The sequence below is a fragment of the Myodes glareolus genome, chromosome 3 (genome assembly GCF_982192425.1).
Source record: "Myodes glareolus chromosome 3, mMyoGla1.1, whole genome shotgun sequence".
In the NCBI taxonomy this organism is placed as follows: domain Eukaryota; kingdom Metazoa; phylum Chordata; class Mammalia; order Rodentia; family Cricetidae; genus Myodes; species Myodes glareolus.
In genome coordinates this window covers 20,301,760-20,373,848 of record NC_142028.1, presented here as the reverse complement: position 1 = coordinate 20,373,848, position 72,089 = coordinate 20,301,760, and the positions used below count along the sequence as shown (strand labels likewise).

Here is a 72,089-nt window from a genome sequence, read left to right as displayed (position 1 = left end):
CATTCCCTCAAGTTCTCCTCATCCCTCTCTTTTACTCACCATCTTTCCCTTTCACTGTCTCTTTTCCCTCCACTCCATGCTCCCAATTTTGTCAGGCAATCTTGTCTCTTTAAAATTTCAAATTGGATTTATATGTTTGTCTTAGGGTTTACCTTATTACTTAGCCCCATTAGGATCATGAACTATAAGCTCAATATCCTTTGTTTCTATCTAGTATCCACTTATGAGTGAGTACATACCATATTTATGTCTTTGGATCTGGGTTACATCAGTCAGGATAGTATTGTCTCATATTATGAATTTCTATGCAAAATTTTAGATGTCACTAATTTTACCACTGAGTAGTACTCTATTGTATAAATGTGCCACATTTTCTTTATCCATTCTGCAGTTGAGGGGCATTGAGGTAGTTTACACATAATGGCTACAAAAATACAGCTGCTATGAACATAGTTGAACAAATGGTTTTGTAATATGATTGAGCTCATGCTGAGTATAAGCCCAAGAGTGGTACTGCTGAATCTTAAGGTATATAGATTTTCAATTTTCTGAGAAACTACGATACTGATTTCTAAATTTGAATCCCCTTGATCTCATATTGTTGAAAACTTCAAAAGCTATGTTAAAGAACTATGGAGAGTGTTAACAGTCTTGTCTTATTCCTGACTTTAGTGGAATCACTTTAAGTTTCTTTTCATTTAATTTAATGTTGGCTGTCAGCTTGCTGACATTTAGTATAATTAGATATGTTTCTTCAATCCCTGATCTCTCCAAGACTATTATCATGAAGGGGTGTTGGATTTTGTCAAATCCTTTTTGATCATTTAATAAAATGATCACATGATTTTTTTCCTTTCAGTTTATTTATATGATAATTTACATTCATAATTTTTTGTATGTGGAACCATCTCTGCATCTCTAGGATGAAGTTGACCAGTTCATGGTGGATGACTTTTTTGATGTGTTTTTTTGACTCATTTTGCCAGTGTTTTATTGAGTATTTTTGTATCTATGTTCATGAGTGACATTGGTCTGTAATTCTCTTTCATGGTTGAGTCTTTGTATGGTTTTGCTATCAGGGTACCTGTAGCCTCATAAAAATAGTTTGACAATGTCCTTCTGTTACTATTATGTGGGACATGTTGAGAAGTATATGTATTAACTCTTCTTGAAATTCTGGTAGAATACTGCACTAAAATCATCCAGCCTTTGACTTTTTTGTTTGTGAGGTATTTGATGACAGCTTCTGTTTCCTTGCAGCTTGTAGGTCTATTTAAATTGCTCACTGAGTCTTGATTTAATTTTGGTATATTGCATCTATCTAAAATATTGTCCATTTCTTTTACATTTTCTAATTTTGTGAAGTATAGGATTTTTGTAGTATGACCTAATGATTCTCTGTATTTCCTCAGTGTCTGTTTTTATGGCCCACTTTTCATTTCTGATTTTGTTAATTGGGATGTTCTCTCTCTACATTTTGATTAGTTTGGATAACAGTTTGTATATCGTTTTGATTTTCATAGTTTCCCATAGGTTTAAATATGTTGTGCCTTTATTTTCATTGAATTCAAGGAAGATTTTAATTTCTTTCTTTATTTGTTCCTTGACTTGAACCTGGGGTGGTTCAGTAGTTGATGTTTAAGTTCCATGTGTTTGTAGGCTTTCTGAGTCTAGTATTGTTATTATATTCTAACTTTAATCCCTAGTGATCTAATAAGACATAAAGAGTTACTCCAATTTTTTTCTATCTGTAGAAATTTGCTTTGTTACTGAATATCTGATAAATTTTAATAAAGGTTCCATGAGGTGCTGAGAATAGGGTATATTCTTTTGTGTTAGACTGGAATGTTTTACTGATGTCTGTTAAGTCCATTTGATTCATTGCATCTATTAGTTATCTTATTTCTCTTTTTAGTTTCTATCTGGTTGACCTGTCCATTGATGAGAGCGGAGTGTTGAAGACTCCTAACTTTATTGTGTGGGGCTTGAGGTGTGATTTAAGTTTTAAAAATGTTTCTTTTATATATGTGGATGCTCTTGAATTATTGGCATATATGTTCAGGATGAAGACAGCATCTTGATTAATTTTTTCTGTTATGAGTATAAAGTGACCATCTCCTTTTCTTCTAATTGATTTTAGTTTGAAATCAATTTCGTTACACATTAGGACAGCTATGCCTGTTAGGTTTTTAGGTCTATTTGATTGGAAAAACTTTTCCCAACCCTAAGCTCTGAGATAGTGTCTGTCATTAAGGTTGAGGTATGTTTCTTGTATGCAGCAGAAGACTGGATCCTGTTTTTGTATCCATTCTCTTAGCCTGTGTCTTTTTATACATCTATTGAATTTTTGGATATTAAGCAATGTTAATAGCCAGTGGTTGTTAATTTTAGATTTTTTTTTTGGTAGTAGCATTTGTGTGTTTCCCTTCTTTGGATTATGCTGCTGGGAGTTACCAGATGCCTGTGTTTTTGCAGGTGCAGGTTAGCTTCCTTGATTTGAGGATTTTCCCATTGTAATAGGCAAAGACCTGTTTCATTACTAGAGACATAAACTGGAACATTGTCACTCTTAATTCATACTGGAATTGTAATGATAATTATAGCTTCTAAGAGATGTGTAATTACAACATCAGCCTTTGCAGAAAGTCAAAGCAGTTTCCTTTTGAAATATTGAAAATGTAACTATGGTACGGTATACATAGGTTAAGTTTCCAAATTTTGTAAAATAAAACATATGTGATTTATAAATTTCATTTCTTTGAGTTCCCTTTGGTATAATTTCTTCAGTTGGTGAAGCATGGTTACATAAAGAACACATGAGACATTTCTCAATACTTCCTAGGCTTGTTAGCAAGTAAAAGAAAATTACTTTTCTTTTTTTTGTTTTTTTTGAGAGTAAATTTTATTAAATTATAAAAGTTTCCATTTCCGCCCCTCTTCCCAACACCCTCCCACTCCCCCCACTCCCTCTCCTCCTCCCTCTTCGTCCCTTAGGGCAGTCAGGGTTTCCTGCCCTGTGGGAAGTTCAAGTTCCTCCCCCCTCCCTCCAGGTCCAGGCAGGTGAGTATCCAAACAGACTGGATCCCCAAAATCCAGTATATGCAGAGGAAACAAGTCCCAGTATCATAGTCAATGGCTTTTCAGAAAGACTTCGGGCGAGCCACATTCAGAGAATCCGGCCAAATTCCGAGAATCTGGTTAGATCATGTCCTCATTCAGTCCCAGTCCAACTGGCCTTGGTAAACTCTCATTAGATCCGTTCCCTTGTATCAGTGGGTGATAGCATCCCTCGCAGTCCTGATTTCCTTTTTCATGTTCTTCCTCCTTCTGCTCCTCATTTGGACCTTGGGGGGCTCAGTCCGGTGCTCCAATGTGGGTCTCCGTCTGTATCGCCGTCCTTCGCCAGATGAAGGATCTATGGTGATAAGCAAAATATACATCAGTATGGTTATGGGCCACGGCTGGTTCAGGCACCCTCTCCTCTGTCCAGAGAACAATCTGGGGGATCTCTCCTTGGACCTGGGATCCCATATATAAACAAGTCTCCTGTAAACCATAAAATGACTGACTTAGTTGAAATATATTCTTCCCTGCTCCCATATTCATCCTTCCTCCCTCCCCCCCATCCCAGGCCACCGAGCTTTCCCCATTCCTCCCCTACTCCCTTCTCTCTAACCCTCTCCCCTTCCGTCAACCCTCCCCCCCCCCCATGCACCCGAGGTTACCTGGGGCTCTTGTGTATTTCCTACCTCCTGGCGGATAGCTAAATAATCTTCATCAGGTTCATCTTCTTATTTAGCTTCTCTAGGATCACGAATAATAGGCTCAAAGACCTTTAATTATGGTTAGAATCCACTTATGAGTGAATACATACCGTGTTCCTCTTTTTGGGTCTGGCTTACCTCACTCAGTAAAGCGTTTTCTATTTCCATCCATTTGCACTTTGAACCTGTTAGAAGAGAAAGTGGGAAGTAGTCTACAAGATATAGGCACAGAAGGCCTCTTCCTAAGTAGGACCCCAGTAGCACAGACAATAAGAGAAACAATGAAAAAATGGGATCTACTGAAACTGAGAAGCTTCTGTAAAGCAAAGGACACTGTCAGTAGGACAAAAAGGCTGCCTTCTGACTGGGAGAAGATCTTCACCAACCCCTCATCAGACAAAGGTCTGATCTCCAAAATATACAAACAACTCAAGAAACTAGACACTAAAACTCTAATTAACCCAATTAAAAAATGGGGTACTGAACTGAACAGAGAATTCACAACAGATGAACTTCGAATGGCCAGAAGACACTTAAGGTCATGCTCAACCTCCTTAGCGATCAGGGAAATGCAAATCAAAACCACTTTGAGATACCATCTTACACCTGTCAGAATAGCTAAAGTCAAAAACACCAATGATAGCCTATGCTGGAGAGGATGTGGGGTGAGGGGAACACTCATCCATTGTTGGTGGGAATGCAAACTCGTGCAGCCACTGTGGAAATCAGTGTGGCAGTTTCTCAGGAAACTGGGAGTCAACCTCCCTCAGGACCCAGCAATTCCACTCTTGGGAATATACCCTAGAGATTCCCTAACATACTACAAAAGCATTTGTTCTACTATGTTCATAGCAGCACTATTTGTAATAGCCAGAACCTGGAAACAGCCTAGGTGCCCCTCAATAGAAGAATGGTTAAAAAAGGTGTGGAACATATACACATTAGAGTTTTACTCAGCGGTAAAAAACAATGACATCTTGAATTTTGCATGCAAATGGATGGAAAATTACTTTTCAAACCATTGTTATTAAAATATTATTTCTTATGATATTCTGGGACTTCTGGCACATTTCCTACTAATAGCTGATCAATTTTCATTCTGTTGTGCTAGTGTACTTACAAACACTCATACAGGATGCCAGATGGGTGATATATATGGAATGATTTCTATTTCTGATTATTCCCCGTCATTGTGTAAATACTGGCATTAATTCTCAATCATAAGGATTAACTTCAGCAATTTCAATATGTAAAACAGCTCTCTTCATGGTGAGAGTAAGTACTACATGAAGATATTCTGACAAATAAAATAATACCATAAGATTAGCATATTATTCAGAATTTAGAGCAATCATTAGGGATTTGACCCACATTGCTTAAATTTCCTGACTTTTAAACAGGCACTCCTTATTTTTTTTTTTTGCATCAGTATGGAATAGAGGGGATCAGGCCATTGGTGTTCCCAATACGCAATGTTCTTTGAATATATTAAATTTTCTTGCTTAAGTAAGAGTTGTTGTTAATCTCTAAAACAGTAACTGCAAACTCCTTGCCAATGTTTATTTTCTCTCCATAAAGAGGGTGTTTCATCTATAGGAAAAGATACTACAATTGCTGTTCTTTCCATTACTGTTAATTGACAAAGTCTCGTGTTTCCTTGTAAAATCATATCAGAAAACTTTTCCTCAAGTATATTTAATTTTTTACTCTATTTGTGTGGCAAAAATACCCATTCCAGAATATTATCTTCTCTCTGCATGAGAATTCCTGTTGGAGAATGGGATAAGGAAAAATACCTTGGATATACACAAACTCTAGATCCAAGCAATCCATATGTGCATCCTTCAATTTGTTCCTACCGGAGCCAATTCTCATTCAAATTCATCTGATAAATTCCATGGACTCTTTAAGTCATTGGCACCTTGTAAAGTTTGAGAAAAATTACATAGTTCTTGAGTTGTTGATTCAAATGCTGCATGTATTCAATTATTATCTCCCAGTAATTTTTGAAATTTATTAATGTTCCGGAAATTATGTCCCCTGATTTGTTCTTTTTCTGGTTATATATTTTGTAAGCCTATTTTATATTCTAGATAGTTCATCGAATCAATTTCATCTATTTTCCAGAAGGAACTTTTAAATCCTAGTAAGGCAACATTATCTTTATTTTCTTAAACATTTTTAAGGTATCTATATTTGAATCAGTTGTAATATATCATCAATAAAATGACAAGCTATGGATTGAAGAATCTGTTTACCATTATTTCCATTGTAAGTATTGCAAAACCCCGTGGGAAAATCATCGATTGATTCATATTAAAAGCATGAGAATTATTATAAGTAGGCATGCTAAGGACAAATTTTTCTCGATTCAGTTCTTGTGAAGATGTTATCCTATACAAAGTGCAGTCTTTTACATAATTAGTTTAATTGATCAAACTTTAGGTAATAGAGGAGGCTGGAAAATTCCAGGTTCTATGGTGCCCATTAGAAATATTAATTAAGCTTTCCCCATTCCTCCCCTACTCCCTTCTCTCTAACCCTCTCCCCTTCCATCATCCCTCCCACCCCCTCATGCACCCGAGGTTACCTGGGACTCTTGTCAATTTCCTACCTCCTGGCGCTCCGTGGCCTGGGATGCGGGGGGGAGGGAGGAAGGATGAATAAGGGATCAGGGAAGAATATATTTCAACTAAGGGAGTCATTTTAGGGTTTACAGGAGACTTGATTATATATGGGATCCCAGGTCCAAGGAGAGATCCCCCAGATTGTTCTCTGGACAGAGGAGAGGGTGCCTGAATCGGCCGTGGCCCATAACCATACTGACGTATATTTTGCTTATCACCATAGATCCTTCATCTGGCGAAGGACGGCGATACAGACGGAGACCCACATTGGAGCACCGGACTGAGCCCCCCAAGGTCCAAATGAGGAGCAGAAGGAGGAAGAACATGAAAAAGGAAATCAGGACTGCGAGGGATGCTATCACCCACTGATACAAGGGAACGGATCTAATGAGAGTTTACCAAGGCCAGTTGGACTGGGACTGAATGAGGACGTGTCCTAACCAGATTCTCGGAATTTGGCCGGATTCTCTGAATGTGGCTGGCCCGAAGTCTTTCTGAAAAGCCATTGACTATGATACTGGGACCTGTTTCCTCTGCATATACTGGATTTTGGGGATCCAGTCTGTTTGGATACTCACCTTCCTGGACCTGGAGGGAGGGGGGAGGAACTTGAACTTCCCACAGGGCAGGAAACCCTGACTGCCCTAAGGGACGAAGAGGGAGGAGGAGAGGGAGTGGGGGGAGTGGGAGGGTGTTGGGAAGAGGGGCGGAAATGGAAACTTTTATAATTTAATAAAATTTACTTTCAAAAAAAAGAAATATTAATTAACTTAGGGCTCTCAATTCTGTTAAAATTCTCCATTTTCCAGATTTCTTTTTAACAAAAAATTAAAGAAAATTCCTAGGTCTGGTCAATTCTTTAATATGTTGAGCGGCTCCTGTACCACCTATTTTAAGAAATGTAATTCTTTGATGTCAAAGGCCGTTGTTCCACTAGACAGATTCATGAGTTAGCTATTTTAAAGTTAAGGCAGTTTGCAACTTTGTGAGTTTACTTGTTCAGTTCTATTAATGGACAAATTCTACAATCCATGAGCAACCTAGGGAATACATTTTAGTATTAATTCCTGAAGCACTCTCCATTTTATGTTTTGTTTCTAACATTGGAGAAATGTTAATCTGTGTTTTCCACATCAAACATAAACCATATTCCTATAACTTCATTGCTTTGTTGACCACTATGCTTTCAGTTTTCCTCTCTGCCCAACTGCGACCATGTATGAGATTCAATATTGCTTGCTTACTGAATATATTCTTCTATGACTGATGATCTTATCTTTAAAAAAGTAAATAGGCTTTTGCATTTTGGAAGAGCATTTTCATTTATTTTCACTATTATTTTTCATATTTATTATTTATAAATAATTATATTTATTTATAACATTCTTTATTTATTTTATTTATTTATTTTCAGAAAGAAAAAACCTATCTTTTTATTATACATACCTATCTAAGATCTCTCTTCCTCTCCTCTTCTTATTCCTTCCACATACCCTCCAAAGCCACATCCATCCAATCCTCTTATTGGGTAAGGCACATTGTTGGGGCAGGGCCAATGCCCTCTTTACTATACATAGACTGAGCAAAGTATCCATCCAAAGAGAAGAGGTTCCCAAAATTCCAGTACTTTCAGTAGTAATAAATCATGGTACCACTGCCAGTGGCCCATCTGTCTGACCCAGTCATTCAACTGTCAACCATATTTAAAGGGACTAGTTTGGTCTAATGCTTGTTCTTTCCCAGTCCTGCTGGAGGTGGTGAGCTTAAATTAGCTTTGGTAGATTGTCAGTGGGTGTCCCATCATGGTCTTGACGTCTTAGCTCATATTCTCATTCCTCACACTTTTCAACTGAACTTTGGGAGCTCAATCCAGTGCTCCAATGTGGGTCTTTGTCACTGTTACCATCAATTGTTGGATGAAGGTTCTATGGTGATATTCAATATATTCATCAGTCTGACCACAAGGCAAGCCAAATTATGCCCCCCTCTCTGATGCTTAGGGTCTTAGCTGGGGTTATCCTTGTGGATTCCTGTGAATTCTTTAGATCTATGTTTCTCTAACCCTAAAATGGTTCCCTCAATCAGGATATTTTTTCCTTGCTCTCAAATCTGTTCTTCCTCCAGCTCAACTATCCCATTCCCTAAAATTCTACACATACCCCCCTTCTCTCATCACATTCCCCTTCCATCATCTCTTTCCCCTCATGCCCATGCTCCCAATTCTGTCAGGCAATCATGCCTATTTCAACTTTACAGGTGGGTCTATAAATATTTTTCTTAGGCTTCACATCTTTAATTAGCTTCTGAAGCTGCAGGGCGATTGGTAAAAAAAAGTCCCCAGACTATCTTGATACAAAATATACAGCTTTAATAAACAGAAGTAAGACTTACAACAGCTTACACCAGAATGCAACCGATCCGTCCGGATGCAGGAGCCAGGTGAAAAGAGAGCTAGGAGCGTGCTTGTTAGGTTTATAGGCAGGCTTTTGCCTGAGGGCGGCACGCCCCAAAAACAGAATATGATTGGCTGAACTTCCCTATCATCTCCCCCTTTTTTCTAAAATAAGACAGAACCAAACCAAATACAACTATATGCAATAGAAGCAAATAATAAATATAAAGTTACAAACAACAAACAATGTTAAGCAAGAAACCTATAACAAAAGTTCTATTAAACATTTTATCTCAGGGAGTCTAAATAATATAGATGGTAACTACAACTATCTAATCTTTAACTCCACCAAAGATCTGAGAAGGAAAATAATTTTACTCAAGCAGCCCGGAAGTACAAGCAGGAAATTTTCGAAATGTGCAACGAATGGAAGAGACAACTGAATACCTGGGCAATCACCCAAAGTTTCATATGCAATGTTGAGTCAACCAATTTTGGCTAAGGCCTGATGTAACTGACATGCCATTTTTTAAAGGCAAGAAACCTTTTAGGACTCTCTCATCCTGTCTTGGCAAGATAAGACAATCCTGTTTTAAGCCATTTATGGATATTTTGTAATCTTATCAGTGGTTGAGGTATTGGCTTTTTTTTTGTCCAAAGGTCAGTTTTGCCAGGAAGAAGACAAGCTCCATGTGGAGTGTCTTTGGTGCTCAACGTTCTCTCTGGAGTAGAGCGGTGATGCCAGGAGCGATTGTGTCTCACTACTATAGAACTATGAGTTAGATTAAAGGCCATTTTTTACAGCTCTTTGAAAAGGTTGAAGATTATACTATCTATACTAAGTATGATCTCTATGCATCTAAATAACCTGATTAGCCTAAATATAAATATAATAAACATATATGACATTGATTTCTATCTATCTAACTTGAAGACTAAGAGAATGAACAACTGTGCAATGAGTGAGGAGAATGACCTCCAAATGTAAACAATGTGTATAAATATCTTAATCAGAGGTAGGAATGTAAATATATGTATATATATTAATACAAATAGAGGTAGAAGCAGATTCACATACAACATTTAATGTATCAATTTACAAAAATCAACACCGATACAATTTTAAAAACCAATAACTCATAAATACCAATATATTATTATTATTTTAATCAAATTACATAAATATCTTTTAATATATCAATGTATAAAAATTAACACCAATACAATTTTCTAAAAACAATAACTCACAAATACCAATATATTATTATCCCATCGCCAATCAATCCCCCTTTTTTTGATAAACACCCCTGAGTTTATAAAATACCTCCCCCATTCCCTCATCCCTATATCAATTATAACCAACCCCTAAATGATGTCCCTAAACCTGAGGGCAAATTCTACTGGGAGAGGGGACATCGTCCTCTAAAATTGCTTCCAACTGTCACGGGGGCAACGTTTCTCTTAGGGGGGTCCTGTGAAAATAATTGATGGTAAAATTTCCATATAAACATTTGGTGTGAGAGAGTTGTAAATATTCTCTGAATAACCAGAGTGTTGTCAAATATTGTGCATCATCCGGAACTGTATTGAGTAGCTGGTACCAAAAAATTGGTCTAAAAAATAGCACTATTAACATTATGACATCATAGTAACCAGGTGGAGTTGGTGTTGTGGGGCCCCATCTTCATCCTAGAAGTTTTAAAGATTACTGCAGGAAAATTTATTGTTTGTTATGGGAAAGTTAAACATTATCTACATATACAGACGAAGACATATACAGACATATATATATATATATATATATATATATATATATATATATATATTAATAAAGATAGAAACAGATGTGGGGAAAGGCAAAGAAAATTTATCAATTATAGTTATTCTGTCCCATATCTTGGCTCTTGACATGAGACAAAAACTCTGGGATATCTCTTATCAACAGGCTTGGAAATGAAGAGGGACTGAGCCATTGTCCAACTCCAAAACCAGCTCTACATATTTATAAATAAATGCACATTAGTACATATAGTAATACTTACCTAAACTATTTGGATTTATTGTTGATCCTCTTTTGGTTGTAGGCGGTTTTTATATTCAATTATCCAGGGTCCCTTGGATTCTTTGAAAATGAGTCTTCTCCTGTGGAGACAAGAAGAGAACCATGCCCCCAACCTTTATATTTTTCTTACCTTTGGTGTGATTATTATCATGTAAGTGAGTTATCATTTATCTATCATATCATCTGCAAATAATGAAAGTTTGACTTCTTCCTTTCCAATTTGAATCACATTGGTGTCCTTTTATTGTCTTATTGCTATAGCCGAAACTTCAAGAAATCTGTTGAGAATGTATGGAGAGGAGACAGCCTTGTCTTGTCCCTGATTTTAGAGGAATCTCTTTGAGTTTCTCTGCATTTAATTTGGTGTTGGCTGTCAATTGTTGTTTATTGCATTTATTATATTTAGAGATCTTTCTTGTATCCCTAATCTCTCCAAGACCTTTATCATGAAGGGGTATTATTTTTTGTCAAATGTTTTTTCAGCATCTAATGAGATTATTGTATTATTTTTCCTTTCATATTATTTAAATGATGAATTACATTGATCGATTTTTCTGTTTAACCAGTCCTTCAACTCTGAGATGACTGTGACTTTTTTACAGTGGATGACTTTTTGATGTGTTCATAGATTTGTTTTCCCAGTGTTTTACTGAGTATTTCTGAATCCATGTTCATGATTGAGACTAGTTTGTAATTCTCTTTCATGGTTGAGTCTTTGTGTAGTTTCGGTATGCTCATAAAAAGAGTTTGGGGATGGTTATTCCGTTTCTATTATGTTAATCACTTTGAAAAATGTAGGTATTAGATCTTCTTGGAAATTCTGGCAGAATCTTGCACTAAAGACATCTTTCCCTGTGCATTTTTTTTTTTTTTGGTGAGTTTTTGAGGACAGCTTATATTTCCTTGCTGTTTATAGTTCTATTAAATTACTCACCTGGTCTGGATTTTGTATTGGTATATGGTATCTATTGAAGAAACTGTTCATTTTTTTAATGATTTCCAATTTTGTGGAGTTCAGATTTTTGTAGTATGACATAATTTTCTCTTATTTTCTCAGTATTTATTGTTACATGTCCACTTTTATTTCCAGTTTTGGTTTGGGGCAATTATGTGTATTCTGTCCATTTTATTTTCAATAAATGTTGATTGGTTAGTAGCCAGGCAGGAAGTATAGGTGGGACAGCCAAACAGGTAGTAGAGACAGGTCAATGAGAACAGTAGAATTCTGGGAAGAGGACTCAGTCCCGGCACAGACACAGAAGAAGCAAGATGTGACTGCCCCATTGAAAAAGTTACTGAGCCATGTGGCTTACATATACTAAAATATGGGTGGGCTAATATATGTTATAAGAGTTAATAAGAAGCCTGAGCTAATGGGCCAATCAGTTAATAGTTAATGTAGACCTATGTTTTACTTCTTTGATACTAAATAACTGTGGGAACAAGGCAGGACAGAAAACTCAGTCAACATAATTTTGTTAATTTGGATGTCCTCTCTCTGCCTTTTGATTAGTTTGGATAAGGGTTTATCTATCTTGTTAATTTTCTTATTGAACCAGATCTTTGTTTCATTGATATTTTGTCTTCTTTTCTTCATTTCTATTTTATTGATTTTATCCCTCAATTTGATTATTTCCTGTCTTTTACTCCATCTGGGTATGTTTGTTTCTTTTTATTCTAGAGCTTCCATGTGTTCTGTTAAGTCACTGATGTGAACTTTCTCCACTTTCTTTATGTGGCCGCTTAGTGGTATTAACTTTCCTTTTAGCATTGTTTTTATATTGTCCCTTACATTTGGGTGCAATGTACCTTCATTTTCATTGAATTCTAGGAAGTCTTTAATTTCTTTCTTTATTTCTTCCTTGTCCCAGGAGTTGTTCAATAGTTCACTTTTCAATTTCCATGATTTTGTAGGCTTTCTGAGAGAAGTATTCTTTTAAAATCCTAAATTTAATCCATTGTGATCTGATAAGACACATTGGATTTCCTTCAGATTTTGTTCTGCCTGTGGAGGTTTGCTTTGTTACCAAGGATGTGATCAATTTTAAAGAATGTTCCATGAGTTTCTGAGTAGAAAGTATATTTTTTTGTGTTTGGGTGAAATGTTCTATAGATGTCTGTTAAGTTCATTTGATTTATGACATCTATTAGTTCTCTTATTTCTTTGTTAAGTTTCTGTTTGGTTGGTGAGAGTTGATTGTTTACATCTCCTACTATTAGTTGTTAGTTTCATGTGTGATTTATGTTTTAGTAATGTTTCTTTTACATATGTGGGAGGTCTTTTGTTAAGGACATAGATGTTCAGGATTGAGACTTCATCTTGTTATGATTGTAAGTGTTCTTCTCCATCTCTTTTGAATGATTTTAGTTTGATATCTATTTTGTTAGATTTTAGGAAAGCAACACCTACTTCTTTCTTTTTTTTTGTCTTTTTTTTTATTATTATTAAATTATAAAAGTTTCCATTTCAGCCCCTCCTCCCACCAGCCTCCCACTCCCCCTACTCCCTCTCCCCCTCCCTCTCCATCCCCCAGAGCAGTCAGGGTTTCCTGCCCTGTGGGAAGCCCGAGTTCCTCCCCCCTCCCTCCAGGTCCAGGGAAGATGAGAGTCCAAACAGACTGGAGCGCCAAAATCCAGTACATGCAGAGGAAGCAAGTCCCAGTGTCATTGTCAATGGCTTTTCAAAAAGGCTCCGGGCCAGCCACATTCAGAGAATCTGGCTGGATCATGTCCTCGTTCAGTCCCAGTCCAACAGGCCTTGGTGAACTCCCATTATATCAGTCCCCTTGTATCAGTGGGTGCTCGCATCCCTCGCAGTCCTGATTACTTTTTTTATTTTCTTCATCATTCTGTTCTTCATTTGGACTGTGGAGTGCTCAGTTCGGTGTTCCAATATGGGTCTCCATCTGTATCGCCATCCAACGTCGGATGAAGGTTTCCTGTGCCTTTGCCTTCATTGCTCACGATCTCTTTCCTTCTGCCTCTCATTTGGACCTAGGGAGCTAGGTCCAGTGTTCCAACGTGGTTCTCCGCCTCCATCTCCATCCATCTCCAGATGAGGGTTCTATGGTGACATGCAAAATATTCATCAGTGTGGTTGTGGGCCAAGGCCGGTTCAGGCACCCTCTCCTCTGTCCAGAGAAAAATTTGGGGAGAAACAATGAATAAATGGGACCTGCTGAAACTGAGAAGCTTCTGTAAAGCAAAGGACACTGTCAGTAAGACAAAAAGGCTGCCTTCTGACTGGGAGAAGATCTTCACCAACCCCTCATCAGACAAAGGTCTGATCTCCAGAATATACAAAGAACTCAAGAAACTAGACACTAAATCTCTAAATAACCCAATTAAAAAATGGGGTACTGATCTGAACAGAGAATTCACAACAGATGAACTTCGAATGGCCAGAAGACACTTAAGGTCATGCTCAACCTCCTTAGCGATCAGGGAAATGCAAATCAACACCTACTTCTTTCTTAGGTGCATTTGACTGATAAACCTTTGCCCAATCCTTTACTCTGGGGTAGTGGCTGCCATTAAGGTTGAGGTGTGTTTCTTGTATACAGCAGTAGTCTGTATCCTGTTTTTGTATCTATTCTCTTTGCCTGTGACTTTTTATAGGTTAATTGAGTTTATTGATATTAATGACCAGTGGTTGTTAATTTCTGTGACATTTTGGTAGCAGTGTTTGAGAATTTCCATTCTTTGGTTTTTGCTGGTGGGAGTTATCTGTTTCCTTTGGTTGTGAGGGTACAGTTAGCTTTCTTGGGTTGGGGTTTCCTTCTAGTTTTTCTGTGGAGCTCGGTTTGTTTAAATGTGGTTTATTTCATGGAATGTCTTCTTTTCTACACTGATGTTGATTGAAAACTTTGCTAGGTATAGCAGTTTGAGTTTCAATCTGGGGTCTCTTAATGTCTGAAGTACATCTACCCAGGACCTTCTGGCTTGCATGGTTTCCACTGAGAATTCAATTTTAATTCTAAAAGTTCTACATTTATATGTCACTTTAAATTTTTCCTTAGCAACTATTCACAGGCTTTATTCTCTATGTTTTGTATTTTGATTACTATATGGCAAGGGGATGTTTTCTTTTGATATGTATATTCAGTCTTCTGTAAGCTTCTTTAGCCTTCATAGGGAAATCCTTCTTTAGGTTGGCAATGGTTTCTTCAGTGGCCTTCATAAATATATTTCCTCTGCCTTTGAACTGGAGTTCTTCTCCTTCTTCTTTTCCTACTATTATTAGCTTTGGACTTTTCATTATGTCCTGCATGTTCAGTGTCAAGAATTTGTAGGATTTAACGTTTCCTTTGACTAATGAGTTTACATCCTCTATTGTATCTCCAACACCTGAAATTCTTTCTTCTATCTTTTGAATTCTGTTTGTTATACTTGTATCTGTAGTTCTGGTTCATTTAATCAGATTTTTCATATCCAGAATTCCCTCAGTTTGTGTTTTCTTTATTACCTTTATTTCAGTCTTCAAGTCTGAAAATGTTTACTTAATTTGTCTCATTTTTTCTTTTGGTTTTCTTGATTTTCTTTGAGGGATTCATTAATTTTGTTCCAATTTCTTGTTTTTTACACAATTCATTAGGGGTTTTTAATTTTCTCTTTAAGTGTTTCCATCATTTTCATAAATTTAAATTTAAAGGAGTTTTCTTCTGCTTCTTCTGGGTTAGGATGATCAAATTTTTCTGTTCTGTGACCTATGGATTCTGGTGTTACCATTTGCTTTTCAAATGTTGGATTTGAATTCTTGCATTGGTGCCTAGCCACCCTTTTCTTTCTTTTTTTTGCTGTTTTATATATCTAGCTATTTTTATTTTTTATAAATTTATTTGTTTATTTGTTTATAAAAATTTCCACTCCCTCCCCTCCTTCCCGTACCCTCCCATTCCCCCCATTTCCTCTCCTCCTCCCCCCCACACACCCTCTCCTTCTACCTCTCCAGTCCTAAGAGCAGTCAGGGGTTCCTGCCCTGTAGGAAGTTCAAGTTCCTCCCCTCTCCCTCCATGTCTAGGAAGGTGAGCATCCAACCAGACTAGGATCAAAAAGCCAGTACATGCAGACAAAACAAGACCCAGTGCCATTGTCAATGGCTTCTCAGTCATCCACATTCAGAGACTCCGGTTTGATCACATGCTCGTTCAGTTCCAGTCCAGCTGGCCTTAGTGAGCTCTCATTCGATCAGTTCCCTTGTATCAGAGGGTGAACACACCCCTCGCGGTCCTGATTTCCTTTTTCAAGTTCTCCCTACTTCTTCTGCTCCTCATTTTGATCTTGGGGGCTCATTCCAGTACTCCAATGTGGGTATCTGTCTCTATAGCCATCCATCGTCGGATGAAGGTTCCCTCTGGTCCTGCCTTTCTTGCTCACGTTCTCCCTCCTTCTGCTCCTCATTTGGACCTAGGGAGTTAAGTCCAGTGTTCCAATATGTGTCTCTGTCTCTATCTCCATCCATCGCCAGATGAAGGTTCTATGGTGATATGCAAAATATTCATCAGTATGGTTATGGGCCAAGGCCAGTTCAGGCACCCTCTTCTCTGCTGCCCAGGGAACAATCTGGGGACCTCTCCTTGGACCTGGGAACCCCTCCAGAATCAAGTCTCTTGCAAACCCTAAAATGGCTCCCTTAGTTGAGATAAATATTTCCCTGCTCCCATATCCATCCCTCCTCCCTCCCCCCATCCCATTCCCCCAAGCCAACCCCAATCCTCCCCTTCGCCCTTCTCTCTAACCATCTCCCCTTTCTTCCACCCCCCCTATGCACCCAAGTTTGCCTGGCAATCTTGTCTACTTCCAATATCCAGGAGGATAACTACATGATTTTCTTCAGGTTCACCTTCTTATTTAGCTTCTCTAGGACCACGAATTATAGGCTCAAAGACCTTTAATGATGACTAGAATCCACTTATGAGTGAGTACATACCATATTCCTCTTTTTGGGTCTGGGTTACCTCACTCAGTACAGCGTTTTCTATTTCCATCCATTTGCATGCAAAATTCAAGATGTCATTGTTTTTTACCACTGACTAAAACTCTAATGTGTATATGTTCCACACCTTCTTTAACCATTCTTCTATTGAGGGGCACCTAGGCTGTTTCCAGGTTCTGGCTATTACAAATAGTACTGCTATGAACATAGTTGAACAAATGCTTTTGTAGTATGATAGGGTATCTCTTGGCTTTATTCCCAAGAGTGGAATTGCTGGGTCCTGAGGGAGGTTGACTCCCAGTTTCCTGAGAAACCACCACACTGATTTCCACAGTGGCTGTACAAGTTTGCATTCCCACCAACAATGGATGAGTGTTCCCCTCACTCTACATCCTCTCCAGCATAGGCTATCATTGGTGTTTTTGAGATTGGCTATTCTGACAGGTGTCAGATGGTATCTCAAAGTTGGTTTGATTTGCATTTCCTGGATCACTAGGGAGGTTGAGCATAACCTTAAGTGCCTTTTGGCCATTCGAAGTTCATCTGTTGTGAATTCTCTGTTCAGTTCAGTACCCCATTTTTTAATTGGGTTAATAAGAGTTTTAGTGTCTAATATCTTGAGTTGTTTGTATATTTTGGAGATCAGACCTTTGTCTGATGAGGGGTTGGTGAAGATCTTCTCCCAGTCGAAAGGTAGCCTTTTTTGTCTTACTGACAGTGTCCTTTGCTTTACAGAAGCTTCTCAGGTTCAGTAGGTCCCCTTTATTCATTGATTCTCTTATTGTCTGTGCTATTGGGGTTCTACTTAGGAAGTGGTCTCCTGTATCTATATCTTGTAGACTACTTCCCACTTTGTCTTCTATCAGGTTCAAAGTGGTTGGATTAATGTTGATGTCTTTAATCCATTTGGACTTGAGTTTTGTCCATGGTGATAGATATGGATCTACTATCATTCTTCTACAGGTTGACATCCAGTTATGCCAGCACCATTTCATAAAGATGCTTTCCTTCATCCAATGTATACCTTTAGCTCCCTTGTCGAAAATCAGGTGTTCATAGGTTTTTGGGTTAATATCCGGGTCTTCTCTTCGATTCCATTGGTCAACTTCTCTGTTGTTATACCAATACCAAGCTGTTATCAATACTGTCGCTCTGTAATAGAGTTTGAAGTCAGGGATGGTAATGCTTCCAGAAGTTCCTTTATTGTATAGGATTGTTTTGGCTATCCTGGGTTTTTTGTTTTGTCATATAAACTTGATTATTGTTCTCTCAAGATCTGTGAAGAAGTTTGATGGGATTTTGATGGGGATTGCATTGAATCTATAGATTGCTTTTGGTAGAATTGCCATTTTTACTATGTTGATTCTCCCAATCAAGAGCAGGGGAGGTCTTTCCATTTTCTGGTAACCTCCTCAATTTCTTTCTTCAAAGACTTAAAGTTCTTGTCAAATATGTCTTTCACTTCCTTGGTTAGAGTTACGCAAATATTTTATGCTATTTGTGGCTATCGTGAAAGGTGATGTTTCTCTGATTTTCCTCTGCTTTTTATCCTTTGTGTATAGGAAGGCAACCGATTTTTTGGAATTGATCTTGTATCCTGCCACATTACTAATGGTGATAATCAGCTGTTGGAGTTCTTTGTAGAGTTTTTGGGGTCGCTTATGTACACTATCATATTGTCTGCAAATCACGAAAGTTTAACTTCATCCTTTCCAATTTGAATCCCCTTGATCCCCTTATGTTGTCTTATTGCTATTGCTAGAACTTCAAGCACTATATTGAAGAGGCATGGTGAGAGTGGACAGCCTTGTCGTGTTCCTGATTTTAGTGGAATGGCTTTGAGTTTCTCTCCCTTCAATTTGATGTTAGCTGTCGGCTTGCTATATATTGCTTTTATTATATTTAGGTATGATCCTCCTATCCCCAATCTCTCCAACACCTTTATCATAAAGGGGTGTTGAATTTTGTCAAATGGTTTTTCAGCATCCAATATGAAGATCATATGCTTTTTTTCTTTCAGTTTATTTATATGATGGATTACATTGATAGATTTGTGTATGTTGAACCAGCCCTGCATCTCTGGGATGAAGCTCACTTGATCATAATGGATAATTTTTCTAATGTGTTCTTGGATTCGGTTTGCCAGTATTTTATTGAGAATTTTTGCATCAATGTTCATGAGTTAGATTGCCCTGCAATTCTCTTTCCTGGTTGTGTCTTTGTGTGGTTTTGGTATCAGGGTAACTGTAGCTTCATAAAAAGAATTTGGCAATGACTCTTCTGTTTCTATATTGTGAAATACCTTAAGGAGTATAGGTATTAGCTCTTTCTGGAAGATCTGGTAGAATTCTGCTTTGAAACCATCTGGTCCTGGGCTTTTTATGGTAGGGAGATTTTTGATAACAGCTTCTAATTCTTCACGACTAACAGGTCTATTTAGATTGTTCACCTGGTCTTGATTCAACTTTGGTATATGATACTTATCTAAAAAAATGTCCATTTCTTTTACATTTTCCAATTTTGTGGCATAAAAGCTTTTGTTGAAAGATCTAATGATTCTCTGAGTTTCCTCTGTGTCTGTGGCTTTGTCCCCCTTTTCATTTCTGATCTTATTAATTTGCATGTTCTCTCTGCCATTTGATTAGTTTTTACAAGGGTTTGTCAATCTTGTTGATTTTCTCCAAGAAACCGGTTTTTGTTTCATTGATTCTTTGGATTGTTTCTGTGTTTCTATTTTGTTGATTTCAGCACTCAGTTTGATTATTTCCAATCTTCTACTCCTCCTGGGTGAGTCTGCTTCTTTTTTTTTCTAGAGCTTTCAGGTGTACTGTTAAGTCTCCAATATGTGCTTTCTCCGTTTTCATTAATTGGGCACTTAGTGCTATGAACTTTCCTCTTAGCACTGCTTTTATTGTGTCCCATAGGTTTAAGTATGTTGTGTCTTTATTTTCGTTAAATTCAAGGAAGACTTTAATTTCTTTCTTTATTTCTTCCTTGACCCAGGGGTGATTCATTAATTGACTGTTCAGCTTCCATGAGTTTGTAGGTTTTCTGGTGTTAGAATTGTTATTGAATTCTAACTTTATTCCATGGTGATCCGACAAGACACAGGTGGTTAATAATATTTTTTTGTATCTGTGGAAGTTTGCTTTGTTACCGCGTATATGGTCAATTTTCAAGAAGGTTCCATGAGCTGCAGAGAAGAAGGTATATTCTTTCCTATTTGGGTAGAATGTTCTATAGATATCTGTTAAGTCCATTTGATTCATTACCTCTTTTAATTCTCTTATTTCTCTGTTGGGTTTCTGTCTGACTAACTTGTCCATTGGTGACAGAGGTGTGTTGAAGTCTCTTACTATTAGTGTGTGTGGTTTGATGACTGCCTTGAGTTCTAAAAGTTTTTCTTTTACATAAGTGGGTGCTTTTATATTAGGGGCATAGATATTCATGATTGAGACTTCCTCCTGATGAACTGTTCCTGTTATGAGTATGAAATGTCCGTCTCCATCTCTTCTGATTGATTTTAGTTTGATGTTGATTTTGTTAGATATTAGAATGGCCACACCTGCTTGTTTCTTAGGTCCATTTGCTTGGAAAACCTTTTCCCAACCCTTTACTCTGAGTAGGTGTCTGTCTTTGTGGTTGAGGTGTGTTTCTTGTAAACAGCAGAATGTTGGATCCTGTTTTTGTATCCTATCTCTTAGTCTGTGCCTTTTTTCTTTTTTTATTTTTTTTTTGTAATTTTATTAAATTAGAAACGTTTCCATTTCCGCCCATCCTCCCACCACCCTCCCACTCCCCCCACTCCCTGTCCTCCTCCCTCTCCATCCCTAAGAGCAGTCAGGGTTTCCTGCCCAGTGAGTAGTTCAAGTTCCTCCCGTCTCCCTCCAGGTCCAGGAAGGTGAGTGTCCAGACGGACTGGATCCTCAAAATCCAGTATATGCAGAGGAAACAAGTCCCAGTGCCATTGTCAATGGCTTTTCAGAAAGACTCCAGGCCAGCCACATTCAGAGAATCTGGTTGGATTGCGTCCTCGTTCAGTCCCAGTCCAGCTGGCCTTGGTAAACTCTCATTAGATCCATACCCTTGTATCAGTGGGTGATCGCAGTCCTTATTTCCTTTTTCATTTTCTTCCTCCTTCTGCTCCTCATTTGAACCTTGGGGGGCTCAGTCCGGTGCTCCAATGTGGGTCTCCGTCTGTATTGCCATCCATCGTGGGATGAAGTTTCTCTCTGATCTTGCCTTCTTTGCTCACGTTCTCTTTCCTTCTGCTTCTCGTTTGGACCTAGGGAGTTAAGTCCAGTGTTCCGATGTGGGTCTCTGTCTCTATCTCCATCCATCATCAGATGAAGGTTCTATGGTGATAAGCAAAATATTCATCAGTATGGTTATGGGCCTAGGCCATTTCAGGCACCCTCTCTTCTGTCCAGAGAACAATCTGGGGATCTCCTTGGACCTGGGATCCCATTTATAATCAAGTCTCCTGTAAACCCTAAAATGACTCCCTTAGTTGAAATATATTCTTCCCTGATCTCATATTCATCCTTCCTCCCTCTCCCATCTCAGTCCACCTAGCTTTCCCCATTCCACCCCTACTCCCTTCTCTCTAACCCTCTCCCCTTCCAACAACCCTCCCACCCCCCCATGCACCCGATAGTCTGTGCCTTTTTATATGTGAGATGAGTCCATTAATATTAAGTGATATTAATGACCAGTGATTGTTGACTCCGGTTATTATTTTATTTATTTATTTTTTTGTTTAATAGAGTTTGTATATTTGCCTTCTTTGAGTTGTGCTTGTGAAGGGTCGCTAGATGTCTGAGTTATTGTAGGCAGTGTTGGCAATGTTAGATTCCTTGGGTTGTGATTTTCCTTCTATTACTTTCTGTAAGGCTGGATTTGTGGCTACGAATTGTTTAAATTTGTTTTTATCTTGGAATATTTTGTTTTCTCCATTGATAGTGAACAATAGCTTGGCTGGGTATGGTAGTCTTGGTTTACATCCATTGTCTCTTAGTTTCTGCAGTACCTCTATCCAGGACCTTCTGGCTTTCATGGTTTCCATAGATAATTCCGGTGTAAGTCTGATAGGTTTACCTTTATAAGTTATTTGACATTTTTCCTTTGCAGCTCTTAATATTCTTTCTTTTATCTGTATGTTTTGTGTTTTGATTATTATATGGCAAGGGGATTTTTTTTTTATCAAGTCTACTCGGTGATCTGTATGCTTCTTCAACCTTCATAGGAATATCCTTCTTTAGGTTGGGAAAGTTTTCTTCTATAATTTTGTTGAATATATTTTCTGGGCCTTTGATTTGCAGTTCTTCTCCTTCTTCAATCCCTATTATTCTTAGATTTGGGTTTTTTTATTGTATCCCAGATTTCTTCAATGTTTTGTGATAAGAATTTGTTGGATTTGCTGTTTTCTTTGGTCAGAGCATCTATTTTCTCTATGGTATCTTTAGAATCTGAGATTCATTCTTCCATCTCTTGTATTCTATTGGTTATGCTTGAGTCTGTAGTCTCTGTTAGCTTACCTAGAATTTCCATATTCAGCTGGCCCACGGTTTGTGTTTTCTTCATTGCCTCCATTTCAGTTTTAAATTCTTTAACTGTTTCCATTACCTATTTGATTGTTTTTTTTCTTGGTTTCCCAGTGTATCATTCATGGATTTACTCATTTCTTCCAACTTTTTGTTATACTTCTCATCCATTTCTTTACTCATTTCTTCAAACTTTTTGTTGTACTTCTCATCCAGTTCTTTAAGGGAGTTATTCATATCCTGTTTAAGGGACTCTATTTCTTTCATAATGGCATTTTTTTCCACTTCTTCTGGATTAAGGTGTTCAAGTCCTTCTATTGTAGGGTCCTTGGGATCTGGTGTTTTCATGTGGTTTTTCAGATTGTTGGAGGCATTCTTGCCTTGGTGTCTGCCCATCTCCTCCTTCAAATGCTGTCTATTGGATCTTCTGATACCGGATCAGGTTCCCTTGTTGGGCAGGAACTTCACTGACAGAAGGCCTACCTTTCCTTGGGCAGGCTATTGAAACACAGGCACTCCGTCCTGCTGGGTTGTGCTCACAGCCCAGGCCCAGCATGCAAGGCAGCTGAGCTGGGGAAATCCCCTCCTCGGATTGATGTCTGCTAGAAGATCAGTGCCCCTTGCTGGCCAGGAATGTTGCTGAGCTGACACAGGTCCCACCTGTCCTCTGGCAGGATATCAAAACACAACCACCCTTTTCTTTAAATGAGGCTGGTAGTATCTCTGCATCTTGGTCCAATCTTTGTAGTGGCTGATTGCTTGGGAACTTTTCTTGGTCTGCTCTTTTCTGTCAATTCCTTTGTCTCAGGAAGCATTTAAAGTCTTTTTATACCTGTTCATTTGGTCTTCTCTACTTGTTTCCTCTCTTGGTCCTATCTATTTGACCGCTCAGTGTTGTAGTAAACTTTTGGTCCCCTCAGTAATAAAGCAAGCCTTTGGTCCCCTCAGCATTGCAGCAAGCTGTGCTTTAGAGATCTACCAGGGTTGCAGGAGGTGGGATAGGGATAATAGCTATCTGCATCTGGTGGATAGGGTTGGGTATTAGGAGAGCCTACATGCAGAACACTCTCCTGTTCGCAAGATAGAAGAGGCAAGGGATCTTGGGGGAGGGCCCAGGGTTTTGTCCCACTGTTGAGGTTCTAGAGAGTGTGGTGTCCTGTTACATGGTAATATACTCACGTTTTATTGTCCTCAGTCTGGATTAGCATTTTCAAAAGGCAGAGACTCAATTAATATTCATCTAACTTCTTCTGGTATTTTTCTGTTTATAGTTGGTATCAATCTTGGCAAAAAATAATTAAAGACATATTTCAGCCTAGTATAATTTTATTAAAATGTTTTGTCCTCTTAGTTAATAAGTAAAACAATGCCATCTTAAATTTTGCATGCAAATAGAAAACGCTTTACTGAGTGAGGTAACCCAGACCCAAAAAGAGGAATATGCTTTGTACTCACTCATAAGTGGATTCTAGCCATAATTAAAGGACTTCGAGCCTATAATTCATGATCCTAGAGAAGCTAAATAAGAAGGTGAACCCAAGAAAAATCATGTAGTTATTCTCCTGGATATTGGAAGTAGACAAGATTGCCAGGCAAAACGTGAGTGCATGGGGCTGTGGAGGGGTAGATGTAAGGGGAGATGGATAGAGAGAAGGGAGAAGTGGAGAATTCGGGAGAGCTTGATGGAATGGGATGGGTGGGGTGGAGAAAGGGTGGATATGGGAGCAGGGAAGTAAATATCTTAATTAAGGGAGCCATTTTAGGGTTTGTAAAGGATTGATTCTAAAGGGGTTCCCAGGTCCAAGGACAGGCTCCCAGATTATTCCTTGAGCAGCAGAGGAGAGGGTGACTGAACTGACCTTTTCCCATAGCCACACTGATGAATATTTTGCATATCACCATAGAACCTTCATCTGGCAATAGATGGAGATAGAGGCAGAGATTCACAGTGGAGCATTGGACTTGGCTCCCAAGGTCCAAATGAGGAGCAGAAGGAGGCAGAACATAAGCAGGGAAGTCAGGACCACAAGGGGTACGTTTATCCACTAAGACGGTGGGATTGATCTAATGGGAGCTCACCAAGGCCAACTGGACTGGGAGTGATGGAGCATGTGATCAAAATGGATACTATGAAAGTGGCTGGCAATGAAGGCTGACTGAGAAGCAAAGGACAATGGCACTGGGCTTTGATTCTACTGCATGGACTCACTTTCTGGGAGCCTGGTTTGTTTGGATGCTCACCTTTATAGACCTGAGTGGAGAGGGGAGGACCTTGGACTTCCCAAGGGACAGGGAACTCTGACTAATCTTAGGACTAGAGAGAAAGGGGGAGGTGGGGAGGCAGAGGGAAAAGGGAGGTGGGGAGGAGGTGGAAATTTTTAAAACTTGTTTAAAGCATCATTCATACCTGGTGGATACATACTAGCAATGTTTGATCATCAAATGTAACAGGTCTTTCCAGAACAGCATAACAACTCTCACCAAGTACTTGGTCTTGGAAAATCGAATAAACTCTAACACTGTCTTGCTTTTTGATCCCACTAGCCTTGTTTCTCCACAAATTGTTCCAGTTTAAATGAGGACTGGATTTCAGAACTGATTTAACTAAATCATTCCAGACTAGTGGAGAAATTATCTTCCGTGTGAACCATGAAGATAACATCTTCTTCATAAGGGTGATTATATATGATATTACATTATTGTCTCCTTAAATCATTTCATGTCTAACATTTCTTTTCATCTTTAAAATTTTTAATCTCATTTTCCTAACATCCACAGTTCTCTGCCACACCTTTCCTACCTCCTATTCCCAGGACAACCACCATTCACTTCCTCCAATGGTAAGGTCTTCCACGAGAAGTAAACAAACTCTGTCACATTAAGTTGGGTCAGAACCAATCCCTTGCCTCCTGTATTATGGCTGAGTGTAGCAACACACCATAGGTGAAAGGCCCTATAAGCTAGCTCATACACTAGGAATAGATCCCGGTCCTTCTGCTAGGTGCCTCACAGATAGTCCAACTTTCAAAACCATCTCCCACACATGCAGGAACTAGTTTGACCCAATTGAGTCTCCACAACTCTTGGTTTAGTGTTTCCCAGTTTTCATAAGCTTGAGTCATTTCTCCACCATGAACTTAACCTACCTCAGTCACATATTCCCACCTCCCTCTTGTTGATTGAATTACAGGAACTAATCCTGGTCACTAGTTGTAGATCTCTGTACCTGATTCTGTCAGTTGCTTGATAAAGGCTCCATGATGATAAGTGGGTTATTCACCAATTTGATTACGGAGAAAAGCAAGTTTGGTCTCCCTCTTCACTTTTGCTAGGAGTCATAGATGCTGTCTTTCTTGTTGATTCTTAGGAATTTCCCTAGCACCAAGTTTCTGTCTAACTCCATTGTGCCTCTCTCTATCAATATCTGTCTTTCATCCTTGCCCAATCTATCCTTCTCTCCCCTCACACATTCTGTTACCTCATGTTCTCTCACAATCCTTTGGATTAAGTACCCCTTTGGTCCCAGTTTACCCAGGTGCTCTCATTTATTTCCCCTTCCCTGGCTGATCCATGTGTCCATCTTAGGGTCTTCCTTGTTACGTAGATTTTCCAGAGCTATGAACTGTAATGTGATTATACTTTTCTTTACATCTAATATCCATTTATGAGTTCATACATATACTGTTTGTCTTCCTGTCTCTGGGTTACCTCACTCAGATTGGTTTTTTCCTATGTCCATCACTTTGCCTGCAAATTGCATGATGTCATTTTTTTCTTACTGCTGAGTAATATTCTATTGTGTAAATGTACCACACCTTCTTCATTTATAATTCAGTTGAGGGTAATCTATGTTGTTTCTGTGTTATGACTGTTATGAATAATGCTGCTATTAATATTGTTGAACAAGTTTCCTTGTGATATGATTACTTTTTAAATATGTACCAAAAAGTTGTATTGCTGGGTATTGAAGAGGACTGATTGTCAATTTTCTGAGAAACAACCAGTCTGATTTCTAAAGTGCTTGTACAACTTTGCCTCCCACCAGCAGTGAAGAATGGTCACCTGATCCAATATCCTCTCCAACATATGCTGTTTTCAGAACCTTTGGTCTTAGCCATTCTGATAGGTACAAGATGGTATCTCAAGTCATTTTAATTAGCATTTCTGTGATGAGTAAGGATGTTCAGCAATAACTTAAAATCTTTCAGCCATTTGAAATCCCTCTGCTGAGAATTCCCATTTTTGCTCTGCACCCCTATTTTAAAATGAATTATTTTGTATTTCTACATCTAGTTTTTTGAGCTCTTTATGTATTTTGGATCTCAAACTCTGTCATATTCAGGGTAGGTGAAGATCTTTTCACATGCTGTAGGCTATTGTTTTGTCTTATTTACTGTCTCCTTTGCCTTAAAGAAGCATTTCAGTTTCAGAAGATCCCATTTATTGATCATTGCTCCAAGTGTCTTTTTGACTGCTGCAATAGTTAGAAAGTTGTCTCCTGTGCCAAACAATTCAAGCATATTTCCCCATTTCTTTTCTATGTGATTCAGTGTGACTGGACTTTTGTGGAGGTTCTTGATCCATTTGGACTTGAGTTTTGTGCATGGTGATTGATATGTATCTATTTGCAATATTCTACATGTTGACATCCAATTATTCCAACACAGTTTGTTAAAGATGCTTTCTATTTCTCTTGTACCATCTTGATTTCTTTGTCAAAATCCAGGTGTTCATAGTTATGCTGAATAACGTCAGGGTCTTAGACTCACATCCGTTGGTATACATGTTTATATTTATGCGATTAATACCCTATTTTTTAGTTTATCTGTTTTAGAGTTTGGAATCACTGATTGTGAGGCATCCAGAAGTTCCCTATTTGTACAGAATTGTCTTAACTACTCTGTGTTGACATAGATTTCTTTCCCTCTGAATTCTGTAGCCTTTCACTCCCAAAGAAAAACACAGACATTTACATTAATTTTAAACTTATTGGTCTATTAACTCAGGCTTCTTATTGACTCATTTAACTTATATGAGCCTATAATTCTTGTCTGTGTTAGTCTGGAGGCTTGGTACATATAACAACAAGGCATTTTCATCTTGCTTCCTTAGCATCTGGGTAACGGCTATAGAGGAACAGTTTCCTCTTCCCAGATTCTCATGTTCTTGTAACTCCACCTCTACTACCTACCTAATTGCCTACACTTTCTTCCTGGCTATTCACCAGTCAGCATTTTATTAAAATAACACAAGTGACAGTATACAAGACTATTGTTCCATATCACTTCCCCCCCTTTTTTCAACACAAGAACTTTGAATCTAATCTCCTTTATTTTTATTTTTTCCCAAACATTATCTGTAACTACTTGTAACCAACACTCTCTACAAAGACAAATATCCATAATAATTTTTTCTGACTGTGGACATAATTTTTTGGTTTCTTTCCTACTGATTCGAAGCACTGATAATCTTATGAGAACCTAAAAAAAAATTGAAGATTGTTATAAAGTCCTGACTGGAATATTCTGTGAGGCTTGATTATCTCAGCAGAAAGTGTTTAGGTTGTTCTAGATGAAGAACTCACACATCTTGGCCATTGGCTCCTATTGAAGATTTCGCAGGGAGTCTTCTTTGATCAAACTTGATTTTTCTTAAACCAGAATAAATCTGCAGCCTCTAACTTCATTTAGAAACAAAAGGAAATCCTCTTCCTCATAGTAACCATTCTTTTAACTCATATTTTAAAGTCAAAGCATTTTCAAAATATATATTTTCTATCAAGCCAGAAGCATTTATGAGCAAATGCGTTTCAGCACCTGTTGCTCCTTTCTCAGCTGTTAAACAATTCAAAAGTAACATAATAATATACAGTATCAAGGCTCTCTGTGTTTTTCATCTTTACATGGCTTTATTTTGAAGTCTTTTTATTCTTTTTCTTTTTAATTTTTGCTTTTTTGAGACAGGGGTTCTCTGTGTATTGTTGCCTGTCCTGAAACTCACTTTGTAGACCAGTCTGTGCATGAACTTCCAGAGATCCACCTGCCTCTGCCTTGCATTGCTAAAATTAAAGGTGTGTGCCACTACACCCAACTTCTCTCACTCTCTTTCTCTCCCAGACTACTTATAGTTTTAGACTTACTATAAACTGTTTAGAGGTTATTGATTATTGTTTTAATCTGAATCTATCTTTACTCCATATCTCTTTTTGACAACATGAGTCTTTAATTTGATAAGTGATTTTGTTATGATTAAGACCTTGGCTTTTGTTGCAAGGAAGGGCTGTTTGTTCATCCTGGCCACCTGGCTAGCTTAGCCCTGAAATAACCACATAGAAGCTGTACTAATTAAATCATTGCTTGGACCATTAACTCTAGTTTCTTATTGGATAATTCTTACATCTTAATTTAACCCATTTCTATTAGTCTGTGTATTGCCAAGTGGCAGTGGCTTACTGGGTAAAATTCTCAATGTCTGTCTCTGGTGGATCCATGGTGTCTCTCTCTGAATCTTCTTATTTCCTCCAGGAATTTAGTTCTGTCTTCTCCACCTACCTTAGCTCTGCCCTATGAGGCTGAGGCAGTTTCTTTTTTTATCTTTTTTTTCTTTTTTTTTTGTTATGAGAAAGTAATTTTATTAAATTATAAAAGTTTCCATTTCTGCCCCTCCTCCCAACACCCTCCCACTCCCCACACTCCCTCTCCTCCTCCCTCTCCATCCCTAAGAGCAGTCAGGGTTTCCTGCTCTGTGGGAAGTTCAAGTTCCTCCCCCCTCCCTCCAGGTCCAGGAAGGTGAGTATCCAAACAGACTGGATCCCCAAAATCCAGTATATGCAGAGGAAACAAGTCCCAATGTCATTGTCAATGGCTTTTCAGAAAGATTCTGGGCCAGCCACATTCAGAGAATCCGGCCACATTCAAAGAATCTGGTTAGATCACGTCCTCGTTCAGTCCTAGTCCAACTGGCCTTGGTGAACTTTCATTAGATCAGTCCCCTTGTATCAGTGGGTGATAGCATCCCTCACAGTCCTGATTTACTTTTTCATTTTCTTCCTCCTTCTGCTCCTCATTTGGACCTTGGGGGGCTTGAGGCAGTTTCTTTATTCATTAACCAATATAGGCAACACACAAAGGGGACTCCCACATGACCTCCCCTTTCCTGTTTAAATAAAAAAGAAGGTTTCAACTTTAACATAATAAATTTACATATAACTGGTATCAAGCAAGAGTTACAGTTACAATATCTCTATTTACTTTATCTTTTATCATAACTAAGAAAAACTACAGCTATAACTATCCATCTATTTTTCAGTGACTCCAGAAGGATAGAATATTACCTAAGTAAACAGGAAATGCATTGGAAGCAACTTCCAAAACTCTAGAATTGACAGAGACATCCCACTGCCTGAACAGTCACCCAAAGTTCTTCTGTACCAATGGTGCATACATCTTTGACCTTCAGGCTCACCTTATCCAGCAGACTTTATCATAAACAGGAGATTTCAAAGACAGTTCAGTCACTTTCATCTGTACCCTGCAGAATATCTTGCAGAGTCTTTTAAGAAGCAGAAATCCTGAAGGATCATCTCACCTTCAGGCAAGTTCAACAGTTTTGTTTGTTTGTTTGCTTGTTTGTTTGTTTTTGCGAGTACTGCATGTCCAGTTCAGCTGTTCAGGCAAGAGCGGTTTCATGCTCAAATGGCTAAGGAGCCTCTTCGATGCCCATCTTCCTCTCAAAGTATTTGGTGCTGCCAGGAGCAGATGTGTCTCACTGTCATGAAAAGTCCTAAATTCTTAAAACATTTTAAATGCGATATTCTGAAAGGCTCTGGAAGATTTAAAAAAACCTAACTAACTGAAATATATCTCATCTCTATATATTTAGAAAACCTAATTAACATGACTATAATCTTGATTATCATAGATGACTGTCTATTAACATATATTTTTAAATTATACCTTATATTTTTAAATGAACTACACAATTGCAGTACCTTAATCAAGAGCAGAAATATACATATAACAAAATTGACCTTAAATTTGTATCAATAAATCAAGATCCATACCAAAGGAAATTATTCATAACAATAGAATATCATTTTTAAAATATAAAAGAATATTTATAAATAATATTTGGGAAGATGGGCATAATTTTGTCCATACTGCACTCGGCTGTTTGGAGTGCTGTTATTTCCTGGTGTATCCTATGTGTAAATGAGATGAGCTTGCCACTAGCAAACAGGGCACACCCAAGAAAATGCTGCTACTAAGAAGCCATTCTTAGCTATGTTCTCTTATGGCTAGACTTACTGCCAAACTCTCTCAGGTTTTATGTGGATTTAGTTGTCCATGTTGCCACCATTTTTTGGCAGAGTTTTTGTCCCACCAGAGGTTTCTGTCCCACCTGGTCCCACAGCAATTCAGTCACAAGGAAACACACAGAGGCCTATATTAATTATAAATTTGTTGGCCAATTAACTCGGGCTTTCTTATTCACTAACTCTTACATTGTACATTAGCCCATTATTGTTGCAAGGGGCTGCTCAGTCATTCCTGGCTGCTTAGCCCAGAAAGAATCACACAGAAACTGTATTCATTAAGTCACTGCTTGGTCCATTATCTCTAGCTTCTTATTAGCTAATCTCTTACATATTAATTTAACCCATTACTATTAATATGTATATCACCACGAGGTCGTGGCCTACCAGCAAAATTTCATCATGTCTACTTCAAGCAGCATCTCCATAGCGTCTCTGACTCCCCCTTCTTTCTCCCAGCATTCTACCTAGCTTTCCCTCCTACCTAGGTTTTTCCTTGCTATAGGTCCAAAGCAGTTTCTTTATTCATTAATGGTAATCAGAGTACAGAGAGGGGACTCCAACATCATATTATTCTTGTCTGTGTTAGCCACTTGGCTTGGTACCTTTATAAGTGAGGCATTCTCATCTTCTTTCCTCTGTGTCTGGGTGACAATTGCAGTCTGATAATTTCCTCTTCCCAGAATATTATTGTTCTCATTGGTCCACATCTACTTCCTGACTGGTTGTATTGCCTATGCTTCCAGCCTGCCTACTGGTCAATTAGCATTTCATTCAAATAATAGAAATGGCAGGATGCAAGACCATTGTCCCACAGCAATTTTGTTTTCTTTTTCCTTATGAAGTTGAATATTATTTTTTCTTATGCAAAGAATTGTGTTGAGTATTTTATGGGGATTGCACTGAATCTGTAGATTTCTTTTGGTAAGATTTTCGTTATTATTGGATTGATCCTACACATTCAAGGGAATGATAGATATTTCCATTTTCTTATGTCTTCTTCAATTTCTTTTTGAAGGCTTTAAATTCTTGTCATATCATTCTCTCACTGTTTAGTTACAATTACACCAAGGTATTTCGTGTTTCTGGCTATTATAAAGGATGATGTTTCACTAATTTCTTTCTTGCCCTGTTCATCATTTGTATATAGGATTGTCATTGATTTTTTTAAAGTTAATATTGTAGTCTGTCACATTAGTGAAGGTATTTATCACCTCTAGATATTAAAGGGTAAAGTGTTTGAAGTCACTTATGAATACTATCATGTCATCTGAAAATAATTATAGTATGTCTGAAGGGTCCAAAAATAAGATAACAAATATGCGCATTTCAAAAACAAGTATGTAGCAATAAAGAAATATATTGCTGTAAGCCTAGAATAATGAGAACAGACTCTCAACAGTTTTCTCAGCAGCATGAAGATTAACTAATAACAGTGGGTTATTCAGCTTTACAACCCAAAGCTCAATTTACAAAGCCAAGCATCTCTCTGCAAACTCAAAGCCTAAAACCCCTAGCCATTTTTGATTAACAAGAGATATGAGATGAGTTAACTATTAGAAGACAGATATATGACCTTTGAGTTACACATTTTCCCTGCTATGTGAAACTGGCAGCAACAAATGGAAAGCACAGGGCTTCAATAAACACTACCTGGAGGTACAAAGAAAGATAATAGATTAAATACAAATACTAGTTTAACTGAAAAACTCTGTTAATGGAGATTTTAAAGTAAGTCAATCTGTATCTGAGTTTTACTTTGAGACTGTAAAAATTTCTCTGTCCAGACCTAATGTGTGGTACACCTAGTATTAAAAGTTGGGTACAGAATGAGGCCTTTGCCACAGCTTTACACAATCCATCTTTGACTGTGGTCTCAGCTAGTTGATGAGAAATTTGTTCCCCATAAATATTTATTTTTATTTTTACTTGGATTCTGGTTTCTGGAATAAAGTTTGTTTGTGGTGAATAGTTTGTTATGTTGAGATATGTTCCTTGTTCCCAGATGTCTCTCAGACCTTTATGACAAAGAGTTGTTGAATTTTGTTAAAGACTTGTTCAACATATAATGAGACTATCACATGTGTCTTTTTTTTCAGTTTGTGTATATGGTGGATTACACTGACAGATTTCCATATGTTGAACCATTCATCATCTCCTAGATGAATCCTACTTGGTCATGGCAGAAGGATTTTTGGATGTGTTAATGGATTCAGTTTACCAGTTTTTTATTGAGTATTTTTCCTTCAGTGTTCATAAGGGAGAGTAATCTGTTGTTTTCCTTCTTTGTTGCATGTTTGTTTGGCTTTTGTATTAGTGTAACTATAGCCTCAAAAAGGAGTTTGGTAATTTATCTTCTGTTTCTACTGTGTGGAGCAATTTTAAAAGTACTGAAATTAGTTTTTTGTTGAAAATCTGGAAGAATTCTGTAATGAAGTAATATGCCCATGGTCATTTTATGTTTGGGGGACATTTAATGAGTGCTTGTATTTACTTAGGGGTAATAGGGCTATTTAAATTGTTTATCTTCTCTTGATTTAATTTTGGTATATGAAACCTATCAAGAAAATTGTTCATTTGCTTTAAATTTTTCACTTTGTGGAATACATGTTTTTGAAGTATGTTCTGGTGATTCTATGGATATCGTCAGTGTCTGATGTTATGTCCCTATTTTTGTTTCTGATTTTGTTAATTTGGATTTTCTCATACTAATTTTGATTAGGTTGAAAAAGTGTTTGTCTATTCTGCTGAGTTCCCAAAGAATCAAGATTTTTTTCATTTATTCTTACAGATAATTCTCAGTAGAGCAATCTCAAATCATCAAACATAATTAAGGAATTGTTCAAAATTTTTGTCATCAGGAAAATGCAAATCAAAATGAACCTGAGATACCATATTACAATATAAGAATGGGTAAGACCAAAAATACTGAGGATAGCTTATATTGGAAAGGATGTGGATTTAGGGTATCACTCCTCCACTGCTGGTGGAATGCATAATTTTGCAGCCTCATTGGAAATCAGCATGGCAGTTAATCATAAAATAGGATATCAATCTATCTCAAGACCAATCACTAGCACTCTTAGGCTTATACCCAAAGGACACTCAATCATACCACAAGGGAACTATTTTAACAATGTTCATACAGCATCATTCATAATAACAAAAACCTCAAAACAAACTAGACGCCCTTTAACTGAAGAATGGATAAAGAAAATATCCATTTACACAATGGAGTATCATTCGACTGTGAAAAAAAATGACATAATGAATATGGATGGAACTAGGATAAAAACAACCTGGAAGAGGTAGACCAGACTCAGAAACACAAATAGGTTATGTATGCACTTATGAGCAGATATTAGAGTGAAGTAAATGATAACCAAATTCCAATGTGCAGCAACAAAAAAGCTAAGTAACAAGGAAATCCATAAAGTGGACAAATGTATCACCCAAGGAAGAAAAATTAGATGACAGCGCCAGGGTAAACTGACCATGGAAGGGTAGGTAAATTGGAGGGACAAGAAATGAGAACACGAGGGAACAGGATAATAGTGGGTGGAGAGTTCTGGAGTCGGGCAGACTGAAAGAGAGATCTTGATAAAGAGAACCATTATGGGGATAGTGATAAGCCTGACGCTAGTGAATTTCCCAGGAATGAACAAGGATTCCCATCAATAGTGGAGTTGGTGCCTGAATTGTTCTTAGTTGAAATAAGATTGGTGAATACCCTGACTATCATCATACAGCCTTCATCCAATAACTGATGGAACCAGATGCAGAGATCCACAACCAATATACAGAAGGTTATCTGGGGATCTAATTGGAAAAAAAAATGCAGTTGTGCATATGTGAGCAATTGATGTCAAGATCATGATGAAGAAATCTACAGAGATAGTTATACCATGCTTATGAAAACTCAGGAACACTAGAACAACAGCTGGGGAGACTCCTGGGACAGAACTAGGTCTGCTCTATGTGAGAGACAGTGATGAATCTTGGATTATGTTTGGTGCACCTAGAATTAGGACCAGGATTGATACATGGTGCATGAGCTACTTTATTGAAGCCCATTACCTATGGTGGATTTCCCCAAGAAAGACCTTACCAATTAAGAGGAGTGGATGATTGGTAAGCTTGATAGTGAGACTGGCAAAGGGATAGTGGTTAGAATCATCCATAAAAAAATTAAATTAAATTTATAAAAGGTAGGGTTCCTCTACTCTACCACAAAGACTTGGCTATTATGTTAAATTTCAAATCCTCATTACATCAGAGTATGACTGTTTGCACATTGAAAATTAGGTCTTTAGTAATAATAACATGTTACTAAGAACACAATGCTAATAGGAATATTTTGACAAAATGACAGAAGAAACCTATGAGAAGAAAGAATACTATATGGTGACTTAAGTTTAAAAATTTCTTCTGAGACCACAGAAATAAAACTCAAAAAAATATATATCTGTTGGTCCATTAATCTATTTGAAATTGTGTATCTTATTCATTCTCTCAATCTGTGTAGGATCGCTGTGGAGTATTAGATGATGATTATGAAATACTGGGAAGTAGAAGGTAGAAGTTGTGGATTCCATTTGGGGCTATTAAGTACAAGATATACATTCCAGACTTGAACTACTAAGAGCCCTAAAAACTTCTAGGTCACAAAAAGCCTGGGGCATGCTATCTATCATTTAACCTCACCTTTACTAAATGTCTTTCAGGTGAGCTGTTCCATAACTTGTTTGGATTATGCCTCAGGAGTACATAATGACATTTTGAAGGAATTAACAAAATGGTCTTTTTCATACATTGACAACACTGGAGAGGTTCAAGGAAGTGGGAAAATATTTGCACCATTTCACAGAGTATGCTTTTCTTCTCTAGGTTCCAACAAGTCAAGGAAAAGGCTGCCTTCCCCAAGAAGGTGCCTGTTCTAGAGACTATACATTCTAATAAGTCTAACTAGCTATCCCTTTGTTCTTTATCTCTGTCCTCTTATTCTTTCCTGAAAGCTTCAAACTGTTCTTTGAGTCAAGAACACATAAAATGCATATAGGAGCATAGCAAAAGCATAGAACTGCCCTTTGCCTTCACAAATGCACATGGGACAAGATTGCTCTATATTTTAAATAACCACAGAATATTTTCCAAGTAATTATTTATTCTTCTTTTATATTACATCTTTGATGTGTATGGAAAAGAACACCAGGCATTGTGTCTCTGCAATTTTCACATTATTCATAAAAAGTACACCATTCAATTAAGCTTTGTTTAATATTTTTAATACTTGTCTACAGATGACCAGCATCCAAATTCTTATATTCATAGCATAAGACTATTATAGCACACTAAATAGGGGTTCTGTATTCACATATACAATTAACTGTCCTTCAAGGATTTAAATTCAACCATATTCTCTACAAATTTTCTCCATACCTAGACAGGCATAAGCATGCATGCACACAGGCACACACACACACACACACACACACACACAGGCACACACACAGGCACACACACACACACACACACACAATGAAGAGTCAATTATTTTTGTTTGTTAATAAGAATGTTCAGGTAAGCCTATAGATAAATAAAATAGCTGCTAGAAAAGTTTATAGGAAAACCTTTAGCAACCTAACAATGGCTTGTATCATAGAGTACATTGATGCAAATTACTGATATTAAATAAAAATGAAACTCCCCTACAAAGCTGAGATTAGAACTAACTATGGTGGCTCATCCCTTTACTTAAAGCACGTGAAACATAGCAGGAAGTATAACAATACTGAGGCCAAACTGGGAACAGTCATATAATTAAACCCAAGCTGAGTGGTAGTGTGGCATGCCATTAATACCTGCATGTGGGAGGCAAAAGCAAATGGATGTCTGATGTAAGATTCCCCTACCTAAGCTGTGAATACCATTGGTTTTTAAGGAAACTGGCTTAACCTGATGGGGTAGAGTTAAGCTAGGTGGGGAAACTAAACTGAATGCTGAGAGAAAGAAGGCAGAGTCAGTGAGATGTCATATAGCCAAGACATACACAGATGTCACAAATTTACCCAGTAATAAACAGCCTTATGGTGATGCACAGATTAATGGAGATGGGTAAATTTAAGATATGAGGTAGGCAGAAATATGCTTAAGCCATTGGTCAAACATTATTGAAATAATATGATTTCTGTGTGATTATTTCAGAGATGAGTAGATGGGAACAAGCAAGAGGTTTGACTACTAGATGTGACCTTCCTATGATAGATATCTTTGTGTTTGAGGCCAGCCTTGTCCATATGAGCTAGTTCATGGACAGTCTCCAAAACCCTGTCTTGAAAAATAACAACAAAATGCAAAACCAAAACCAAAAACACAAAAGAAGCACACACAAGAAAGTTGAAGCAAATGATATTGCAAAATGTATAAGATGATAAGTACTGGGTTGACTGACAGAGAACCCAAAACATTCATGAGTATGATTGAGGAGAAAGAGACAGGACATTTTATTTATACATTTGGAACAGGAAATGCAACCAATACTTCTATTGCTGATGAAGATAAAATTAAAAAAGAGGCCACCAGAGGAAGGAATCAATTCTTATAGTTACCTTCCTCCTCATCATGGACCCTAGCAGGGCCCTACCAGCATGGAGGCCAACAGCAGAATCACCCACTTCATACTGTCACCAAGAATCAGCTGAGCAAGTGGGTAGTACCCACCAAATTAGATGTTCAAATATGCCAGTGGTTATGTATCATAGAAGGTTTAATTCAAGGTGAATTAATCAGAAAATATTGTCCCATTTTGTACTAGAAATTATATCATATAAAAATTATTTACCATTTGCATATGTTACATAAACTGAAGCAATCCCATCTAGAATTCCTTCAATAACCAGAATATTCTGACAGATGTAATTTGAATTTGTTTCATTGGAAAAAAAATTAACCCTAATACTATTTACACAAATAGCTAATATAGTATAGGAGAATATGTTGAAATTACATGTGACATCTCTCTAGCTTCTCTGTTGTTCATGTGCCCTACAAAAAAATAAAAAGGTAATGTCCTTCAAAAATTATGCCAGTAGAATAATGCCACCAATGGAATACATAAAGTGATTGAATATATTAGTTGGCATGCAATTTCCATTTGCTGTTTCTCCTTCTGAAACAGGGTGACACTAGAGAAAGAGAAAACTGAGATAAAAAGTGTTATGAACCCATGAACCACCATGTGTGATGAAAACCATTCCCAGGTCCTCTGTAATATCAGAATATGCTTTTAGCCACTGACCTATCTGTGATACTGTGCCAACAAAAGGTCTTCACTGGTATGACCTCTCCTAACTAGAAATAATTAACGAAAAGTATACTTTCACAGATCCTCACATACTGTTGAGATTTCAACTCACAGATATTGGGAAAAAAAACAATTTTCATACTGTTTAATAACCAAGGCAAACACAATAGTATCACTCTCAAACACTCAAAGTCCAATTAAGTAAAGCCATTGAGGAAAAGTCAAAGACTGGTTAATAGGAAGACTTTTTTTTTACAGTAAAGTAAATCCAATGCATCAGAAACACATCAAAGCCAGTTGGAAAAGGCCCTATGTTTCGAAAAAGTTTTTGAAAAGCAAATGATGACTTTCAGGACTGTAGTGTTATTTCATTTGTGTTTTTGTAAATAAAGCTTGACTGATGAAGAAAGAATAAGTAGCCACCCTGGCCAGCCTTACAGGGCATGCAGTGGTGATACACACCTTTATCCCGGTAGTGAGACTAGCTTTCCATATAAACCAGGTGGTTGTGCTGCATTAATTTAATCCCATCGCTAGAGAGAAATAATAGATGGAACAAGAGAACTCTCAGTCCATCTCATTTAGAGTATTCATTGAGGCCAGATTGCCATGTTGGACTGAGGTAGATGTAAGAACTAGTAGCTGGCTGTTTTGATTTTCTGTACAACACACTTAGTTTTCCTAGAAATGCAATTTAAAACTGTGAGGCTGCTCCAACTGACATCATTTACAACAGTCACCATGATTTGAGAAAACATCAAGAAAGGTTACTTTGAATGTGAACAAAGGAGATGACGTTGAGAGTGAAATGAATGACAAACTGAACTCATGCCTTGAACATCGATACTGAATCTTTACAAAAGTTAAAAATGGAGTTTCCATTGTGCTGGTGCTATATACAACACATTTTCCATAGTGTTCCATGTTCGGTAATAAACATGACAAGAAAGTTACTTTGAAATGTCATGAATTTATATTCTTTATGAGTGTCTCCAGAAGAGCTACATCTGTGTCATATGGAAATAGCACATCTCAGCTCTTTCAACCACTACAAGTTTCTAATAGCCTGTTGCATGGTCTGTATTGCTTAGCCCACCTTAAACATTAATGACTGACAGTGTTCCTCCTCAGCTCCTCTGCAGATTATATTATTTCTGCCAAGTTCCTATGTGATATTTTGCTTGCATGAAAGAATAATATAATTCACAAGTGACTAATACTGAAAAAGGTCAAGAAAAGGGCTCAAGTTGTGTGATATTTGGCAAAATCATCTTCTCTATTCCAGGATCCACATAGCTAAGGATAAGGCTTATTTCTTCCAGAACAGTCAATTCCTCAGTTGCCTACACATATACATGTATACCTAGCTCTCCTCTCTTCCTGCTCTGACTTTCCCAGAACAAAGTCTACCAAGGCCAGCCCTGGTCAGAACCCCTCATCACCAACCTGCCCATCTTGTAACTGAAGACACTAGAAAACTATCCAGTCAATAAACATTGGGTCTTATTGACAGAAGTCAGCTGTTTCCTGTCTTTAAAATAAAACTCCATTATTCCTGAGAGAATCTCTCTGGTGTTCATAGAACCATAGAAAACTATCAAAGGCAAATATACTACCCATTCACAATACATGTATTATCACCTTAGGGGGTAAAAAAATTTCACCAGCTTAAATGACAGAGTTTTACCATTATCTGTAGAAAGGGACAATTTTTTCAGTGATGTTTGTTTCTGTGATCGTATTGATACTCTTAAAAATGAACCATCAAGAACATTGATATGCACAGAACAGTAAAGTGTTCCACATGGATGAAGGATCATCTAATTACAAACGTTGCAGTGAAGTCGTTTTCCAAACACCTCCGCATTCATGGATCATGTGGAAACTCAGTAGACAAAGACTGCCTAGTCCTACAGTTGCATGGACTCTCAACTGCCACTATTCTTTCTCTAACACAGAGGGACAAGAAGAACAGATGAAAAATCTTTTAGTTAGTCTAATTTGAACCAAATCTGGAGAATTCTGGGCAGCCTTTTAGGGTTCAAACAGGCTGTTATTCTTGGTTGTACCTGTTACTCAGCATCCATGCTTGGTGTTCTAACTCCCTGCAGAACTAAACAAAACTCTTAATTTGGGATTATATACATGGTTACACATGTGTGTAACAACATGAATGGAAGTTTCATGCAATAGCAGATGCTATCCATCGTTAGCCTCAATGATAGTGAGAATAGAGGCAAAGCTATACAACAGTGTATTGAAGCAAATTCACTCTCAATCACAACTGTCATGTTTAGAGTCATAGTTATATCAAACTAGAGCTCAAACAATAGCGTACATCACTTCTAATATCTGGACTTTGCCTGCATCACTTCAACATTGCTGTCCAAATATCATGTTGTAGCATTTAACTGAGGTAATGCAACCTCCTCCCCACTGTATCCTGTGTGGCTAAAGTCCCAAACAAAAGTCAGGGATGCAAGATGTTCCATTCTGTCAGGTCAGGTCATCAGTAAGGACCTGAAAAGTGCCTTTGTTCTGCCTTTCTTATAAAGTCTCTGGCTTTGCTTCTCCCAGAACAAACTGGGAAGCAACTCCAGAGCCTCCTCCAAGATGCTGGTGGTCCTGCTCACTGCAGCCTTGTTGGCCCTGAGCTCAGCTCAGAGAGCAAATGCAGGTATGAAGAGGGACTGAGAGTGGTAGAGTGAAATGGGAATTGGTCAGCACATGAAGTTCAGGCCTCTGAGGAACATTAAAAGACGAATAAGAAACTGAGGAACAGTGTAGGAGAACAAATATTCAAATGTTCATATTATCATTTTGCAATAGACATTGGACTTTGCTTATAGCATAATTTAAGAAATGACTTTTATAGCAATGTAACATGAGTGCATTAGTGAGAAGATGTTTTTGTGTGTTAGATGATGAATGGGGGCATGATCAATTGACAGAGGGAAACTCAGTTGTCAAGGTGTAATGGTAAGTCAATAGTAAAAATGCTCGCATTGCTGTACAGAAGATAGAAAAATGAAAAAGGTAGATATATATCAGGGGTGTTTTAAGAAAAGAAAAAATATGTTAAGTTTGGAACTTACACAATGAGCTAATGAGCTAGAAATACTAGAGAATAATTTTTAAATAGTTTTTTTTGCATTTGTGTGCATACACAACTGTCTGTGTCTATGTGAATATGCAAAATGTGTGTGAGAGTAGTAGAAAGAGGCACAAACACACAGATACCACACTCACACACACAGAAACAAACATGCACTGGGAGGGAGAGGGAGAGAGAGAGGGAGAGAGAGAGAGAGAGAGAGAGAGAGAGAGAGAGAGAGAGAGAGAGAGAGTTTGCAAACTTCTTCACACTTCAATCAAGGGACAACATACTATCACCAAAACTTCTATTTCTGTAGTGTGATTCCAATAGCTTTAATTAAAAAGTCATCAGATAAGCACTTTTAACCAATGAGATAAATTACTGAACGTACTTATGTGTTTTAATGAAAAACATACACTACTCAAGGAACTATACATAGTATTTAAAACAATGTTTACTTTTATTTCCATTCATGAAATGCCTGGTGATATATCATTTAAGAAATGAAGATCATGAAGAAAAGCAAAAAAAAAATGTAAAGCTATGAGACTGGAATCCCCAATTAAAATGAAGAATATCTGGATATCTTGGCAGGGTTAACAAGGAACAAAAAACTGGTTACTACTGATAACAGAAACTACTGGGGCAGTAGTGCCACAAACATTACCCAAGAATAAAATTCTACTTAGTCGGAAAGAAGATGTAGTTGAAACTTATCTGTATTGTGCAGTTGGAAAATGTTATAAGTAACTTCCACTTATTTTATGCTTATTTTCTAGCAAGCATCTTTGAAGCCTCTTCTTCTGAGCTCTTAGGTAAAGCTTGATCTATCCTCTATTGAACTTCGATGCACCCTTTACTTTTTAATTATTTAGTTCTGAAATATCTCGTCATTTTGTTGGTTAATGAAATTAATATGTGACGCTTTCCCCTAAGATATGTAGGAAAACTTCCCCACATTGTATCTAGAACCAAGAGAAGGAAATACACAGGAAGAGTATGGTGCCAGACTTTTATGCAAAAAACATTTAGTGTCTTCCACAGATTGAGCAATGGCTTGCATGTGATGAGTATATGAAATGTCCTTGTGTAAAATCCCCCATAGATCAATGGGTTGTTCAAAGAAATCTTCTCTCATCTGGATTTCTAAGAAGAAATATATGCTTGCACACTACAAACAAAATTTCACAGATCCCATGCTCCCTCATTTTTAAAAACTGCTTTTTTCTCACTCAGCTCTGTATCCACAGTTGAGTAACACATATTATTGTTCTTTAAAAAGATATGATGGGTTGGGATGCCCCTAGGGGCCTGCGAGCCAGGCAGAGGCTGCCGCCAGAGCAGGGCACGGTCCCCGGGCGAGCGGCAGAGTCAGGCGGCTGGATGCGGTGGACGGCAGAATAAATGGACATAAGTCTATACATAAAGCTAAACATTTATTACTTAGAGAAAAGGAAAACAGAGAGACATAGAGAGAAACATAGGGAGAGACAGAGACATATGTGTATACACCAGGAGACAGGGGACAGAGAGAGAGAGAGAGAGAGTATTAAGATGGCAGCGAGGAGGTCAGAAGTGGCTGGGATGGGCGTGGTTAGTCCTTAAAGGCACCGCGAAGGAATAGCACATAAAGCATGAAAGCGAAAAGAACAACTTATAATCTATTTCAAACATTTCTTTTGTGCTCTACACATGGTTATAGAACCCTGAACACCATGATATATTTAAGAATAGGGCACTGCTGCTAAATATGGCTACTGTGACTAATTCTAGCTCATATCAGTGGAACGTCCTTCCCGTTTTATCATTTTGGTGTGAAAATTGTAAGAAACCGAAAATCACCTTTAATACACCAAATTTAAGAACAAATATTTGTCCAAATGGTTGAAACATAAGACAGTTTTGTCTATGTTTAAAAATTATGTTTCAAGAAGAAACAGAGACATCAATTTAGGAAGGGTAGCCTTGGAGAAAGAGAAGTTTAATCTCCATCTACATTGATTTATTCCCATACAGGGGAAGAGCAGCAAAATGAGGGCAATGGTCAACAGCTTCAGAAACCCCCTCCTGGACAATTCCCACCAAGACCTTCTGCTTCTGATGATGATGATGAAGATGGTGATGATGATGGTGAGGGCAGTGAAGAAGATGGAAATAATCCAGAGGGACCACCACAGGGACCACCACAGCATCCTCGCCCTCCTAAACCTGGAAACCAACAAGGCCCACCCCAGCAGGGAGGTGCACAGCAAAATCGCCCTCCTAGACCTGGAAACCAACAAGGCCCACCCCAGCAGGGAGGCCAGCAACAAAAGGGCTCTCCTCAACAAGGAAACCAACAAGGCCCACAACAACAGGGAGGCCAGCAGCAAAATCGCCCTCCTAGACCTGGAAACCAACAAGGCCCACCCCAGCAGGGAGGCCAGCAACAAAAGGGCTCTCCTCAACAAGGAAACCAACAAGGCCCACAACAACAGGGAGGCCAGCAGCAAAATCGCCCTCCTCAACAAGGAAACCAACAAGGCCCACAACAACAGGGAGGCCAGCAGCAAAATCGCCCTCCTCAACAAGGAAACCAACAAGGCCCACAACAGCAGGGAGGCCAGCAGCAAAATCGCCCTCCTCAACAAGGAAACCAACAAGGCCCACAACAACAGGGAGGCCAGCAGCAAAATCGCCCTCCTCAACAAGGAAACCAACAAGGCCCACAACAGCAGGGAGACCAGCAGCAAAATCGCCCTCCTCAACAAGGAAACCAACAAGGCCCACAACAACAAGGAGGCCCACAGCAAAATCGCCCTCCTAAACCTGGAAATCAACAAGGCCCACCTGAGCAAGGAAGTGAGGAACAGGCAAGTAACTGTAGAAATTTTCTCCATAGTGTGATAAGGTTCTTCAACAGGGCAGAGGTAATCAGTTACTTTTTTCTTTACTCAAGTCACAAACTCTAGATGTCACCAATGTCTACCTACATGAATAGATTTCTTATACATTTACAACTTAAAAGTCCTCTGTAACTTAATGTTTTTTGATAGATGTGATTTAAATTCAATTTCCATAAAGTGCCTTAATTCAGAGTTAGATATCCAAAAAAGGTAAGAGATATGTCAAGAAATGTTGGATACATGATAAGACTTGCTTCTCCCTGACTTACTTTATTTATTTATTTATTTATTTATTTATTTATTGCAGGAGGATTAGAAGACAGATTCCCTTAATGGTATTTTAATGGAACAGTGATGCTGCAAGTGAACCTTCAAACACTCTAATAAAATATTTAGCATGCAATTTCTCTTTCTTGTTTCTTATTTGGAGCATGAGTAAGTGAAATCTGGGGCCTTGGACCACACCTATGGCAGTTATTAATCCTTTCATACAGCTATACCTTTTATTTTTTATTTTTTTATTAATTTATAAAAGTTTCCACTTCCGCCACTCCTCCCAATACCCTCCCACTCCCCCCACTCCTCCTCCCTCTCCAGCCCTAAAAGCAGTCAGGGTTTCCTGCCCTGTGGGAAGTTCAAGTTCTTCCCCCCTTCCTCCATGTCTAGGAAGGTGAGCATCCAAACAGACTAGGATCTCAAAAGGCCAGTACATGCAGACGAAAGAAGACCCAGTGCCATTGTCAATGGCTTCTCAATCAGCCCCCATGTCAGTCACATTTAGAGAATCCAGTTTGATCACATGTTCGTTCAGTCCCAGTTCAGCTGGCCTTGGTGAGCTCTCATTCGATCAGTGCCCTTGTATCAGTGGGTGAACACACCACTTGCAGTCCTGACTTCCTTTTTCATGTTCTTCCTCTTTCTGCTCCTCATTTGGTCCTTGGGGGCTCAGTTCAGTGCTCCAATGTGGGTCTCCATCTCTATCTCCATTCAGAAACAGAAGGAGGGAGAATGTGAGCAAGGAAGGCAGGATCAGAGGGAACCTTCACCCGGCGATGGATGGAGATTGAGACAGTCAGCTCAATTTTTTCTCTGACTTTAATGGTCTTATAAATGCAATGGTGTCTTAGGAAACAGATGTTCATTGTTTTCATCTCCCTTGATTTTTTATAAATATCATATACCTGGACTGCCATGACAGCACAGCACCTGTAGTTCTTCTGAGTGAGGGACATCAGGATTAACACACAACACAACTTCAGGTTCTGCAGATGAGCATTTATTCCACTTTCTCACACAGTGAATAAAGCCCTCAGAAGAGGAGACTGAGCCAGCAAAAGCAGGAAGCTCATCACCATAACTCACAGGGCTTAGGGGTAAACATCCTTAAAACATTGCTGAAAACAAAAGATTGTTCCTGTTTTTGTTCCTGTTTTCAACCAACCACAAGAGTGCAAAATATCAAATGGGGGTGCAAAGGCCTATCCTCAAGAGACCAAATTGAAAAATTCCCCCTTTTTATTTTAAAATTATTAGAGCCCCTGTCTTAGGAATTCCCCAGATAGAGACTCTTACCCGTCTACATGAGGCCTTAATCTCTGCCTTAGGTGAGCTCTCTACACCAGGACATAGGCATCCCTCATGATGTCTGCAGTATGTGCAGCCAGACTTGGGTTGCTTCCTGATTGCTGGAAGACAGACAGAGCAACACTTGTTGAGTTAAAGTGTGCTGTATGTGGGATTGCCACATAAAGAAGCAGAGAATCCAAAAAACAGAAAACGCAATAGCAATATCAGCGCTAATGAGAGCATTCCAGACAATGGCTAGACTCAGCCCCCAAGCTGGGCCATGGCAATCCACCACCTGGATCCAGACACAGCAGGGATCCATGTGCTATTAATACTAACAATATGATGAGCTGGCTGCAGTGTAAAATTCAAAGAGGAGGAATTCCAAGGGCCATCCAAACATGCATTCAACTGTTCAATCACATCAGAAGCACCCACAACATTAGCAGGTGCAATGCAAGCTGCACTACAAGAATGAGAACAAGACACCCACCACAGGAGCCAAAGAGAATGCACCCGCTCCTGCAAAAGCGCAGTCCATCAGTCCAAATTCAAAAGTCCAAATCCAATTTGAGAGTGCAGAGCACTCCATGTCCGCAGGGCCCCTCCAACCTCCACTGACAGCACAGTGTCTGCAGTCACAACCATCTGTAAAATGGCAACTCCAGCAACTGTAGCCACAGTGGCAATGACAGCAATAGCAGCAATAATTGCAGCTGTTATCCCAAAGTCTCACAGGCTGTCGATAAAGGATAATTTCCTGACGTTCTTGAGATTCCAGCACCAGCAGAGGAATCACAACATGCATTCGAACAACCAAGGCTCTGTCAGAATCATTCTAGCAATGACTCAGCTTGCAGATCCTGGAAGAACAATTAAGAATATTGCCCTCCAAAGTGCCATTCCACAATAGAAAGAAAAATGGGGCAGGACCACAAGCAGAGGATCAAATAGTCATAATGTGTCTAACAGTATAATTTATCTTTTATATCCAGGAAAGGTGGAAATTTTCATTGCAGGCCTATGAACACACTACCACATTTCTTTCCTATCTTTTAACAAATCAGACTCTTGAGTGATGCATTCTCCCCTCATAACTGCGGGGTGAAGATTAAAATCTCTGTCAGCATCCCAAACACCAAGGAGCAGACTTGGGACCATAGGTCAAATCCTCTTTCAGGATGAGATGCAGTATATTTCTAAATGCTATCACCCTACTATGATTATGATTATTAGTAAAGTCTGCAATAGAAGCATTATGCAATAATAAACATCCATAATGAAAGGAACATTCCTTCACCAATGAAAGGTTAGAAAAAGTGATGTAAAGTGGAGGTTATTTTTACTAACTGGCATTAAAAGTGGGGGGCTTCTCACCAGACTCCCAATCTCCCATGATTCCGTTGTTGTTACCAGAGTCATCACCTGAAGCTGAAGGCGCCTCATGTTCTCTATCCATGGTCTCCAGCCATACGCACCACTCTGGAACCCAAATATTTTTATCAACTCCTGGAAAAAAGACACATACAACCCCTCCTCAACTTTGCCAACAAGGGTGTTGGTTCCATCCATCTTCCTGTTTGCAGATCTTTTATCATAAGGAAGAGTAACCTGTTTGTGGATGTTCTCATCAACACTGGAATTACCAAATTCAGCTGAAGACATTGTTTGGCATTTAATGTGTGGAGGCTAAGAAAATCATCAAAAATGTGTAATACATATTAATATATAAATAAACAATATCATAGATTATTCAAGTGGCAAAACATAATTTTTAGGCAAACTTTTCTCAGGCTAATACCTACATTAAATTGTTCAATGCCAGAAAAATCCCTGAAAAACCTCAATACATGGAAGAAAATTCTTTTCTTGTACCTTTTGTGCTTAACATCTTAGCATCATTCTTTATTTCAGTCTTTTTTATCTTGTATGTATTTAAATTTTGACAATTTCACACATGTATGCATTTATTGTATCCATCTCTATAGCACCTGCTAATTTTTCAAAAATATCTCCACATATAGGCCAAAATTCTTCTATTTTTACCTTCATATCTTTATCAATATCCTTTTCTGTATCTGTCCAACTATGCTATCCGCTGGAATATTGCTAGTAGACAAATACTCCCTAAGTAACCAAATACTTCATCCATGGCAACATGTATTCTAAAAATATAGATTTAGGGAAAGATGGCGAAGGATGGAGAAAGAAAAAAGATCCCTTTAGTTCCAGAAAAATCTCCTGAAGAAGAGGAAGGCTTATCAGGCTCTCAAAGCCACCCAGGCAAAGCAGGCACTTTTGGCAAAGAGGGAGGGAAAATCAAAACAATTCAGGTTTAAGCGACTGGAATCATTCCTGCATGATTCCTGGCGGCAGAAGCATGACGTGGTGCGAGTCGGGCGACTAGAGGTGAAGCCTCGTGCATTGGAAGTGCCTGATAAGCGTTCCCTGGCCTTCGTCATTCGCATGGAAAGGATAGAAGGAGTGAGTTCATTGGTACAGGACACCATAGCAAAACTTCGTCTGAGGAAACTGTTCAGTGGTGTCTTTATCAATGTCACCCCTCAGAGTGTAAGAATGCTGCGCACAGTGGAGCCTTATGTGACCTGGGGATTTCCAAATCTGAAGTCTGTCTGGGAACTCATCTTGAAACGTGGACAAGCGAAGGTTAACAATAAGACTGTCCCTCTGACCGACAACACCATGATTGACGAGAACCTGGGGAGATTTGGTGTCATTTACCTGGAAGACCTCATCCATGAAATTGCTTCCCGGGGAAGCATTTCAGGGTGATCTCTTCATTCCTGTGCCCGTTCCACCTCTCTGTGGCCTGCCATGCCTCCAAGAATAGAGTGAGGTTCCTCAAGGAGATGGGCTCTCCTGGCTATCGGGGTGAACGTATCAATCAGCTCATCCGCCAGCTGAACTAAACTGGGAGCAGTTGCAACTGTGCTGCAGACTGCTTGCTCCCTCCCTCCATCTCTCCTTCCTTCCCTCCCTGCCCCTCCTCCCTGTGTATACCTTTGCACATGCCCCCACAGTGCTCATGTAGAGGTCAGGGACAGACTGGGAGAGGGGAGTTGGCTCTTTCCTCCTGTTCCTCAAAGATCAAAGCAGTTTGTCTTGGTGACAAAAAGCCTTTCTTACTGAGCCATCTTGTCAGCCCTTGGTCTGACTTTTGATGGGTCATGCTTGTCCATTAAAAGTCCCTCTGTGAGCTGTAGGTATAATTAGTGGGAAGAACTAGCTATGGATGCAAGTTCTTAGTTCTTGCATCACTGGAAAACAAGTTCTTCTTGTGTGTGCTGGTACTTGAGAGTTGTGTTCAAATGGGAGTGAGCATGTTGACCTGTTGGGAAGGGTCAACGCCTGATGAAGACATGAACCCTTGACTGTTAGGTTACAGGACATTTAGCCTGCAGACTAATGAGCTGTTGTGTTGGAAGGATCTTACCCTGAGTTGATCCTCTGTATTCCTGCTGTCCTTGCGCTCCACACCAGGTCCATTGTTTGCCTGATGCAGTTGTGGTTTCCCTCCTCAGGATTTCCAGAAGACAGTGCATAGGAAGTGTGCATTTATTATTAAAATTATCAATATCTTCAAAAAATATAGTTTTAAGGCTGACTTCAAACTCTGTAGTAGAGTAGTTATTGACATGCTTGAGCCCTGAACACACTCTCCATCACGTAAATAAATAATTTATTTTGCCTTCCACATGTTACTTAAAATTCGAAGAAACTATGTATGTTTTCAGAGTATAGTCCAAAATGATTTTGTGGTTTTTAGATCAAATCAGCATCATTTGAGCTATTGTTTGTATGAAATCTTCTGCTGTTTTCCTTGTCACTTCCGTGCCTTGTTGTTTTAAGTGTTTCAGTTACTTTTTGAGGCCTTTCAACTCACCCTCTCGCCTCTTTTTTATACTCTCTAGTCTTCTGGAGGGTGTCCCTCAGAGTATCTCTGGGGATGAATAAAAAACACATTACCTTTCCCAATATGCTACTCAGTTTAGCTGGCAGCTGGAGCGACCCTGTTCACGAATTTTTCAGATCTCGGTGGGACCTTCACTTGCTGTTGCCAGCAGGGCCTGGATAGCTGAGACTGGTCGGGGTGGGGGAGGGTGGGGGGGGTGGGGGGGTGCCAGGATTGAGACACAGAGGCTTCTTTTCAGGTAGAAGAATATCAACCTTTATTTTTTCCTGAGCTCAACCCTTTCATACCTCTACTGCCTCTGTGGAAAACTACTGGCCATACATAACACGAACATCCTTGTCAATTACAGACCACAAGGATGGTCCACTGTCAGTCAGGGGGAGTGAGGGCAGCTAGATCACAACAGGTATCAACTTTAACTCATGAGACTACATACAACAAGAGCAATTGTCAAGTAAAAATATATATTCTTAGTGTCCAGTCCCTAAATAATTGACAAATTCATAGAGATTATTCCACTAGCTCTTCACTCCTGAAGAGATTAAAAGTTTGTACTTAATATGCCTTTTATCATGATTAATGAAAATGTAATTGTAACTGATAGAGTTTAACACAGTCAAACACCCAAAATAGGAAATATTACATGAGTAAACCAAAAGTGCACACAAGTAACTTGCAAGAATTTTGGGAAGTGGCAGAAACTGATGGATCCCAAGACAGTCACCCAAGGTTCCCCTCCAACATTAGGGCATCCATATTTGGGCTACGGGGCTAGAATTTCAGACAGACCTTTTTCAGAAACAGGAAGTTTTGAAGCACTGTACTACACTGTCTTGGCAAATTTTGGCATTCACATGTCAGTATCTTTCTTGTCTAGTTCAGAGAGCATGTTGACAACACTTGAATCACTGGCATTTTCTTGCCCTAATGTCTATTGTATGCCACAAAGAAAGTAACTACACATGGAGATTCTTTAATGCCATCATCCCCTTATAATTAGATTGTTGATGCTAAGAGCAGATGCATCTCATGACATTCAAAAACCAAGTTATTAAAACACTACAAATGCCATGTTCTGTATGTATTTGAAGTGTTTAAATTGTCTTCTTATCTGTAGTATATCTCTGTATACTGGTAAAATCTAACTAATATGACTATAAGTTTGACAGTTATGGGTGACCATTAACCTGTATTTCTTTATTAACCTATATAACATTTAATGACTGCAACTTTACATTGCATAAATATACAAGCTATATAGGTATGAGCTTTATAGCTCATTTTGTTTTCTTAAACAAAAATAAAAACGAATATACATTGTAAGGCTGATAACATCAAATTTGTGACAATATAAATATATCTTAAAATAAAGTATAAACATGTATACAGTATAATAAAAGTAACCTTAAGATTGTTTCAATATACAAAAATACATACCAATCTAATTCATTTAGAACTATTGTTGTTTATTTAAATTGAAAGTAGGTTTAATAATCTACCTTCGTATCCTACAATATCTAACCTCTTTTTTATTATATTCACAAACAAGTTGCAACCAACACCCACCACATAATAATAAATGTCATAACCCAATGAAACACCAAAAATCATAAACCCCATATCTTGAGAGTATGGGCATCTTGTCTTGAAATTACTTCCTACTATATGGGCCAAGACAGCATCTCTAGGGGACCCTTGGGTTTATCTTGAGCAGTTTGTTTATAAAGCCAACCTTGAGGTGCTGTTTAACAGTTTAAAAGTAATAATACAATATTGGTAGAATTGTTGTTGTAGGCCCCCATCAAACTTCTGTTAACTTCAGTGTGGGAGAATGAAACCACTTGTTTCCTTGCCAGCCACATATCCTTGAAATAATAACACAGAGACTGTATTAATTAAATCACTGATTGGCCCATTAGCTCTAGCTTCTTATTGGCTAACTCTTAAGTATTAAATTAAGCTTTCTTCATTAAACTGTACATTGCCATGAGGTTATGGCCTACCAGTAATGTTTCAGAGCATCTTCTCTTGTGGCAGCTCCATGGCTTCTCTTTAACTCCTCTTTCTTTCTCCCTGCATTTAGCTTAGTTTTCTTTACCTTGCTCTGTTTTTTTGCTTTATCACAGTCCAAGACATTTTCTTTATTCATTAATCAATAAAAGCAACACATAAACAAAAGTACCTCCACACCATTTCCCTTTTCTGTTTAAGTGAATAGGAAGGGTTTAAGTTTAACATAGTAAAACTATACATAACAAAACAGGTATCAAGCATGAATTACAGTTACAAGATTTGTATCTACTTTCTCTTTTATCACTACTAAGGAAAAGTATAACTGTAGCTATCCATTCTTCAATTCCATCAAAGATTCCAGAACAATATAAAATTACCTAAGTAAACAAATGTACAACTTCCAGAATTCTTGAATTGTCAGAGAAATTTTGCTTCCTTGTCAGTCACTCAATGTTCTTCTGTATCATTGGAGCATACCATCTTCATCCCACAGGCCCATAGTATCCATCAGACTTTTCCACAAAGCAGGAAATTTCAGCAGTTCGGCCTATATTGGCAGTTTATATGTCACTTTCTTCTGTGCCCTGCGGAATGTCTTACAGACTCTTTCATGAAACAGAAATCCTGAAAGATCATCTCACCTTTACACAAGTTCAGCAGTCATTACTTTGTGGGTTGGTCATGAATATTCAGTTAAGCATGTGCTGCACAGCCAGCACAGATTAGATGCCAAGACTGATGGGGGTTCCAGGATTGAGACATGGAGGCTTCTTTTCAGGTGGAAGAACAGCAACCTTTATTTTGCCCCGGCTAAAGCCATTTATACTGGGAAGCGTCTGTGGAAAACCACTGACCAGAAATAACACAAACATCTTTGTCAATTACAGATCACAAGGAAGTTCTGTTGTTGGTCAGGAGAGTGAGGGCAGCTAGATCACAACAACTCCCCTAATTTTATTTTATAATATAAAAGGTGCCTGTCTTGTTACTTTTGGTGGAATACCTTGCCTGTCATGTGAAATAAACCTATAATATTCCCTGTCTTAGGTGGCAGCCTTCCACCAAATTATTGGCTGTCCATGGCTACCCAGACACATAGCCCTAAACCAAGTATCCCCAGGACTGACAGTGCCAACAACGCAGACCAGCACTGCCATCAACTAGAATGTACTAACTTGTTGGTAAAATTAACAAAAACAGTTTTCCAAACCCCTCTCATTTGATGATTGAGTTCCATAACAGTAGCAGAAGCACACAATACAGTGCCATGAGTAAGGCACATAACATGATAAAAGCTAGAACATGTTAGCCATTGAAAAGTAGAAAGACAGTCCACTTGCAACTGAACCAGAACCACTTGTTGGTTCGATGTCAATATGGCCAATTGGTTATGTCCATTAACATCATTTTGAATATTCAAAGCATTGCTGACTCTTTAAGCGAGCTGGTTGACAGTCTCAACCATCTGCACATTCTGGAGAGTGCAACTCCAACAGCATTATCTGTGGTGGCAGAGATAGCAATAATGGCTATCACAGCTGCAGTGATTCCAAGGTCTCTCTTCTGCTGATCTTCTATTGTCCAGCACTTGTTGCCATATTTGGTGATACTCCTGACACTGCCATGGTGTTCCCCAGATCAGGCACCAACTGGTCCAGGGCAACAGGCCTAGCAAAGCTCTGCTCCAGCTGCCTTTTTGCCCCAGACTCACTCTCTCTGGGTCCAAACTGCTGCATGGAACAGAGCAGAACTCAGGGACGCAGGTTTGCTGGTCCGGCTGAGGAACCATTGAAGGGGCCTCACTTTAACAATCTTTTAGGGAATTTGGTCATTGTAAACCTGTCTGGCTACTTCCTACTGAATGGGGGTGCTGCATTCTTGGGGTTATTTTACATCAACATTTTAGGGGGTCTCGGTAATTCAAACCACATAAATTTGCAACAAATCCAAAGGTTCTCATCTTCTGTGGAGACAAAAGCAGAACCTCTTTTCCAAAGCATCAAATCCTTAGGTCCATATTTTATAGTCAAAATATCTTTCTTAGCAGTTCCCAGAATCAAATGTCTTTCTCCAATCCAGAACACAAAAAACAACACAAACAACATAATAATATACATCTGTACATATTCTATCTTTTGAGGCCCTCAATTTACCATCTTGGCTCCTCTTTATTACTTTCGTACTGACCAGTCTTCCTGAGGGTATCCCTTAGAGCATTACTGGGGATGAAGAAACACATACTCCTTTAATCTGACTTGGCTTGTTCCCAGTATGGAACATTCAAACCCCCTCCTATAATAAACCAGTTACTAACTTGAGCTATTGTTTGTATGAAATCCTCAGCTATCTTTCTTGTTACTTCCATTCCTTGTTGCTTTAAGAGTTTGTTACCTTTTGTAGCCTTCAATTCACTCTCCCACCTCTTCTTTATACTTGCTAATCTTTTGGAGGATGTCCCTCAGAGTATCTCTGGGGATAAAAAAAAAGAACACATTACCTTCTTTATATGTTTTTCAATTAAGCCACCAGGTGGAGTGACCCCATTCACAAATCCCAACTTTCCAGATCTCAGTGGAACCTCCACTTGCCTCGCCAGTGCAGCATGGATGTGGAGACTGGTGGGGGGTGCTGGAATTGAGACATGGAGGCTTCTTTTCAGGTAGAAGAAGAGCAACCTTTATATTGTCCCAGCTAAAGTCTTTTATACTGGAAAGCTTCTTTGGAAAACCACTGGCCAGACTTAACACAAACATCCTTGTCAATTACAGACCACAAGAAAGTTCCACTGTCAGCCAGGGGACTGAGGGCAGCTAAATCACAACAAAGCAGGTCAGGCAAGAGCAGTTACTTGCACAAATGTCTAGCAAATTTCATAAAGAGCCTCTTCAATGCCCATCTCCCTCTTGAAGTAGATTGGTGTTTCCAAAAGTATGTGTGTCCCACTGTCATGAAAAGTCCTAAATTATTAAAACATTTTAAATGCCGTATTCCATAGTCTTTGAAATATTGGGAGAATGCCTATCCATTTGAAACACATTTCTATACATGTAGAATACGTAACTAACATGACTACAAGGTTGAATATTATTCATAATTATCTATTAGTATATATTTTTAACTTATACATTACATTTTTGAAAGATTTACAGAAACATAATACCTTAATCCAGAGCGTATGTGTATGTGTATACTATAACAAAATTGTAATTAAATCTGTATCGATAAACCAAGATCCATACCAATGTAAATATTTATAGCATCTCCCTTTAAATGTAAAGAAACATTTATAAACAATATTTAGGAATATAGGCATATTTCTTCTCCAAACTTGTTCCTGCTATATATTGCTTGAAGTAATATATGGGGTGTTCAAAGTGACCCTCCATGCGATCTTGAGACATCAAACCACATTAGTCTATAAGCAATACACAGGCTGTCATCCTCTGTGGAAACAAAAGAAGAACATCTTTTTCAAAGAAACATAACTTTAGACAAATATTTTGATATCAAGTGTCGTGCTCGCCTTGCCAGCAAGGAAGAACGCAATGCCGGAACTCTTCTCACAAGCAGTTTTATTCAGGACCTTTTTCATAGTTCTCTCTCTTCCTTCTCTTCCCCCGGGCAAGCCTCTCCCAGCCCTGATATAGCCAAGGGCTGCCAATCCAGGTTCGCCATGTGGGCACTGCCCATAGGCCCACGCTAATACAAGCAGCTTACAATCACCGACGATAGTAGCATGAGCAGGGTCAAAGCCAAAAAAGTATTTGTTTGTCTCTGAGAGCATCCGCGTTCAGGATCGCGGAAGCTGGATGCCAGTGCCATTTTCTAGGTGCAGCTCCTGTATACTCCATATGGCTCTCCACAGTTCCCCCTTTTTGTTTTAAGAGCAGCAGGCAAGAGTAGAGGTCTGATCTCTGACAGAGAAAATGGGACCTGTGTTAAAGTCTATCTGGGTATCATCCACGCAGAGGACAACAGACCTGCCCGGTGCCTTTTGTGCAGAGGTGGGAACATAGCACCAACCCATAGGCAATCAGACTTGCTCCTCTTGAGGTAGATGTAATTACCCTCAAGTGCAGTGCACAAGCCTCACATCCTGTGCTTATATATCTTTTAAAGTGGTTAACCAAGCTTGGGGGGACTGTCCTGCTTTGATAGCCATGAAGGCTTGAATGATCATTGCTGCATTGCGACGTTGTGAGGCTCTCATGCAACAAATGCACCATAGACATACCAGGGAGGCAAGTACCATTAGGCCTGTCAGGGCTCCTATTCCTGCCCACTCTTTAAGATGACTAAAAGTCCATTTTAGCATAATAAGAAAAGCATCAGCAGTAGGTAGTTCCAGTTGTGTGGCATTCAGGGAAATAATCTGGTTGTTCATTGGCCTGGATCAGCAACGGGGACATCAGGACCGTCATCATCAATAGAATCGCAGTCAGAGGCTTCATCTTGCTTCTCGTTCCTCTGCAGTTGTACTTTTCTCATCAAGTGCTCCGGTACCCAAATAGGGTCCAGACAAACAGAACCTTGTGCCCAGGCCAGCACGGGATCGGGTCCATGCCAGACTCCTGTCAGACTATCCTTCCAAAGCACCAAGCCTTTGGAGGGACCAGACCAATTGGAATGCCTGTCCACAGCTGATTGGGTGGAGCAATCCAAATTTAAGAAATTTAAGGTAAATAGAGTTAGGGAAAGCCTATTCTTAAGGGATTGTGCATGTGTTATTCCCCCTTTTTGTTTCTAAAGTATCTCTTTAATGGACCGGTGGGCACATTCTCCAATGCCCTGTCCTTGTGGATTGTAGGGAGGTCATGTATGAGTTGTACACCCATATGCTGACAGAACAATGTAAACTTTTGTCCCATATAGGCGGGTCCATTATCTGTTTTAAGTCGAGAAGGCTTGCCCCATGCCACCCAAGCCTCTAGGCAGTGAGCAATAATATGATTGGCCTTTTCTCCTGTCACAGGTGTGGCATGGATAATGCCAGAACAGGTATCAACTGAAACATGTACATATTTCAAAGTTCCAAAGTCAGAAATATGAGTAACATCCATATGCAAAACCTTTTGAGGTAAAAGACCTCGGGGATTTATTCCAAGTGTGAGAGGATGGTGATGTACCACATAGCTTGGACAATCAACAACTATCTTTCGTGCATCAGCAAGAGAGAGAGCAAATTTATGTTGCAAGGTTTTGGCATTTACATGATATTCCTTATGAAATTCATATGCCTTTTGCCAAGTGGATGAAAGAAAGATCCATTCTTGTCTGGTACATTGATCAACTTTGTCATTGCCAGCAGCCAGAGGGCCTGGCAAACCTGTATGTGCACAAATGTGCTGTGCAAAAAAGGGTTGCCTGCGCTGACAAATTAACAACTGCAGCTGAACAAATAAAAAATGTACAGGGCTGGAGGTTTTGATAGGTTCAGCATATTTAAGATGTTTTGGAGCGTTTACCACATAACAGGAATCCAAAACCAAATTGAACGGAAAAGGGCAAGACTTAAAAACCTCTATTACAATCAATAACTCTATTTGTTGTGGAGCTCCAGGAGAAAATTGATGTTTAACAGGATCATTGGAGTTTATCATATATGCTCCACACCAAGTTTTTGACCCCTCGGTAAATATGACATTAGCACAGGGAATGGGATGGGAGGCGGTGATCTTGGGAAAAATCACTGAATGTTCCTTAAAAAAAGTCATTAAGGGATGCTTGGGGAAGTGACAATCTATGGGTCCCCCAGAGGTACAGCGTAAAATCGCCCAATCATCTATGGCCACACATAATGTTTTTATTTGACTTGTATCATCTGGAGTAATTAATTTATCTGGCAAGGCTCCAAAATGTTGTATGCAAGTTTGAATGCCCTGCAAAGCAAGTGTAGCAACGGCAGCAGGATAACATTCTATAGCCTTTTCAGGGGAAATCCATGGATGAACCCATAATAAGGGTCCATCCTGCCATAGCATGTCGGTGGGCTGTAATTTGGTGGGCAAAATGTAGAATATGATTTCTTTTGCATATCTATTCACTTTAAAAAGGTGTGTGCTAATCGTTCCTCTAATAAAGACAATAATAATCGGGCTTTTTCTGTTAAATTTCTAGGGGAATCCAATGCTGCATCACCATTCAAAATATCATACAAGGGTTTCAATTTACAATTTGTCATTTTTAAACTTCCTCTAATCCATCCTATATCATCCATAAGCCCTTGAAAGTCATTTGAAGTACACAGATGATCCTTGCGCAGTTCCATCTTCTGTGACAAAACATGGTCGTGTGCTATTTTTGATCCCAAATAGTCCATTATTTCACCATATTGCACCTTTTCAGGGACTATGAACAATCCCCTTTCTTTTCAAGCAATTTAACTAACTCTTCATTGGCTTGTACCAATATTTGTTCTCCTCTTGCAGTCAACAATTTGCCATCCATATAATGGATGCATCTTAAGGTAGAAAATTTTTTCTTAATGATACAATCTTAAATTCCTACAATGAAACAGCTCGCTAAGAGCCATAAAAATTGGGTGCGAAGATGAAGCTCTCATGACTAACCTTTCAGTTTTACTTTGAACCCGTCCGCTATGGTCACGGCTCTGCTGTCCCTTTAACCCGTCCGCTGTGGTTGTGGCTCTACTGTCCTGCTCTCCCTTTTGATAGGTGAGAGCAAATAACCCGTTCTTCACACGGATCCCCACTTACCTGAGGACTTTTCCGGTGCACCCCTTGACTGCCGTGAGTTCTGAGTTCCAAGAGGAAGAGAAGTTCCCCATACGTCATTTGTTCCTTTTCCCATAACATCCCAGGGTTCGGCACCAATTGTCACACCGCCTCACCAGCAAGGAAGAACGCAATGCTGGAACTCTTCTCACAAGCAGTTTTATTCAGGACCTTTTTCATAGTTCTCTCTCTTCCTTCTCTTCCCCTGGGAAAGCCTCTCCCAGCCCTGATATAGTCAAGGGCTGCCAATCCAGTTTCACCACGTGGGCACTGCCCATAGGCCCACGCTAATACAAGCAGCTTACGATCATCGTAGGATCGTAGCATGAGCAGGGTCGAAGCCAAAAAAGGGGTTGTTTGTCTCCGAGAGCATCCGCTTTCGGGATTGCGGAAGCCAGATGCCAGCGCCATTTTCTAGGTGCAGCTCCTGTATACTCCATATGACTCTCCACAATCAAGATACCTTTAGAGTATATATTCTGGTTAAGTTTAACAGTCTGTACAATAAAATTTCTCTGTGTATTTAGTTCCTTCACAGTCAAATAATTCAAAGAAAACACAATAAAATTCATAATACAGGCTCCCTGTGTATATTCTACTTTTACATGGCTTATTTTTTTACTCCTTTCATCCATAACTGTCTGTACTATCTCTTTAAAGACTTTAACTTTAATTTTTTAAATCATTTACTTTCTTTTATAGCTGTCTATCCTTTATGTTGTCTTTTCTCTCAAGCCTGTGTACATTTATCTAAACTGTGACCCATTTAGATGTCTTTTATGTCTGAATCTGTTCTATTGTGTATCTGTAATTCTTTCCTGTCTTGAAGAGCTTTGAAAATGGTAAGCAGCTTGATTGCACTGGCTTTAAATGCTGGCTCTGTCTCTCTCCAATTTCAAAATGATGGGGGTACCATTATTGCCAGCTCTGGGACCACCAGGTAGAAGCCACACTCAGCACTTTAATTCTGAGAAGGAACAAGCAGCACAGAAACCTTTTTTATGTGAGTAATACCTAAATATGCTATGCAGAGCATTGAGTGGCCTGGTAATACATGAAACCTAAGGATAGAATTAGTTTGAATTGCATACTATCATTGATATCAATAAGGTAGTTTAATTTTTGAGGTAGAATTAATACTGGAAAAAATGTTTTAAAGATTCAAACTAAATTTAAGTCATATGTGATTAGTAAAGCATAATAGTCCTAAATTTTGGTTTTCTTTTGTTGCATATCAGGCAACTGTTCTGGTAAGAGTCAGAGTTTGTATTTGCTCTCTAAAAAACTTGTCTGTGTTAGAGCAGGAAAGATCCACACTCCAATTGGAAAGAAGGCTATAGTTTTCAATTGTGTTGGGACTACATAAAAACCATCTGTTATTTAGAGATCAGCAAAAGCAGATATCTTGAAAGTTTACCCTGTAGAAACAATTTTAACTATTAGGTCAGATTACTGCTTTACTTGGTCATCAATTTCTGGATGGTTCTCCCTTCCTTTTTCAGTTCTTCACTTGTTAAAATACTTTTAGATTCCTCACCAAATATTTTTATTTTCCTGGAGATACAAAAACAAAATGGTACCATAAAAGTAGCTTATTGAGTCTTCTCTTTCATCAGGTTGAATCCCTACAAGAGTTGATGAACTATAACCTCTCTTAATTAAGAGGACTCTACTATTTGATTTGAATCGTAATAAATTTTGATAGTATCTAAAGCTATGGTATGTATAACTAAGATAGTGATAGTATCTATATCTTTTCTTCTCCTGAGGAGAGAGAATCAAAACATCTTCCTGACATAACTCACTTGATTCTAAGTTCAACAAATCCTTAAAGTATAACGGCTGATTGAGTTCACTGTGTATTTTATATTATTCAGCATCTCTCTGCAGCTTTTGCTTTTTTTTCTAATAGCCTTTAGAAATATTCAGGAAATAAAGCATTGTTCATTATTCCTCTAGATATCATTATTACCAATTTTTTAAATTCAACATTGCAGCTAAAATGCAATTGGATCTTGGTTTTTTAAAAAATTTTCTTGCTTTATAAATAATACCATTCAAATTTCCACCTTCTCCCCTCCTCCCATTTACCTCCTCCCATCCCAGTCTTCCTCCCCCCCATCCTAAGAGAGGGCAAGATACCCTGCCCTGTGGGAAGTCCAAGGCTCTCCCCATTTTAACCAGGCCTAAAAAGGTATGCATCCTAAAAGACTATGATCCCAAAAAGCCAGTACATGCAGTAGAATCAAATCCCAGTGCCATTATCATTGTCTTTTTAGTTAGCCCCCATTGTCCACCACATTCAGAGAGTCTTGTTTGATCACATGCTTATTCAGTACCAGTCCAGCTGAATTTACTGAGCTCCCCTTAGATTAGTCACACCATCTCAGTGGGAGGACGAACCCCTCTCGCAGTCCTGACTTCCTTGCTCATCTTCTCCCACTTTCTGCTCTGAAACGAGACCTTGGGAGCTCAGTCCAGTGCTTCAAAGTGGGTCCCTATCTAACTCCATCCTGGGAATCCCCCTAAAGCCAAGTCTTTTTCCAACCTTAAAATGGCTCCCTTAATTCAGATATCTTCTTCCCTGCTTTCGTATCTGCCCTTCCTCCATCTCAACCACCCCACTCTCCCAAGCTCTCCCCAATCCTCACCTTCTCCCTTCTCTCTCCCCCTCTCCCATTTTCCCTACCCTCCCACACCTCCATGCTCCAAACTTTTGCCTGGTGAACTTGTCTGCTTGCAATTTTCAGGAGTATCTATATATATTTTCTTTGGAGTCACCTTAATTTTTAGCTTCTTTGGATCACGGGTTATGGCTCAATATCCTTTTCTAATGGCTAGAATCCACTAACGAGTGAGTACATACCATATTCATCTTTTTGGGTCTGGGTTATCTCACTCAGTATAGTGTTTTCTATTTCCATCCAATTGCATGCAAAATTTAAGATGTTATTGTTTTTTTTTTTTTTTACCACGGAGTAGAACTCTAATATGTATATGTGCCAAACTTTCTTTATCCATTCATTCATTGAGGCACACTTAGGTTGTTTCCAGGTTCCGGCTATTACAAATAGTGCTGCTATGAACTTACTTGAACAAATGCTTTTGTAGTTTCACTGGGCATCTCTTGGGTATATTCTCTAGAGTATTTTTCTGGTTACTGAGGTAGGTTGACTCCCAGTTTTCCGAGAAACTGCCACACTGATTCCAAAGTGGTTGCACAAGTTTGTACTCCCACCAGCAATGAATGAGTGTTCCCCTCACTCCACATACTCTCCTGCATAGGTTATCATTGGCATTTTTGATTTTAGCAATTCTGAGAGGTGTAAGATGGTATCTCAAAGTTGTTTTGATTTGCATTTCTCTGATTGCTAAGGAAGATGAACATGACCTTAAGTATGTTTGGGCCATTTGAACTTCTTCTGTTGATAATCCTCTGTTCAGTTCAATACCCCATTTTTTAATTGGGTTATTCAGAATTTTAATGTCTGCTTCTTGAGTTCTTTATATATTTGGAGATCAGGCCTTTGTCTGATGTGGGGTGGATGAAGATCTTTTCCCATTCAGTAGGTTCCATTTTTTGTCTGAATGACAGTGTCCTTTGTTTTACAGAAGTTTCTCAGTTTTAGGAGGTCCCACTTACTCATTGTTGCTCTTATTGTTTGTGCTACTGGGGTTATACATAGGACGTGGTCTCCTGTGCCCATGTGTTTCAGACTACTTTCCACTTTCTCTTCTATCAGGTTCAGTGTGGACAATTTTAAATTGAGGTCTTTCATCCATTTGGACTTGAGTTTTGTGCATAGTGATAGATATGGATCTATTGTCATTCTTCTACAGGTTAACATCCAATTATGCCAGCACCATTAGTTAAAAATGCTTTCTTTCTTCCTTTGTATAATTTTAGCTCCTTTGTTGAATATCAGATGTTCATAGGTTTATGGATTAATGTCCGGGTCTTTGATTCAATTCCATTGGTCAGCGACTCTGTTTTTATGCCAATACCCAGCTGCTTTCATTACTGTAGCAATGTAATATAGAGTCTGAAGTCAGGGATGGTAATGACTCCTTAAGTACTTTTATTGTATAGGATTGTTTTGGCTATCCGGAGTTCTTTTGTTTTTACATATAAAGTTGATTATTGTTCTCTCAAGGACTGTGAAGAATTTTGTTGGAATTTTGATGGGGATTGCATTGAATCTATAGATTGTTTTTGGTTGAAATGCCATTTTTACTAAGGTGATCCTACCAATCCAAGAGCTTGGTAGATCCTTCCATTTTCTGTTATCCTCTTCAATTTCTTTCTTCAAAGACTTAAAGTTCTTGTCAAGCAGATCTTTCAATTCCTTGGTTAGTGTACCCCAAGATACTTTATGCTATTTGTGGTTATTGTGAAAGGTGATGTTTCTCTGATTTCCATCTCTGCTTGTTTATTCTTTGTGTATAGGAGGGTTACTGTTCTTTTTTTTTTTTTGAGTTGATCTTGTTTCCTGCCACATTACTGAAGGTGTGTATCAGCTGTAAAAGTTCCTTGGTAGCGTTTATGGAGTCACTTATGTACACTATCATATCATCTGCAAATAATGAAAGTTTGACTTTTTCCTTCCTTTCCAATTCAAATCCTCTTTATGTTGTTTTATTGCTATTGCCAGAAATTCAAGCACTATGTTGAAGAGGTATGGAAAGAGTGGACAGCCTTGTCTTGTTCCTGATTTTAGTGGAATGGTTTTAAGTTTATCTGCATTTAATTTCATTTTAGCTGTTGGGTTTCTGTTTATTGCTTTTAATATATTTAAGTATGAACCTTGTATCTTTAGTCTCTCCAAGACCTCTATCATAAAGGGGTGTTGAATTTTGTCAAATGCATTTTCAGCATCTAGTGAAATGATCACCTGTTTTTTCTTTGTTTATGTATATATTTCTTTGTTTATTTATATATTTATTTATATATTTACTTATATATTTATATTTATATATTTCCTTCTTTATTTAAATATTTATTTGTTTATTAACATTGATAGATTTTCATATGTTGAACCAACGCTCTGGGATGAAGCATACATGATCATAATGGATAATGTTTTTGATGTGTTCTTGGATTCTGTTTGCCAGTATTTTATTGAGAATTTTTACATCGATGTTCATGAGTGAGATTGGTCTGTAATTTTCTTTCTTGATTGAGTCTTTGTGTGGTTTTGTTATCAGCATCTCTGTAACTTCATAAAAATGTTTGGCAATGACTCTTCTGCTTCTATTATGTGAAACACTTTAAGGAGTATAGATATTAGCTCTTCTTGGAAGTTCTGGTAGATTTATGCATTAAAACCATCTGTTCCTGGGCTTTTTTTGGTTGGGAGATTTTTGATGACAGCTTCTATTTCCTCACGACTTATAGGTCTATTTATATTGTTCACTTGGTCTTGATTCAATTTTAGTATATGTTATTTATCTATAAAAATGTCTATTTGTTTTACATTTTCCAATTTTGTGGCATACAGGCTTTTGTAGTAAGACCTAATAATTTTCTGAATTTCCTCGGTATCTGTGGAAATGTCCCCCCTTTCATATCTGATCTTGTTAATTGCATTTTCTCTCTCTGCTTTTTGATTAGTTTGGATAGGGGTTTGTCATTTTTGGTGATTTTTCTCCAAGCACCAGCTTTTTGTTTCATTTATTCTTTGGATTATTTTCTGTTTCTATTTTCTTGATTTCAGCCCTCGGTTTTATTATTTCCAGTCTTCTACTCCTCCTGGGTGAGTCTGCTTCTTTTTTTTTTTAGAGCTTTCGGGTGTGCTGTTAAGTCTGTAATGTGAGCTTTCTCCATTTTCTTTATGTGGGCACTTAGTGCTATGAACTTTACTCTTATCACTGCTTTCATAGTGTCCCATAGGTTTGGGTGTGTTGTGTCTCTATTTTTATTGAACTCAAGGAAGACTGTAATTTCTTTCTTTATTTCTTCGTTGACCCTGGGGTGTTTCAGTAGTTGACTGTTCCGTTTCCATGAGTTTGTAGGCTTTCTGGGGGTAGAATTGTTGTTGAATTCTAACTTTATTCCATGGTGATATGATAGTACACAGGTGGTTACTACAAGTTTTTTTTTTTATATCTGTGGATGTTTGCTTTGTTACCAAGTATGTGATCAATTTTCGAGAAGGTTCCATGAGATGCTGAGGAGAAGGTTTATTCTTTTCTGTTTGATTGAAATGTTCTATAGATGTCTGTTAAGTCCATTTGATTCATTGCAACTGCTAGTTCTCTTATTTCTTTATTAAGTTTCTATCTGGTTGACCTGTCCATTGATGAGAGAGAAGTGTTGAAATCTACCGTTATTGTGTGGGGTTTGATGGGTTCTTTGAGGTCTAGTAATATTTCTTTTACATATATGGGTGCTTTTATATTAGGGGTATAGATATTCAGGATTGAGACTTCAACCTGATGAGTTGTTCCTGTTATGAGAATAAAGTGTCCTTCTCCATCTCTTCTGATTGATTTTAGTTTGAAGTCAGTTTTGTTAGATATTAGTATTGCCACACCTCCTTGTTTCTTAGGTCCATTTGATTGGAAAATCTTTTCCCAACCCTTTATTCTGATGTAGTGTCTGTCTTAGTGGTTGAGGTGTGTTTCTTGTAAACAGCAGAATGTTAGATCCTGTTCCATCATGAACTTAACCTCCCTTTGTCACATATTCCCACCTCCCTCTCTTCAGTTGAATTCCAGGAGCTCACCCAGGTCACTGGGTGTTTATCTCTGTACCTGGCTCTGTAAATTTCTTGATAAACACCGTATGATGATAGCTTGGTTGTTCACCAATTTGATTACAGAGGAAAGCAAGTTTGGTCTCCCTCTTCACTTTTGCTAGGAGTCATAGCTTCTGACATCCTTGTTGATTCTTGGGAATTTTCTTATCATCAAGTCTCTACCTAGTCCCATTGTGCCTCTCTTTATCAAGATTTCTCTTTTAACCCTGCCCACTCCATCCCTCTCTCCTTCAAACTTTGTTCCCTTATGTTCTCCTCTCCCATCCCTGGTGCGGGAGAATTGTCCGTAGCTTGTCAATCATGTTTTAAATAAATGCTGATTGGCCAGGCAGGAGGTGTAGGTGGGAAAATGGGCCAATCAGCATTGTAACTTACAGAGACCTGTGTGACTGATTTTTCTTCCGGGCTAAACAGCTGGGGAAACTGGGCAGGACAGAAAAACCCCAGGCAAACAGACCCTCTCATGTTGCTGAATGGCGCCCACGTGGATGGCTGTATTAGAGTAAAGCATTTCAGTTTTCAGCAGTAGCAGGAAAAAAAAGCTGCGCTGTTTTAAAATGCCAGCTTTCTGGGCCGTCCTGCCAGGGAAAACTCTGACTCTTTCAAGCAGGCAGTCCAGACTATGGAAACACTGTTGCAGTTTGCTTCCTGGCAAGGACTTTGAAAAGCCATAGGAGCTTTTGACTGTTGTTTTCTCCATATTCCTTAGCAAATTAAAGACCCATGTGGTCAGAAAAAGAGAGATATACAGTAAAGAGAGATTCAAAGAGTAAGAAAGCCTCTAAATGACTTGCATTGTGTTAAAAATATATACAGGCTAAAGGTTAAAGTTCTCAGTGTTAAAAGAGAAAGAAGCCTGGGAGGCAGAGACAGATGGATCTCTGGAAGTTCAAAGATAGCCTGGTCTACAGAGTTATTCCAGGACAAAGATATGCAGAGAACCTGTCTCAAAAAGCCAAAAGTTAAAAGTAAAAATAAAAGAAATAGAGGTTAAAATAAAGCTGCATAAAGATGGAAAATACACAGAGAATCTTGATACTGTATGCTATTATGCTCTCTTTAAATCATTTGAATGCTGAGGAAGGAGCAACAGCTACTAAAAAATATTTGCTTATAAATGCTGCAGAATTAATTCAAGATAGGTATTTTGAAAATACCTTGGCTTCAAAATTGAAGTCAAAAGGTATGTTACTTTGGAGAAGAGATTTTGCTTTTGTTTCCACAGAAAATGAGAGGCTCTGGATTTATTCAGAGTTAAGAAAAATCATCTTTGATCAAGGGAGGTCACCTGAAAAATCTCCGACAGGAATAGATGGCCCAGATGTCTGAGTTCTTTATCCAGAACAGGTTCAAGACTGCTATCTGAGATGATCAAGACTCAAAGGATACTTCAGTCAGGACTTGATCATAACTCTTAATATTCTTTAGGTTCCCATAAGATTATCAGCGCCCCCAACCAGCTGGAAGTAGTCTGGAATATTACGCCCACATCCCCAAATATGGACTATGGATATTTTCCTTTGTTTTTCTTTTTAAAAAAAGAGGGGGAAGTGGTGCGGGAGAATTGTTTGTAGTCTGTCAATCATGTTTTAAATAAATGCTGATTGGCCAGGCAGGAGGTATAGGAAGTGGAAATGATGCAAGGAGAGCAGGAGAATTCTGGGGAGGAGGAAGTTGATTCCTCCAACTCCTGCCCAGATCACCGAAGCAGCAGGATGTGTGCTGCCCAGCAGAAAAAGGTACTGAGCCACATGGCTAAAATAGATCAAAAAAATGGGTTAGTCACGATGTAAGAGTTAGCTAATAAGTAGCCTGACCTAATGGGCCAATCAGCATTATAACTTATAGAGATTTCTGTGTGATTTTTCTCTGGGACTAAACAGCACGGGGGGAACCGGGAGGGACAGAAACCCGGCAGTAATGGTACATTCACCATTTTAAAATGGAGAGAGGCAGAGACAGCATTCAGAGTAGTTGTAAGCAACCTGCTTAACATTTTAACAGCTCTTCAAGATAGTAAATAATTAAAGATAATGCAATAAGGACATATTCAGATATAAAAGAACTCCTAATGAGTCACAGTGTTAGATAAATGTATATAGGATTAGAAGAGAGAACAAAAAGGTATAGTGGGTTGAAAAGGAAGTAAATAATCTTTAAAATGGGTAAAGTCTTTTAAGAGACAAACACATTAAAATAAATATTAAAGAAAATAGAGTAAAAACAAGCCATGTAAAGATGAAATATACATAGTCTAGATTATGTATATTATTATGTTATCTTTAAATTTTTTGACTGTGAAGGAGCTAAGTATAGAGAGACATTTCATTGCGTGGACTGCTAAGCTAAACCTGCATGTATATTATAAAGGTATTTTGACTTCAAAATTTGGGTCTATGGATACGTTACTTTAGAAAAGAAGTTCTTCTTTTGTTTTCACAGAAGATGAAAACCTATGGATTACTTCCAGACTGATATGGAATGTTGGACCAAGACCATCAAAAAGGTCTCTGTAAACATCTTCAAAAAATTACCTTACCCAACTTTTTACTGAGATGAACCTAGCACACAGGATACACCATAAAAGATATGAATCACAATACCACCAAACAGCAGGAAGCAGTTTAGAGAGAAATAACTATGCCCATATTTCCAATTATTCTTTATAAATGTTCATTTCCATTTAAAGGGGGATATGCTACATAGATGAATAATTTGCTTTAGTATGGATCTTTGTTTATTGATACAAATTTAAGGTAAATTTTCTTATACTGTATATGGTTTTTCTGCCCTGGATTAAGGTATTATGCTCGTGTAGTTCATTTAAAAAAATGTAATGTATAATTAAGAAATATAGGTTAATAGATAATCATCTATAATAGTCAAGATTGTAGTAATTTTAGTTAGATTTTCTAGATGTGTAGAGATATATTTCTGTTAGAAAGGTATTCTTCAAATCTTTTAGAGACTTTCATAATATGGCATTTAAAATGTTTAAGAACTTAAGACTTTTCATAACAATGAGACACATCTGCTCCTGGCAGCACCAGTTACTTCAAGATGAAGATGATCATCAAAGAGGCTCTTTATGGAGTTTGCTAGCCATTTGAGATATGGTTTCTCTATGTATCTTTGCTGTCCTGGAATGTACTATGTAGACCAGGCTGTCCTTGACCTCACAGATATATGCCTGCCTTTGCCTTGCAAGTACTGGGATTAAAGGTATGCACCACCACACTCAATTTCTCTCATTCTCTTATTTTAAGGATTTTACTGTATATTTCTCTTTTTCTGTCCACTTGAGTCTTTAATTTGCTAAGTGATATGTTTAGAATTAAGGCCTCAGCTTTGTCAGCTTGATCCACTCCATTCCTTAGCTTTCTAAGAGTCTAACCTTATGGTGGAAATACTGGCAGAAGCCATGTTTATTGCTACTACTCTGTGGAATTTCAAGGTCTATACCACAACCAAAAAACATGCTGTTGGCTATTTCTCAACACCATTTAAGTGTTTGCTGATGGGTACTCTTAAAACTGCTGCAATGTTTTTGCAACTAAAGCTGATTCAGAAAGACTCTCTTAAATGAGATGAGCTTGACTTTAGCAAACAGAGCCCACCCAAGAAAATGTTGCTACCATGAAGCCATTCTCAACTCTATTCTTTTGTGTCTAGATTTACTTCCCAAGCTCTCTCAGGTTTTATGTTGCCCACTTTGGCACCATTTGTTGGCAGAGGTTTCTGTCCCACCAGAGGTTTCTGTCCCACCTGTTCCCAGAGTCATTTAGTCTCAAAGAATCACACAGATACCTATATTAACTAAAAACTGATTTTCCTATTGCCTCAGACTTTCTTATTAGCTAACTCTTACATCATACATTAACCCATTATTATTATCTATGTTAGCCATGTGGCTCACTTTATAAGTGAGGTATTCTCATCTTGCTTCCTCTGTGTCTGGGTGACAGCTGCAGTCTCACCATTTCCTCTTTCCAGAATTCTCCTGTTCTCATTGTTCCACCATTATTTCTTGAGTGGTCTGACTGCCTATGCTTTCAACCTGGTTACTGGCCAATCAGAAGTTTATTAAAATAATACAAATCACAGGGTACAAAATCATTGCCCCACAACAATCCTGGGTATTCTTTTCCTCATGAAATTGAATATTTTTTTTCTATAAAGAATTGTGCTGAGAATTTAATGGGGGAATGTACTGAATATGTAGGTTTTTTTGGGTAGTATTGCCATTTTTATTGTGTTGATCTTACCCATCCAAGAGAATGGTAGATATTTCCATTTTCGGATGCCATCTTCAATTTCTTTTTATGAGACTTGAAATTCTTGTCACATAGGACTCTCACTTGTTTAGTTACAATTACCCCAAGGTATTTTATGTTTCTGGCTATTGTAAAGGATTTCTTTCCTTTACTTTTCTCTGATTTCCTTTCCTTTTCTCTGATTTCTTTCTTGGCCTGTTCATTTATATATAGGATTGTTATTGATTTTTTTAAGTTAAAATTATTTGCTGTCACATTTGTGAAAGTATTTATCACCTCTAGGCTTTCCTGGGTAGAGTTTTTGGGGTCACTTTTGCATACTATCATGTCTTCTGAGAATAGGAATACTATGACTTCTTTTCAAATTTGTATCCTCTTGATCTTCTTTTGTTGTGTTACTGCTTTAGCTATGTGTAAGTTGGTATCGCAGAGCCATTTTTATTTGCATTTCCCTGATGACTAAGGCTATTCAGTAACACCTTAAATGTCTTTCAGCCATTTGAACTTCCTCTGCAGAGAATTCTTTTTTTAGCTATGTACCCTGTTTTAAAATTGGATTATTTTTGTATCCAATTTCTTGAGCTATTTATATATTTTGGATCTCAGCCCTCTGTAGCATGTAGGATAGATGAAGATCTTTTTCACATTCTCTAATCTATTGCTTTGTCTTATTTACTGTGTCCATTGCATTAAGGAAGCTTTTCAGATTCAGAAGATCCCATTTATAGGTTGTTTTTCTAAGTGTCTCTTATAATGTTTAATATTTAGGAGGTGGTCTCCTCTACCAATGCATTCAAGGATACTTCCCAATTTCTCTATAAGTCTCAATGTGACTGGATTTATGTTGATGTCCTTGATCCATTTTGACTTGTGTTTTATGTTTGGTGGTTGATATATATCTATTTGCAATCTTCTACATGCTGACATCCAGCTATGCCAACAATATTTGGTAAGGTTCTTTCCATTTTCCCTTTTAACATTTTGATTTCTTTTTCAAAAATCAGGTGTTCAAAAGTGTGCGGAAAATGTCAGAGTCATACGTTCAATTCCATTGGTATATGTGTTTACTTTCTTGCAAATACCACCTGACTTTATTACTATATCTCTCTCTATACTAGGGTTTGGAGTACAAGACTGTGATGCCATCAGAAGTTCTGTTCTTGAACAACACTGTTTTAACAATACCCAGTTATTTTTCCTCACAAAGTTGACTATTATTCTTCCTTATGGAAAGAATTATGTTTAGTTTTTGGAGGGCACCGCATGGAACCTCTACATTGCTTTTTGTAACTTTGCAATTTTCCTATGTTGGTCCTAAAAATACAGAAGAATGGGAGATATTTCCATTTTCTGATGTCTTCTTCAATTTTTTTTCTTTAGAAACCTAAAATACTCATTAAATGTCTCTAACTTGTTTGGTTACAATTACCCCAAGATATTTTATGCTTCTGGCTATTTTAAAGAGTGATGTTTATCCGACTTCTTTCTTGGCCCTTTCATCGTTTGTATATAAAATTGCTATTGACTTTTTAAAAAAGTAATCTTGTATCCTGTCACATGAGTGAAGGTATTTATCACCCCTAGGCATTCCTGGGTAGAGTTTTGGTGCCACTTCTCTATGCAATCTTGTCATCTGGAAATAGTTATAGCATGTCTGAAGAGTCCAAAATAAGATGACACAAATATAGATTCCAAAAATAAGAATGTAGAAATAAGGAAATATAAATATGTAAGCCTGTGAGAATAAGGAGAGTCTGTCAAAAACTTTCTCAGCAGCTTATAGATTAACTGTTAACAGTGGGTTTTCTGCTTTACAATCCATAGTTGAATTTACAAGGTTAGGCATCACTCTGCAAACTCAGAGCCTAACATCCTCAGGTATCCTTCATAAACAAGAGTTATGAGCTGAGTTACCTATTAGGGGATAGATATATGACATTTGACTTACACCTATTCCCTGCTATGTGAAACTGGCAGCATCAAAGGGGAGAGCACAGGGCTTCAATAAGCACTACCTGGAAGAACCAAGAAAGGCAATAGATTAAGTGCAAATACTAGTTTAACTAAAAATCTCTGTTAATGGAGACTGTAATGTAGGCAATTTGTACCTGAGTTTTACCTTGATATTGTAAAAAAATGCTATATCCAGACATATAGCTTGGTACTCCTATTGTAAAAAGGTGGGTTCAGAAACTGGCAGTTGCCACAGCCTTACAAAATCTATCTATGGCTATAGTCTCAGCTAGCTGATAAGCATTTTGTGCCCCATGGGGGGGGGGGGTTTATTTTCACCTGAATTCTGATATCTGGAATAATGTTTACTCTTGGTTTATTAGACTTTGGTGGTCTGTCCCAATCTTTACATGATCTCCCCTGACAAAACAATGTCATTTCTTTTCAAATTGGTAACACCTTTATCTCCATTTGTTGTCTCTCTGCTCTAGATAAAACATTGAACACTATATAAAACAGATATAGAGTGTGCACAGTATTTCCTTGTTCCTGATTTTAGTGGAATCACTTTCAATTTCTTTGCTTTTAATTTGATGTTGGTTGTGGGTTTGATGTGAATAGTTTTTGTTGTGATGAGATATGTTCCATGTTCCCTGATAACTCTAAAGCCTTTATCGTGAAGAGTTGTTGGAATTTGTCAAAGACTTGTTCAGCATAAAATGAGACTATCACGTGCATCTTTTTTTTTTCAGTTTGTGTATATGGTGGATTACACTGACGGATTTCCATATGCTAAATCATTCCTGCATCTCTGAGATGAAGTCTACTTAGTCATGGCAGATGAATTTTTGGATGTGTTATTGCATCAATTTACCAGTATTTTATTGTGTATTTTTCCTTCAGTGTTCTTAAGGGAGAGTGATCTGTTGTTTTCC

At 38.3% G+C, this 72,089-nt stretch overlaps 1 protein-coding gene and 1 pseudogene across 1 annotated transcript; both read left to right on the top strand.

The window, feature by feature from the left end:
* Positions 1-35,455: 35,455 nt before the first annotated feature.
* On the top strand, positions 35,456-46,401 carry LOC148122560 (uncharacterized). The gene is made up of 7 exons (XM_087903924.1): positions 35,456-35,466; positions 40,532-40,617; positions 41,817-41,852; positions 43,054-43,518; positions 43,561-43,578; positions 43,681-43,893; positions 46,064-46,401. The coding sequence occupies exons 2-7, from the start codon at positions 40,554-40,556 to the stop codon at positions 46,399-46,401; spliced, it is 1,134 nt and encodes a 377-aa protein (XP_087760050.1). The 5' UTR covers positions 35,456-35,466; positions 40,532-40,553.
* Positions 46,402-47,677: 1,276 nt separating this feature from the next.
* LOC146895313 (large ribosomal subunit protein uL30-like 1 pseudogene) lies at positions 47,678-48,448 on the top strand (annotated as a pseudogene).
* Positions 48,449-72,089: the final 23,641 nt, after the last annotated feature.

What these genes read in the sequence shown, in the direction of transcription:
- LOC148122560 (XM_087903924.1), top strand. Translation starts at nt 40,554, where the DNA reads ATGCTGGTGGTCCTGCTCACTGCAGCCTTGTTGGCCCTGAGCTCAGCT. An exon ending in AGCTCAGAGAGCAAATGCAG is followed by an intron (nt 40,618 to 41,816) that starts GTATGAAGAGGG and finishes CTTATTTTCTAG; the next exon opens with CAAGCATCTTTGAAGCCTCT. An exon ending in AGGAAGTGAGGAACAGGCAA is followed by an intron (nt 43,894 to 46,063) that starts GTAACTGTAGAA and finishes ATCCAATTTGAG; the next exon opens with AGTGCAGAGCACTCCATGTC.